This window comes from Acomys minous (genome assembly GCF_964271855.1).
Source record: "Acomys minous genome assembly, chromosome: 12".
Classification (NCBI taxonomy): domain Eukaryota; kingdom Metazoa; phylum Chordata; class Mammalia; order Rodentia; family Muridae; genus Acomys; species Acomys minous.
The window spans coordinates 309,165-370,616 of NC_140493.1; the positions used below are offsets into that span (position 1 = coordinate 309,165).

Consider the following 61,452-nt stretch of genomic DNA (forward strand, 5'->3'; position numbering starts at 1 on the left):
AAGAAACTGGGAAAATCCTATCCTCACTTAAACTGGGACATAATGGACGGCCCTGGAGGCCTGCCTCCCCTGTCTAGTACTTGTTCACACCTTCCCCCACTCCCTACTTTAGCAAGGGCAGCTTCAGTGTTCCCTAGTCCCAGGGCGTCCTCCACCACCTCCCCCATCTGGGGCAACCGCCCTGCTCTGCAGCTTAGGATAACACCCAGCCTCCCCCTGGCCCCCTGTGGCTGCCTCCCCTTTCCGTCTGTTGAGAGAGGAAGCCAGGGGGTGGCGGGGTGCAATGCTGCGGGGCGCTGATAAAAGGCCAGTCCTATCCCCGCCCTCTGAGGCCACTGCGGTCACACCAGTAGGCAAGCCGGCAAGGCAGCCAGTTCCCTGTGGGACCCATGGCCCTCCCCTGGTTCCACCTCTACCCACCCCGCCCTGCTCACCCTTCTCGGGAAGCTGGTTGCATAAGCCAGTGGGGTGTTTGGCAACATTGCTTGTGGCTTGACCTGATGCTGATGGTGGTGTGCACATACGTAGTGGGGGTGGATTGGACAGAGGTGACAGGTTAACTATTTAGGGGTAGATGAGCAGCAAAAATGGAAAATGTTAATATGGTAAAGCTACGTGGCCACTGATCTACCTGTACTCTGTCTCCCCTACCTTTGTTGAAGTGGAAGAGTTTTGGAGGCAGGAAAATCTTATTGTTACCAGGCCAAGTCTATATAACTCACTCAGATGGCACTCCCCTAATACCTGGCCACTACTGTAAGTCAGGCAAGAGACTTGGTGTAGCAGGGCATTGACTATGGACATAAGGAATCTGGGAGAAGGGGGCTAAAAGAAACCCCCTTCTCCCCGGGGTGGCCTGGAAGCAGGACACAGCCCAGAAACCACAGGACCGGGCGAGGTGAAGTGAGGGCTAGTGTCTCAGTGGAGGCTGTCTGCTCACTTATCCCATCATACCGGGCCACATCCCAGCAAGTTAGGAGTAAAGGACTTCACATAGATCTAGGAGTGCCCCCAAGAGAGAATACACCCGCCCTAGTTTCATTCTCAGAATGCCTTGTTTTTCCACCACTGCCAAACTTCACAGGTCTGCTTACCCCAGATCCCGGACCCGGGAAAATGCTTGACATCCCCATTTCCTGAGGCCCACTTCAGGAAGTCTAAAATATCTGTATTTTATGCTTCAGTATACTCATTCCTTGGCCAGCATACTCTTTTCTTCTTTCTCCACAGCCCGTATGAATGGGAAAGCCTTGCTAATATTTCACTAAGTAGAGTTTATTTATTTATTTATTTCATAGTGCTTTATATAGACTTGTTTGTTTGTTTGCTTTGCTTTGCTTTGTTTCTGAGACAAGATGTTGTTATGTAGCTTTGGCTGGCCTGGAATTTACTGTATAGATCAGGCTGGTCTGGAACTTGGGGTGACTTTTTTCTTTTATTTTTTTCTTCCTTTTTTTTTTTTAATTTGTTTTTTGAGACAGAGTTTCTTTGTGTAGCCTTCGCTGTCCTGGACTCATTCTGTAGACCAGGCTGGCCTCGAACTCACATAGATCCACCTGCCTCTGCCTCTCCAGTGCTGGGATTACAGGCGTGTGCCACAACACCTGGCTTTTTTTTTTTTCTTTACTCCAAGAATGCTGGATTTATAAGTCTGTGCTACCACACCTAGCATTTTTCCTTTTTGTTTTTGTTTTTGTTGGTTTGTTTGTTTTTCAAAAGTGTTCCTCTGTGTAACAGCTCTCGCTGTTCTGGAACTTGCTCTGTAGACCAGGATGGCCTCAAACTCACAAAGATCCGACTGCCTCTGCCTCCCAAGTGCTGGGATTAAAGGTGTGTGCCGCCACCGCCCGGCAGCGTTTTTCCCTTTTAAACAGTCTTTCTTTATGTGTCACATGCTGCCCTAGAATTCACTATGTAGCTCAGGTTGGCCTTAAAATCTCTGTCTTCTGCCTCTGCCTCCCAATTGCTGGGTTTTCAGGTATGTGTCATCATCATGTTTACTGGCTATGCATCAGACTGTGTGTGAAAACATGGACTGTCTTAGTCATGTTTGCTTTTCTGGATTAAAAAATTAATATTTTTGAATGAAGGTTAAGGTCCATGTTGTCTATAGATGTATCTGAAATACCACACACTGTGTTCATAGACCATTTGTAGCCTGATATCATTATATAATCAACTGCATATGTGACCATCACTACCTCTTATCCCCATGAGGACCAAAGTAAGTATGCAAGTGCACGTATGTGACCTAGATTCAGCCCCACACCAGGCCCTGAACCCACATCCAGCATGCCTCCTGCCCTACATACACCACGCCGTCCAGGTATGAGTGCCTGTGATCTGGACGGAATGCAGAGCACTTAGCCTCGGGCCTGGCTGGATGCGAGCAATCTCAGCCACGCTAGCGGGATGGGAGGAGGCCCCGTGTGATAGCAACACACTGCGTCATTACTTGCTTTACTGCGTTGCCAGGTTGCAGAGGGTAGTGGGGGGACAAGAGTTGTCAAAGAGGTTGCTGTGATGGGACAATTGAAGGGCTCCTGGAAGCTGCGGTTCATGCTCCATTTTTCTAACAGCAAGCAAATCCTATCCTAAGGGCTGGCGGTGGCAGCTCCACCTTGGAGGAGCACTCATTTGCTTCCTGCCTATTTTACTTATTGCTGTCGTTGGTTTTGTTTGTTTTGTTTTCAGAGACAGGGTCCCCCTTGCACCTCACGCTGGCCTCAAACTCACTATGTAGCCAAGGATGACGTTGAACTATGCTGGGGTTATAGGTCTTTTGCCAAATACTCAGCTTGCTTCTGGTCTGTAAATGTTTCCTAATTAACTTGAGTATCAGTGAGGAAAATAATAGAGAAAAACTGTAAGCTGCAACAATCAGATCCTAAGTTAGACCCAAAACGGCATGTTCCTTCGAGCTGAAAGTTACTAAAGTGAGCCCGTGAGCTTGCCTATCATTCCAGCACTGTGGGGGGAGGGGGAGGGGCCGGAAGGGTGAGGAGGCTCAAAGTCGTTCTTGGCCACAAAGCCAGTTCTGGGCTGGCCTTGGCTACCCCCATCTCAAAAGACCCTATCACAAACCAAACCAAACGCCTAAAACCCACTACCACTGGGGAGGAAGGCAGACTTTGCTTGGCTTGCAGCTTGGAGGCAGAAGGATGAGAGACTTCCGGGAGGGCGCACTACTAGCCTGATGCAGAGCTCTTGCGCACCTGGAAATGAATCTGATGTGCACTTGTCCTGGCCTGGAAGAAAAAAGGATCCCCTTTAGGGAGATTAATAATCCTGGGACAGCCTCCCACCTAAGCAGACTCACACAGCGTACACATTGGCAATAAATAAATAAACGTGGCCAAAAAGGAACCCTTTGTCCTAGAGCCTCTGAGGCTGGGGGAGTGGGAGATGTGGAGAGAGGCTACCTGTAAGAAGATACCTCTAAGCAGCTAGCAGCCCTTCATCCCCCAAATAGCTCCCTTAGAGCCCAGGCTTTCTAGAGGTGAAGGCTGTTGCCCTAAGCAGATTGGACTCAGACACCTGGTCCTCACTGTCTGTTGCCCGCTGCCTTGCTATGACTCAGTTTCCCTGTCTATGCTTAAAGAGCCACCACCTGGAAGAGGAGGCTGCTGACTGTATTTAAGCTTGGGCGGGAGCGGCGGGGCGGGGGGGGGGGTCACTTGTGAGTGGGCCATCGGCTGTGAAGTCAGCCAGGACAGGGAGCTCATAGGAGCCTGTGAGCCCCAGGGTGCCCTCGCGGCCCTAGAGAGGCGAGGGCGGGGTGCAGGCAGAAACCACACCAGGCTCAAGTTTCCTCTCTTGGCGAGAGAAGGGGGCAGGAGGAGAGGAGGGCCACTGGGAAAGGGAAGGGGAGGAGGAAGCACTGTTAACTCAGGCCCGAGGGCTTGGGAGAGACGGCCAGAGCGCGCCCGCTTCTACCAGGGCCAACCGGTGCTCCGCGCCCAGCCATGGCCCGGGGGCGGGGCTCGGCCCTCTGCGGTGCTCAGAGGCAGCCCTCAGCGCCCGCCCGGGAGGTGTCAGCTCTGACCCAACCTCCCAGGCGCACTACCCGCAGCTTCATCTCTCTCCTCGCCCCGACTTGGAATCCGCCACAGGTGCCTGAAAGGCGAGTAGGGGAGGGAGGCCTCAGTGGGCTCTGGGAAGGGCAGGCTGGGCAGGTGGAGGAGGTACAGAGGAGAGCGCCTAACTTTTTGTCTGGATGTTTCCAAGACATCTTTCTAGACTGGAGCAATACTACTTGGAGATAATTTTGGATGGCTTCCTGGCTGCTCTGGGATCCTTGGGGTGGGAGGCTGTGGATGGGCACCACACAGTGCTTCCTTGAGGCACCTTGGAGGAGCAGGGGAGTGGCCAGGAGGAACCCTTCAGCTGGCCTGCTGTTTGGGGGAGCTATTAGGCTCCTGTAATATGGTGCCACCCTCTACCCTTCCCACAGTATTCTGCAGCCCCAAACACCGGAGATTTGGGGGAAGCAAAGGAACTGTAGATATTGGTTGTCCGGACTTCTGAGATCCTTGTTGAGGCAAAAGTGGGGTAGTTGCTGGAGAGTAACCGAGTTCTTGTCGGTTGCCTCTTCTGCAGTCCTGGGGCAGTGAAGCTAAGACCTGCAAAGTGGAGGGCATTCACTCAGCCCCAGTGCAGATGCTTCTGTGGGAATTCTTGGCTGCTGTAGCAGGTGGTTGAGTTGCTGTGGGAGAGAAAGAGAGCTATCAGACCTGCTGGACTGCAGCCTCCGCTTGCTGCTTCCAACGAACCAGAGTTTAAGTTCTAGGGACAGAGACACAGGGAGCAGAAATGTGTCCCCCTTTCCTTGTTGCCAAGCATCATATGGGTTGTGTGTGCTCCTGGGGAACTAAGCTTTTCATGGCTCAAATATTTTTTTCTTCTCTTTTCATTCTGTTGGTTTCTCTATTTTACCTCTGTGTGCCTCTCTCCTTTTGGAAAGTGCTCCCCTAACCTTTGTCATTAGGATGCTTACCTGCTAATTCAGACACCTAGTTTTACTCATATCTCCCCCAGTCTTTCCATTGTCTGTGTTTACATCAGGAGGGGAGTGAACAATGCTCCAGAACGCGAGCAGCAGATGATCCATAGCCCTCATCCAGCTACAAACCCAGGCAAGGCTGGACTCCAGGTGGTGCCTAGCTATCACCCCTTTCCCATGAAGAGATGGAGGAGAGTGAACAGCTGGGATAGCAGCTGAAGCTAAAGTGTTTCCCTCTCCCACCTCTCCAAAGGATCCTGGATCCTTAGTCAGAGGGCCTCACGCTCTGTGACGTCCTAGGGATAGTGAGATCGTTGGAAGGTTTGTTGTTGTTTGTTTGTTTTTTGGTTTTTTGAGACAGGGTTTCTCTGTGTACTCTTGGCTGTCCTGGACACACTTTGTAGACCAGGCTGGCCTCGAACTCACAGTGATCTGCCTGCCTCTGCCTCCAGAGTGCTGGGATTAAAGGTGTGCGCCACCATGCCAATCTTTGGAAGAGTCTAAGGATGTAACTTAGTGGTAGAGTGCTGGCCTGGCATACTCAAGGGCTCTGGGTTGGTCTGGAGGGAAGGAAAGAGGAGAAGAGAAAGGAAGAGAGAGGAGAGTGGGTAGGACCACCAGGGTGAAAAGGAAAAAGAAGGATGAAAGTTAGTTTCTGCAGTTGGCTCAAGTTCTGCCTGATCCACAGGGTTAAGGACTAAAGAGAATAAACAGCCGCGTGGATTCAGTGCTTGCGTGACCTGAAGAGGAGGTCTAAGCTGTAGAACAAGAGCTGCTTTTGCTGAAGACAACAGCCTGCGGAAGCCTAGCCCACATTGCCTGCCTCTCTTTCAGGAGCCTCTGTGGAGTTCTATTAGTCTGGCTTCTAGTCTGTCCTACTGGCTGCAAGCTTGCTGGTCCTCTGAAAGTCAGGCTCCCAAGACCCAAAGGGCCTGTGCCTGGTACAGCCGACGGTCCAGTGGTTTCCTCTATGAACTTCTGCTGACTCTTCCAGCCCCTTTCTGCTCCCTCTTCCCTCTCATTTTTTTTTTTAACCCCAGAAGGAGGTAGGAGACCCACCTCCATCTCTTCATGGGAAAGGGGTGATAGCTAGGCACCACCTGGAGTCCAGCCTTGCCTGGGTTTGTAGCTGGATGAGGGCTATGGATCATCTGCTGCTCGCGTTCTGGAGCATTTGCTGCTCTGCATTCTGACTTTGTGTCCTTTCCTGCAAGCTCATCTAGCTGTGTGTTGTCTCTCACCTCAATGTCTAGGGCACCTGTTGTTCTTAGACACCTGCACAGGAATTCAGTCCAGCCTGAATGGCCTTCAGGGATGTTTTCTACATATCCCAGGTGAATGTGGTATACATGCAGTAAGATTTGTGGCCCTGACTAGACAGATGCCATATGTTCCCTCCCACTGCAGACAACTATAGGTTCGCTAGTCCTGTTTCCATTTAATTGAAGACTGTAACGCAATTTGTCCAAGGTCACGCATCTTGAAGGCCGGAGAACCTTGCCTTCTAGGGTAAGATCTTTGTATTGCACCCTCTGGTTCGGTCCCAGGAAGACAGAGGAGATGAAGAGAGGTAGAGTGGGTGAAGAACTATGAGGCAACAGAATATAGCCCCTGCCCACCCCCCGACTCCTCCTTCATTCACTGTGCCTTTGGGCAATTTCCGTCAGAACCTGGGTGGGGAGGGTGGAGTTCCTGTGTTGAAATGGCATCCTGGACAGACATAAACACCCCGCCCATTCTACCCGTTGGTCAAAGGCCTGTGCCTGTATTAACATCCCCATTTCTGGGGATTACAACAAGTGGGTGGAGGCAGGGCCTCGGCAGATCAGCTGTTGAAGGACACTTGGTAGCGGCTACACGTTTTTGTGGTAGGTCCAAGAGGGGACTCCATAACGAATAGCAGGGATGGGCTATCCTTGTGGCCCAGTTTGAGATCATTCAGCCCCATCATCTGGTCTTCTGTGAGATGTTTCCTCTATCTATGTGGTAGCATAGCGTGTAGTGTAGCTGCGCATGCTGTGCTGTGTCTGGCCCTGAGAGAGCAGGAGAACCTTGCCAAGTCTCCTTGGAATCTACTGTTGGACACAAAGAAACAGAAACAGATTCAGATAGAAATGGGCATCAGGGAATATGGAGGCAGGATGGACAGAGAGAGAGAGAGAGAGAGAGAGAGATGACCAAGAGGATGATGACAGAAAGGGTGAGTGTTTGCAGAGAACTGTCCAAGCAGTAAGGGGTTCTGTTCCCCTAGTTCAAATTGTTTAACTCGCTGGCTTTACGGCTGTGAGAACTGACCAGGAACAGTATGGTATTTTGTCCAACACCACACGGCTGCTCTGTGGTGATGGAGCTGAAGGATTGGCAGTGCCCAGAAGAGAAGAGAGTCAGAGACACGGGAACTTGCTGAGGTAGCCTGCCTATACAGGTGTGGGTTGTGGACAGCCAGCACCTTGACAGCCGAGGGGCCTAGAAAGGAGCAAGGGATGTAATCAGGCTCTAACCTGCTACCTATCAGCTTGGGCTTTGGTGTCTGTCTCCTACCCCCTTGCAGGGTCTTTATGAAGCCCAGCCTGATAAGCTATGCTTTTAAAACACCAGCACAATTCTTGACAAGTGCTTGCTACATCTTTGTTGTGTGCTGACCCTGAAAGAGAAAGGGGCCATGGTTATGTGTGGTGGGACATGGCCAAATGACATGTTTGGGATACAGGGTAGAGCCATTCCTCCTCCTCGCTGCTGCCTCCAGCTGATAAGCCTCTTATCTGGCCTAGGCAGTGCAGTTCAGAATAAGGATGGGAGGAGAGGGAAGGGCTGCTATCACCAGCGGGCCTGGGCCTCACCTCAGAGAGGGGGAGGGGCTGTCTGCCTAGCACTTCCCACAACACACTCTTTGGGGATCCCCAAGCACTCACATCTTGGGAAGAAAAGGCTGAAATGCCAGGTGTGGTGGTGCCCACCTTTAATCCCAGCACTAGGGAGGCAGAGGCAGGTGGGTCTCTGTGAGTTCGAGACCAGCCTGGTCTACACAGTGAGTTGCTACACAGACTTTTGTCTCAGAACAACAACAACAACAAAGGGCTTTAGACCCTCAAACTGAGGACCCACGAGGAAGGCAAGGATGGATGAGTCTTGATATTTTCCCCTAGAACAGAGGATGAAACTTCAATCCCCAAACCTCAGAAGACTAGATTTTTGTCTCTGGACAGGAATGCCATTTTTAGGGAGTAAAAGAAGGCATCTTATCTGAGAAAAAGTAAAGATGCCTACTGTGTGCCCAGGGGACTGACTGTAGTTAGAGCAGGCAAGGTAGAGAGTATTCTGCAGAAAAGAACTCTACAGTCCGTAAGGTGGCTGATGGCTTGAGTGAACCCCTGACAATGTTTAGGGGATACTGCACAGGGACAGGACAAACTTTCGGTCTGGCAGGAGTAACCTTAACACGTTTTTCCCTTCAACATAGGTTGCTGGAACCATTTAAGCTTTGGGGACACTGGGGCCAGCAGCTGGCACAGTAGGATGCCCCCGTGCCCTCCTCAGCAGAACAGGAACAGGTCACAGCTGTACGCCGGAGAGCTGGGAGAGATGGAGCTGACTTGGCAAGAGATCATGTCTATTACTGAGCTTCAGGTGAGTGTGGAGTGGACACTGGGCGGAAGGGGTTCTCTCCTGGCCAGAGGCATCGAGTAGAGAGGGCAGTGAGGGACACCGGGGTAAGGGAAGGGTCTGGCTGGGGCTGTCCAGCAGCTCTGCTCACACCAGCCTCGCTCTGCCCCTGTGTTTATCTTCTTGTCTGATCTGGCTCTCCTGCAGAGCTGCCCATCTCCCTCATTTGCCACCCTGCGCCCTTAGCAACCAACTCCAGGTAGCAGGGGCTTAGTTAAAGGGCCTCAGAAAGAGGAGACAGACTACGCTGGGGTCCTGTCTTCCTGAATGTTGGACAAAGGGGCGTCTGTTGGTCTAACAATGGTGCCTTTGTCCTCAGCTGGGCTTGAGCAGGCAGGATAGCTCCCCTACGTAAGTTGGGGGGCCTTGTTTGCAACATGTGTTCTCCTCCTCCCTGCACCTGGGCTTGGACAGAGGGCTAACCCCCAGCCTGGGCTCCGTGCCTGCCCCCACCTCAGGCCTGGTTCCTGAGGATCTGCCCTAGACCCTCCTTCCACACATCAGCTCCCTCTGCTGGGCACCCAGGGGATGGCAAAGCCCTGCATTTGACCCTTTGACCCTAGATAACCACAGCAGGAAAAGGGTTCTGAGGGCCCATCTTGGATAATAAGGACCTTGTCTTCCAGAAGAGAATAAAGTAACAGGAGCCATGTGGCCCTGCAAAAGCTTCTCCTGGTGAGGAGACTCTGTAAACACTTCAGTGTGAGGTTGTCCTCTACCAGATCTTTTTTTTTTTTTAAAGATTTAATTATTTATATAGTATTCTTGCCTGCAAACCAGAAGACGGCACCAGACAGTTATGAGCCACCATGTGCTTGCTGGGAATTGAACTCAGGGCCTTTGTAGGAACAGCTAGTGCACTTAACCTATGAGCCATCTCTCCAGCCCCAACTCAGTGACTTTTTATTTTTTTTTGAGACAGGGTTTCTCTGTGTAGCCTTGGCTGTCTTGGACTCACTTTGTAGGCCAGGCTGGCCTTGAACTCACATCGACCCACCTGCCTCTGCCTCCCGAGTGCTGGGATTAAAGGTGTGCGCCACTCAGTGACTTTTATTCCTGATTATTCTGGCTGTCCTGGAACTCATGCTGTAGTCCAGGGTGGCCTTCAACTCAGAGATCTGGTTGCCTCTGCCTCCAGAAGGCTGAGATTACAGGTTTGCCACTATGTCCAGGTCCTTTCTTTTTTCCCAGACAGGATTACCCTATGTAGTCCTGGAACTTACTTTGTAGACGAGGCTAGCCTGGAACCCAAGAGACTGGCCAGCCTCCCGAATGCTGGAATTAAAGGTGTTCACCATCACTGCCTATCTACCGTAGTCTATCTTCTGAACCTCTTTTACTTCTTCCTTTGCAGGGTTTAAATGTTCCAAGTGAGCCATCTTTTGAGCCCCAAGCACCCACCTCATACCCTGGGCCACTGCCACCTCCAACATACTGCCCCTGTTCAGTTCACCCAGATGCAGGCTTCTCCCTTCCACCGCCACCCTATGAGCTCCCAGCGTCCACACCTCACCTTCCAGACCTCCCGTACTCCTACGGCAACATGGCTGTACCAGCGTCGAAGCCACTCACTCTTTCAGGCCTGCTCAACGAGTCCCTCCCTGAACCCTTAGCTCTCCTGGACATTGGGCTGCCAGTGGGGCAGCCAAAGCCCCAAGAAGACCCAGAATCTGACTCGGGATTATCCCTCAATTACAGTGATGCGGAATCTCTTGAGCTAGAGGGTGCAGAGGCTGGCAGACGGAGGAGCGAGTATGTGGACATGTACCCGGTGGAGTACCCTTACTCACTTCTGCCTAACTCCTTGGCCCACCCCAACTATGCTCTGCCACCCACGGAGACACCCTTGGCCATAGAGTCATCCTCTGGCCCTGTGCGGGCGAAGACTGTTGTCCGTGGGGAGGCCGGGAGCCGGGACGAGCGGCGAGCCCTGGCCATGAAGATTCCCTTCCCTACGGACAAGATAGTCAACTTGCCAGTTGATGACTTTAATGAGCTGTTGGCACAGTACCCACTAACGGAGAGCCAGCTGGCTCTAGTTCGGGACATCCGTCGGCGGGGCAAAAACAAGGTGGCAGCCCAGAACTGTCGCAAGAGAAAACTGGAAACTATTGTGCAGCTGGAGAGGGAGCTGGAGCGGCTGGGCAGTGAAAGGGAACAGCTCCTCAGAGCCCGAGGGGAGGCCGACCGTACTCTGGAGGTCATGCGCCAACAGCTGGCAGAGCTGTACCATGATATTTTCCAGCATCTTCGTGATGAATCTGGCAACAGTTACTCACCAGAGGAGTATGTACTACAACAGGCTGCTGACGGAGCCATCTTTCTGGTACCCCGTGGAACCAAGACGGAGGCCACAGACTGAGCTGGCCTAGAGAGGGCACACACTGGTGCTAGGGACTTCCCTCATTCCCATTTGACAAAGGTACGCCCCAACCCCAGAACAAGACACCAAGTGTATTTGGTGAGGCTTGCCTGGTGGCCAGTGTAGACTTCCCACCTCCTCTAAGCTTTGGACCATAAAGAGCTGTGTGGAAATAGTTTTGGACTGTGCCTTCCTTGAAAGTGATGAAGCTAAGTTCTCAAATCAGTTTGTTGGAGGGGCTTTTTCTCTTAAGACAGGGCTTCTCTTGTGTACCACTAGCTGTCCTGGACTTGCTGTGTAGACCAGGCTGGCTTTGAGCTCAAGAAATCTGCCTGTTGCTGCCTAGAATTGAAGGGATGTGTCACCAAGCCCAGCTAAAGGACTTCACACCTGCACCTCGTAAAACTTGCTCCACACTGAGGTATGCACTAAACCTAGGATAGCAAAGACTATACAAGAAATCCTGGGCTTGGCTTGGTGGCACTCTGGAGACAGCAAATGGAGGCTGGCCTGATCCAGAGCGAGGTACTATCTCAAAGGTATATCTAGAAAGGTGGAAATATGTAACCTTTTCACTTGCTTAGCATTCTTAAGGTTTTAGGCTCTAGCCTCTGGAATTTTTATAGCCTGTTTTCTGAGATGGTGTTTGTCTGCCTGAGTGCTGGGATTAAAGGTGTGTGCCGCCGCCACTTGGCCCAGCCTTTTTTTTTCCTAGACAGGGCTCCTCTGTGTAGCCTTGGCTGTCCTTGAACTTGCAGACTTTTCCTTTTAAACATTCATTTGTGTATGTGGATGTATGCACTGTGTTGATCATGCAGGAGTCTGGAGGTGTCCCCTATAAGTTAAGACAGGTGCTAGGAAACCCTGAGCCAGCCAGGCGTGGCAGTCCACGCCTTTAACACCAACACTTGGGAGACATAGGCAGGTGTATCTAGGACAGCCAGGGCTACACGGAGAAAGAAACCCTGTCTAGAAAAGCCAAATAAAAAAAGAAACCCTGTGCCATAATACCCAGCTCAGAACTTACCTTGTTATCAGTTATGGTGTAAACCTTTAATCCCAAATGCTCTGGAGGCAACATAGGGAGACTCTAAAGCCAGCCAAGGCTATCTTTTAAGACTTGGCCTTAAAAGGAAAAAACACAAAAACAAAATTGGCCAGGTATGGCGACAACCACCTTTAATCCCAGTACTGGAGAGGCAGGCAGATCTGAGTTTGATGCCAGCCTGGTCAACCAAGTGAGTCCAGGGCAGCTAGGGCTACACAGAGAAACCCTGTCTCGAAAACTGGAACTGTGGCCCAGAGAAATGGCTCAATGGTTAAGAGCACTAAATATTCTAATAAACCAACCAATGCCCCCCCCCCCCACAACAAAAACTGGGGGCTGGGTGTAGTGGGGCAGGCCTTTCATCGCAGCAGCCAGCCTGGATGGGCTAAAGCTACAGAAAAACCTTATCTAAGAGGTTTCAAGTGTTAGCCTTTCTGTTGATGAAACCTATATAATCCTAGCTGTTCCTGATAATTCTAGGCACTAAGGGCTAGGAAGGACTGAAGAGGTATTTGCTACCAGCTATGCATGCAGACTTCCTGGTTCAAGCAACTTGACACAAACAGTTCAACTAAACCAGTCTGTCAATAGTTGGCCCAGCAACATCTTTTCTACATAAGCTTGAAAACAAAACCTGAAACACAAATTTACACATTTGTCAAAGGGCACAACCGTTTCTAGAAAGGTGGAGATGGTTAGTCATCTTTCACAGTACCTACAAAGACTCTCTACTTCACCAACACCAATTTCCTAACCCCAAACTTTGAAGTGGAATATAACACAAGCCCCTTGCTATCAAGGCCAAAGGGAGACAAGAAACAGAATAGTTTATTCAAACAGTTTTATTAAAAAAACCTTAAGCCATTCACAAAATTGAACGATGTTTAGCAGTGTAGCTAAAGCCCAACTGCATGGCAGTGAGAATGAAGTAGTGCCCAGAATAAAGGCTGCTTTCTTAAAGGATGTTCCTGAAAGGGAGAAAAAGAGTTATGCAGCTTTATATAAACAGCAGATTCCACAGTTATATATACTCCTGGTAATAATCACTAACACTTCTTGGTTTTTTTTATACAATAGAAATCACTGATCACAAAAACTTACCTTTTAGCCAACAACTTTGTTGTTTTGTTAAAGAATGTTTACAACAGCAGTTAAGCCATGTAGCCGACTCCTCCCTAGAAAAGCAAACAACCTTTAGAACTAGATTTTTTGTGAGGCCAATGCCCATCTTTTAAAAGCTACTCCCACCCCCTCCCATTAATGACCCACCCATCCTCCCACCATCTTTTGGGGGTAATGTCTCTAATATTACTTTGAGCCATTTTAAGAAAGTAGGTCAAAGGAAGGTTTAAATAATATAATTAAAGAGCCAAAATCCATCTTTTCACAATAGAAATGTTCTTTTCCTTTAAGCAGGGCATTAATTAATAGGACATTAATTAAACAATACATTTCCAGAAAAACAAAGTACAGATTAGATTAACTGGACTAGTTTTGGCTCAATATTAAAAGAAATCCAACTGAAAATTGGACTTTAATTTATACAACTATATGGATGTAAGTAAAATCTGTTCTTACCTAGCAGCATAGCAATAAACCTTTCCTTCTGGCTCTGCCTGCTAGTCCTAAGAGCCAGGTGTGCCTTACTCTCGTCTGCCTCCTTCCTGGCGATGGTCACTCAAACTTCACTCCCTCCTAGCTTTCATGGAGGTGCCGTGGCCTGCCCCTGGCTTATCTGTACTCCACATACCACAAGTGTCTACTCTCAGCTGCAGAGATTCTGACCTCGAAGCCATTCGCGCTATGCTTGCTAGCAGTTCCTAGTAGCTGAACATCTCCTGGATCTTTAAAGGCATTGTCCCGATTCCTGAGGTATCTGCAAACTCCCTCAATAGTTAAGGTTCCACCTGATATTGCAAACTCAGCCAGTATCATGGAACTACCACCCATGCTCCCCCACCCACCCCTCCCACGCCCCCATTCCCCGCCCTCCCCAAAACTTCCAAGCAATATATATCCATGAGTTGGAATACACAGTCCTATGGCAAACAATCATCTATGCTACCCAATACAATGGCACTTAAAAAGGGGCACCAAATGGGAAGCTCAAAAAAAAAAAAAAATCTATGCACAGATAACAATTATTTGGTAGTAACTGTTTTAAACTCATTTTCTATACAATTAACACTTAAAAGACAGTGATGTGAAGGAAAACTGCCGTTAATACAAAAATTACAGAAACATTGTCATTATATTTCTAATTTAAATTTTAAATAAACAAGATCACATTAAAAAAAAACCCTAAAGGCATACCCACCCACAACCCGGTGAAACCGCAGTTTTCCTTCACTGTAGCCTGCTCTTACTAGTAATTGTCAGCTTTATAAGATGCCCCAACACTTATACCACTCTCTGGACTCAGGGGGACACTGACCAGCAGTTGATTTCTACTCTGGCAGAGCTTTGAACTTGCACTGTGGTAACAAACAATCAACATTTACCAGGGGTAATGGGGTAGGGAAAGTCCAAACCTCTGCCAGTCCCAAATCCATACAGTTGTCATTCCATTCAAGAGAATTAAATCGTTTATTGATTACACATGATAATGGATGATACACAAGCTTCATTCCCATCTGTTATTTTATCTGATACCATTATTCAATTTTGATATTTCATAGGGTGTGCCAACACCATTCTATAAGCAAATTGTGACCTTGCTTGGATGACCTTTTCAATAGTCAAACTCATTGTAGTCAAACAGTAACTACACCAAGGTTTCTGAAGACAATGGCTTCTTTACCCAAGCAACCATAAATTCCAAATGGAACTTGGCACCACCCTGAAGGAACTAACTTCACACTGTTGGGGAAGTTTACCAAGATGGCTTCAGAGACTAACTTTACACAGCACATTAAAAAAAAAAAAAAAAGACACATTTATTCAGCGTCATGATCAGACTATTACATTTAGCAATCAACAGCATGGGTGAAAAAAGGTCTACAGTAAAACCCTTTGTTGGAATGCTTTACACTTTCCACAGAACAGAAACTAAAATAACCTGTTATACAGTTAGTCACAAGTACAGTCCTGGAGTTCTTTTTGCCCATACACATGAGTATTGTCTAAAACATGTCTTCTTTGTAGCAGCTAGGCCCTGCCACCACTGTGCTTGGCTGAGTTCACAAATCTGTTGTAACCTGTAGCTTCCCTGTCACTTCTCTGGCTCTCCTCTCTCCTGCTAAGCTTTGTTTCCTGTTGAACAATACGGAATAAAGTTGTTAATCTAAAACACATTAAGACTCAAGGCTACAATCCAATAGAGCAAGTTGTTTCCCACAAATTTTGCTGAACTGCATATTAACTTAACATCCACCATTTTATTGCAGTTATCAGGTTAACTATGTTGCATGGCTCAGCTACACTCAGATTACTGGGTTCAATTACAAATTAAGCCAACACACACACACAAGAGGCACTTACCTGGCTGTCATGTATGTAATTTAGAACCTCCTGCCACTGCCATAGCTACTGCTGCTGCTGGAACCTCCATAGCCACCTACAATATCAAAACATTTGTCAACACTCTGCCAAAGCAGTGCAATGACTTTTTAATGAGCTACTAAAAAAAGTCCCTGGCCTAAAGTAATATGATTTAAAGGTTTCATAGATCCTTCCTTATTGATGTCTTTTGCCACGTCATATATATACACCATACCTTGGTTCCGTGGTTTAGCAAAGTACTGGCCTCCACCACCATAAGGGCCAGAGCTCCTGCCTCCAAAGTTTCCTCCCTTCATTGGTCCAAAATTTGAAGACTGATTGTTGTAATTGCCAAAGTCATTGTAGCTTCCACCACCTCCAAAATTGCTTCCTAGAAACGAGAAATTCTTTATTGACGGCTTGAGGACTGACAAGCCAATTCTGTTTAGGGTCCTCATGAAGGATGATCTGCTCTTTCTTCCACATCTCCTGACTTATTCTCCAAGCAAGGCTTTATTTACTAGCCCACCAGCATTTAAAGACAATCAGCCGATTAATGAGACAGCTGAGCTCTTCTCAATGGCACTGCATTCTAGGCCAATGCAGACATTTCTTGGACATTATCAACCAAATGCCTTAAGGCACAAAGGAATTTAGACACTAGATCCAGCTATGGTGGTATTCTAACTTTCTCACATTGAAGTCACCACCTATTTTTGGGGAGGCGGCCCCAGCTTAAAGCCAGGAGGAGGTAGCACAGCATGCCTACTGTAATGCACCATGCAGTGTACTCACAAGAGTCAAGCCCAACAAGGGTATAAACCCCTACAAGTCTAATCTAGCTTCCACACCAAGCACTTGTACCACTGGATACCTACCACTACCACCGCCAAAGCCGCCTCCGCCGTTGTTATAGCTGTCATAGCTGCCACTCCCGCCATAGCCACTGCCCTGGTTTCCATAACCCTGTCCACCACTTCCATAGCCTCTGCTTCCTCCAGAGTAACCAGGGCCGCCTCCTCCATAACCACCTACAAGAATACAAGTCTTCTCAATAAGACAAAAGTATTTATGAGGGGGGAAAAAATCTATGCAAGTGTAAGGCTAAAGGCCTGCTCATAGCATGCAGATTACCGGACTGGTCGAACTTTGTCATGCACTAGGTTTAGTCTTGACTAGCCTATTCTAAAGGTGCAAGTTGCCAGGAAACTTTACTTAGGGATTCTTTAAGGAACTTACCATCATTACCAAATCCATTATAGCCATCCCCGCTGCCACCATAGCCGCCACCACCACGGCTGCCACCAAAGCCACCTGGAAGAGAGCAAAAAATTAAAACCAGGGCTTATTTAAGAACATGTATCAAATATTAAGAACTACATTTGGGTAAAACTTTAAAGACAGGACAACAGTGACCAACTAAAAAATTCTAGACCAGTAAGACCAAAAATAAGTACATACCACGACCACTGAAGTTTCCTCCTCGCCCAAAATTGTCATTGCCACCAAAACCACCTCCTCGACCACCACCAAAGTTTCCAGAGCCACTCCGACCTTAAAGAGATGTTTGGATCATTAGGCTAACCAATATTGTGGCACACAGGCCCTTAGAGTCTAACTAAGCAATTCACGCACCTCTCTGGCTGGATGAGGCACTGGCCATCTCTTGCTTTGACAGGGCTTTTCTTACTTCACAGTTGTGGCCATTCACAGTATGATATTTTTGAACTAAAAAAAAAAAAAAAGTTTAAGATTTCAGGCCTTTGAAATACTCGATTTCAGAAACATTCAGAAAATCTAATCATCTGATACTCACTAACAATCTTGTCCACAGAGTCATGGTCATCAAAGGTGACAAAAGCAAAGCCCCTCTTCTTGCCACTGCCTCTGTCAGTCATGATTTCGATCACTTCAATTTTCCCATACTGCTCAAAGTAGTCTCGTAGGTGATGTTCTTCAGTGTCTTCTTTAATGCCACCAACAAAGATCTTCTTCACAGTTAAGTGGGCCCCTGGTCTCTGAGAATCCTAAAAGGACAAACAACCTCCATCATTTAGTAGCCACACCCCCAAATGATTGGCAGCTGGAGTGGCCCAGCTCTGACCCTAACACTGGAAGGAGGGGAAACCACCTATTAAGAAAAAACACTCCGCCCAGGTGTGGCAGTCCACACCTTTAATCCCAGCACCGAGCTGAGATCCACCTGGATTAAACAGTCTCCAGACAGACTGAGCTGTCTGGCCTTAATCCCAACACTGAGCTGAGCCCACCTTGGTCTACAGAGAAACCCTGTGTTGAAAAAAAAAAAAAAAAAGAGAATCTCGAATAACTCACTTCTCTTGACACAGCTCTCTTGGGTTCCACAACTCTCCCATCCACCTTGTGTGGTCTTGCATTCATGGCGGCATCCACTTCCTCCACCGTGGCGTAGGTGACAAACCCGAAGCCCCTGGATCTCTTGGTGTTTGGATCCCTCATTACCTGGTTAAGAGTTAATTCAATCAACACTTTGCCTGATCTTGGGACCTAACGCCATTCCTATGAGCACGGCCCGCACAAAATCATCCAGAGACACATCACACTAACAGGTCCACATGATCAGACTGTAACTACCCTGTTAACTACCTTCACAGATCATCTAGTTAAGAAGCAACAAGATCAAATCAGAATCATAAGGCCAGCTCTGCCTTTTCCTTAACTCTTACCACACAATCGGTGAGTGTCCCCCATTGCTCAAAATGGCTCCTCAGGCTCTCGTCGGTTGTTTCGAAGCTCAGCCCTCCGATGAAGAGCTTCCGCAGCTGTTCTGGCTCCTTGGGAGACTAAAGGGTGGACACAGTGGGACTCGGATGAATGAACTAACACTACGCATCTACACATACCGCACTTTTTTATTGTTCTTTATTAACACGCAAGACCACGTGCTTCCCCTCCCCACTTGGCCGGGAGGCGCTGCTGGGGGTACGCAGCGCATGCGTCCCTAGTCTACTCTATACGCACGCGCAACAAAAGAAACGGGCTGGAGTGGTACAGCGCCATTAAGACGTAGTGGGTTTTTTTTTTTAGCAAGCACTAGACAAAGAGAAAAAAAAAACCAAGGCCCACAAACCCCACATCGTACGTTTATTAGTTCTGCCACAAGGCGCAGCGCGTGGAAATACGTGGCTACTGGGCCGCAGCCTCATGGCGGCTACGAGGACAAAATGGCGACCCGCACTTTGTGAGCAGGCCTCGGCGGCCGCCCGCCGAACACCGAAAAGGCATGGGCGCCAGCACGCAGAAGGGATCGCACCCCGCCGTGCTCAGCGAGTCAGGAAGGAAGCGACGCCCGGAGCGCGCCCGACTCACCTCCGACTTCGACATGACGACGGCTGGGCGATGGGGAGCCTCCGGCGATGCTACCTCGGACGCGTCGGCCACCAGAAAGGAGCGAGCGGGCGAGCGTATCCGCCAGACTACCTTCGGCTCGCCTTTTTATCCCGCCTCCTCGCGGTCGGCATTGGTAGACTCCGCCCTTGCCGGGCTCCTATTGGAGACTGGGAATTGTCTCCTCCCACTATTGGCCCGCGGAGACGCCTTGCTAAGAAGCGGCATCCGTTTGGGCGTTCTACGCAGTCTCCGCCCCTCTGAGTCATCGGTGGCCCCGCCCCCCGCGGTGGGGGGGGGGAAGGAGGAAAAAAAAAAAGGTTGCCCTTAGCCGCACTGATTGGCTGGCTGGCCAGTCATTTATATTTGAATGTGCTCGTGTCTCTGAACGCCTTTTACAGCTTCCCCGCACCCGAGCGTTACAGACTCACTAGGCCACCACCCATAAAGGCGTGTGTGGCTAGTGCAAATGGCGAGCTTACGCCGGCGCAGTGAGCGGTTCCGCCAGCCGCCTGGAACACGTGAAATGGCGGGCGGGAGACGGGGGTCGGGAGCCTAGGCGCCTGCGTAGTCGCGGCCCCCCGCGTCCCGGCCCGCGCAGGCGTCCTGGGCGGAGGGGAAAAAAAAAAAAAAAAAAAAAAGGTCCCGGCCCAGGATTGGCTGCGCAGGCGCAGGGAAGGATCCGTTTTGGCGGGCGGTTGGCGTTGCGCAGAAGGCGGCGGGAGCGGTGGCTCGCGGTGCAGCTGTCTCGCCCGAGAGCCGTGCAGGCCGCAGCGCGAGTGGCCGCTGTAGACCCCGGGTAAGTGGCGGAGAGTCTCGTCGACCTGTAGGAGAGCTCGAACCCCCTCCGGCCGCACCAGTTATTGTACGAAATGAATGGACGCCTGGACTGGAGGCGGCGGGGGGGGGGGGGGGGGCGGGCGACAGGGAAGGGGCCGCGACGGTCGGGCCAACCAATAGGACGATCGGGGCGGGATGTTCTATCCTTGCAGGTTCTTTGGAGCCGCCTTGCCGAAGCGTTTGACTGGCTCGCGCCTAGGCCAATTGGGGCTTCCTAGAACTGCCTGCGGATCGGTCCTTGGGCCGTCGGAATGTAGGAGGCGGGTTTTCGCCGCTTGAGTTGCGGGTCTCGGAGCCAATGAGGCCCCAGCGCGCGAGAGGCCGGCCTTCTGCAAGAGGCAGAGGCTGGATTCCAGTGGGGAGCGCGGGAGTCGGCAGGTTAAAAATCACGGACGACTCCTGCAGCTAGCAGACAGACAGATTCCTCCCCCCCCCCCCACAGCGGGATTAGTTTTGGGAGTTATGAGGGTACATGTTTTATTTACAATAACTCCTATATTGAAGGCGTTCATTCTGTGCATCACGTTGAGAAAAGCGTATGTTTTCTTGTGCCCCATGGAGCTTGACGTTTTCTTGTTCTTTCCTGTGCGTTCACTTTTCAGTTGAGACTTTGGATAACGTAGGGAGGGAGCCGTTAGTCTTTGAAATTTTATTTTAAAATATTAAAATTCTGGAGTGTAATAGACTGACCACCACCGCCCATTTCCAGAGACACATCTATATTTGTATGGCCACAGAAATTTTGAGAGCTACATGTCAAAGTCAAAATAAGTTGCTTCTGTGGAAACAGTGGTGTCTGTATGTTTGAGGGGTAATTGTTATTAATGAAATAATGAAAACCTTAAGAAAGCCGGGCGTGGTGGTGCACGCCTTTAATCCCAGCAGTGATCCCGGTGAGTTCAAGGCCAGCCTGGTCTACAAAGTGAGTCCAGGACACCCAGGGCTGCTGTTACACAGAGAAACCTTGTCTCGAAAAAAGAAAGAAAACCTTAATAATAAAAATAATGACTCATTTGCTTTTTGTTTCCAGTCATCATATAGGGCTCACCACCATCAAGGTCAGTTCTTTGATCTGAGTCTCTTCTCTGAGGAACAGTTTCCTTCCCTAGCAGGCTTTTTAAACGTTCAAGACATCCCAAGCCCTTACTGCTATTGCTCATGTGAGGGTGTCTGACTTTGCATGAAAAGGCTGACTGATTTAGAGTGTTGGGGACAGAAGACTCCACCATCTCTTGGGTCATTATTCCATTTCTTTTTGTATTTTATGGGTAAACTCTCTGGTGTTGATAATGCCTACACTTCTCAGAGGATCTGAACAAATTATAATTTTCACTTACTGTCTATCTGTTGATTTATTTAGAGTCATATACCACAATGACTAATTTTTTTGAGGTACACCTGTGATAAGGATGTACTTTCTAGCCTGGCATAGTGGCACACGCCTTTAATCCCAGCACCTGGGAGGCAGATACAGGAGGGTATCTGTGAGTTTGAAGCCAGCATGGTCTAAATACATAATAAGTCCCATGACAGCCAAAGCATAGTTAGACTCTCTCTCGAAAAATAAAATACTTTCCAACTTTGTATAAAAGACTGATGATTTCAACTTAGTTTTGTTTTTGAGACGTTCTATATCCCAGGTTGGCCTCAAGTGAAGAGATATGCCTGTCCTCAGTGCAGAGTGCCACTGTGCCTGACAGACTTCAGTGAAGTTTGTAATGAGTAGATTCCCACATTCACTGGTACTTTGAAAAGGACAAACATATCGCATCCCTACATATGCTAATGGCAGTTTCAGAGCTGAGCTCAAACGTGACGGTGCAATGAAGGGGTCCACCTATGGTTCAGGATTAAAAGAATTTTTCCAGACATATGATTGTCTTGGAATATTTCAGATATTCATCCCCCCCCCCCCCCCCCCCCCGGGCTTCTGGCTGTCTTGTAGTTCTGGTACTCAGTATATAGTCCAGGCTGGCCTCAAACTCACAGAGATCCTTTGCTTTGCAAGTGCTGGGATTAAGGGCCTGCACTTGCTCCTCACTCCATGTCCCCTCCCCTTCCCCAGTATTTTAGACTTTTAATATTGTCTCTATAGATCTTTCTTTCTTTCTTTCTTTTTGAGTGCTGGTGTTGTCGTTTGGTTTTTTTGAGACAGGGTTTCTCTGTGTAGCCTTAACTGTCTTGTAGTTTTGTTGTTGTTAAGATTTATTACATATGCCGTGTTCTGTCTGCATGTGTGCTTGCATACTAGAAGAGGGTACCAGATCTCATTATAGATGGTTATTAGCTACCAAGTGGTTTCTGGGAATTGAACTCAGGACCTCTGGAAGAGGGGGCAGTGTGCTCTTAACCACTGAGCCCTCTCTCCAGCCCCTGTGGTTTCTGCCTCTGCCCCACCCCCCCCACAGTGCTGGGATTAGAGGCATATGCTGCCATGCCCAGCCTTATCCATGCTGTTTTGGGCTCATTTGTAGGCCAGTTTGGCTTTCCTTGAAGCAGTCCTGCCTCAGCCTCCCAGGTGACCCAGTTACAGGTATGACCCACCATACCAGACTCTTGATCCTATTGTGTGCTTTTTCAAACAAGCATGCGAATGAAGTACCATCTTCTCATCTGTAATGTATTTCATTTTCTTAAAAATTAGGTCAATTTCAAGGTTGTGGATATGGCTCACTTGGTAGAATGCTGGTCTACTATGCGTGGAGTCCTGGACTTTATCCTCATCGGGGAATAGGCCTGGCATTGTGGTGCTTCCTGGAATCCCTGCAGTAGCGACATAATGGGGAAAGACCAGGTTAGCCGGGCGTGGTGGCGCACGCCTTTAATCCCAGCACTCGGGAGGCAGAGGCAGGCAGATCGCCGTGAGTTCGAGGCCAGCCTGGTCTACAAAGTGAGTCCAGGACAGCCAAGGCTAACACAGAGAGACCCTGACTCGAAAAACCAAAAAAACAAAACAAAACAAAAAAGACCAGGTCAGGGCCATCTACAGCTGCAGGCCAAATATATGCATAAACTTTAAAAAGTGCAGTGAATGGCCAGACAATTTACTCCCTTCCTAGTGAACTTGGGGCCATATATTCTGAACTTTTCCTTTCTAGTAATAAGTACTTCATCAGAATTAAGCACTGACACATTTTTGTACCTTAAAATAAGTCATAGATGGAAAAAAGATCTTCATGTGCATTTTTAATTTATAGATTTTCTGAGTATGTGTTTCATAGCTAGGAAGGGCACTAGAATGCATGATTCACAAGGTGTATTGAAAAGATTGTTTTAAGATCAGTAACAGCAAAAGTACCCCAGCTTCCCCACGGAGCCCAGGAAGCGCTCCCTGATTGTCATCTACATTCCTCAGAGTACAGCAAGTGTGCATCTGAGCCAGGAGGTGTAATTATGTTGGAATGAAATGGCCTGTGCTAAAGAGGTCAGCTAACAATCTGGGAAGTCTTAACTTTGGTTTCTGAAGCAGATCCTTGAACTCAGTGTGCCTTGTTCTCATCCCTAAATCATTCAAGGCTCACTTTGCAGGGAGCTGTCGGCGGTGATATACTGCTAATTTGTTCAGTATCTCACAGCAATAAATTATGTCTAAAGATCTGATGAAACGTACTCAGCCTCGTTTATTTGGATAGTTGGAGACAGCATAGATAAACTTAAGATAATTCAGAAATTTCATTAAAGTTATTTTTTTCACTTCCTTTATTGTCAGAGTTGCCTCTGTTTCCAAAATGCTCTCTTGTTCTTTTTCCATTACAGACCCATGAGATAGGGTGGGCAAATGACAGCAGTATAGTTAAGAAATGGATTCATCAAGAGGACATCGTAATCTTAAGTGTTTATACAGCTAATAATAAAAAAAGCTTCAGTGGCTGGGAATAGAGCTTAGCGATGGCGTGTTGTCTTAGCTTGCATTTAGCCCAGGGGTTGGTCCTCGGCCGCATGGGGGAGGGTCTTACAATGTATGAAGGAAAAAAGATACACAGGGAATAGTGGACATCTGTGACTACATTTGGAAGTTTAATTAATTGATAAAAACAAATGTGTGGAGAGTATGGAAGAAGACGACATCATCAGCTTGTCTGACGTAATTGATGCCTAGTAGAATAGTTCACAGCACAGCAACAATGGTTTCAGGTCGTGTGGGGTATAAGTCTCATTCAAAGGGCTGCTATCATATAAGGTGTTTTCTGACCTTAGAAATTCGTCACGCATCTGGTAAGTCTCCAATTATTTGGAATGCTGCGCAACACAAAAGCTACTCAAGGGTCAAGCAACATCCCGTAGCTCAAAGCTTAGTTTGTGCAAGGTGCTGGTGTGGATTATATCCAGCACCCCCCCCCCCCAAACAACAAGAAGGAATTTGAGAGGCTGAGGTAGGAGGACCACATGAGTTCAAGGTCAACCTGGGCTATATAGTGAGAGCCTCTCAAAAGACAGAAACAAAAACCAAACTGAAAGCTATTTGAGACAGTAAAATTGAAACACCAAGAAAAAGTAGAACACAAGAGTCGCTGTTATTTAGAACACGATACTTGATACTGTAAGTGGTAAAGATCGGACGGCGTGGAATGGGGCTTTTCCAGTCCTAGCTTTGGGGAGGCAGAGGCAGCAGGGCTGCTGCACGTTGGAGACAGCATAGGCTGCAAAGTGAGGCTCCGCAACATTTTTCTCTGCCTTCCTCACCAGAAAAAAGAGAAGCTAAATAATGCCACTGTTCTCCCTGTTCCCAGACCGTTTTGTTCTCCTACAGCAGAGCTATAAGCAGGGCAGTGACTGGCATGTGATGTTAAGTGAGCTGTTCAGCTCAATCTCTGATTAACAGGTGGCTTAGATAAGACCCAAGTCTACTTACTGCAGCCCTCATAGTTTCAGTATTAGATGCCTTTGGGTTGGGGTTGGTGGGAAGGCCCTTAACCCTGGCATTCTGGAGGGAGCCTCGTCTACATTTTGTAAGGATACCTTTGTTGTTGTTTTAAAGTTGCCTTTGGACCTGGTAAAGGCAGTTACCGAAGGACAATTCTTTGGGTCATCAGAGATCCATCCCAAGAGCCACGTGGTGAAAGAGAAAACCAGCTTCTACGAGTTGCCCTTTGGGGCTGGCGAGGTGGCTCAGAGGTTAAGAGCACTGACTGCTCTTCCAGAGGTCCTGAGTTCAACTCACAGCAACCACATGATGACTCACAACCATCTATGGTGTGATCTGGTGCCCTCTTCTGGCCTGCAGGTGTACATGCAGGCAGAGCACCGTATACATAATAAATAAATAAATAAATCTTTGGGGGAAAAAAAAAACAAGTTGTCCTTTGACCTCCACAGACATGCTGTGGCACAAATATGCCCCCATACAAAGCTACCTGCCCAGACCCACAGATAAATAAATGTCTTTAAAATGAGACTTATTTATGAGAGTTTTGCTAGAGTGTATGTGTGTGTACCACATGCTTGCCGGGTGCCTCTGGAGGTCACACTTGGACTTGAGATTCCCTGAACTGGAGTCAGTTATCACACTGGGTTGTTATACTCTGTCTTCACCTGTGGCCTGCTGGGAAGGCGCTTGAAACCTAACCAGGTATTGAGCAACCGCTCTGAACAGCTGAGCCATACTCCCACCCCCAGTTAAAACAAAGTTGTAGAGTTGCTTCTTAAAGTAGCCGTACTTGAAGCCTAACCCTAACCATAACCCTACAATAACCCTAACCTTAACCCTCCCCCCTCCCCCCCCAAAAAAGTAGCTGTACTTTTCCTTTTGAGACCCTTAGCCCCGGAGCTTGAGGCTTTGATGGACCTCTTGTGCTCCAGCCCCCTGAGCCACGAGCTGGGTGAGCACGCTGCCGTCCTGACCTCCTGAGCCACGAGCTGGGCGAGCACACTGCTCTTCTGATCGTTTGTTTTGGCTTAGTGGCATTTAGAATTGAGCCCTCAGCCCTGTGCATGCCTTCCATGTACTGCCCCTTAGCAGACACAGCTTAGCTGTTTCCAAAGTCCATGTAGGCCTTGGTTTGTTTTTGTAACAACCTTTATGGAGCACTGACTTAACCAAGGAGAAACCCAGATTTCCAGCCCACAGGTTGAACATGGTAGATTTAGTGCCCATGCAGCGCTTGACACTTACTGGGCTCTCAATAAGTAGCCCACAGCCAGCTGAACGGGTTAGAAACGGAACAGAGCGGCTGTATTAATCATCTCTTTGGCACAGGGTTTGAGTCGAGAATGTGGCTGGAAACTGGACAAAAAGAAAAATCTTACTTGGCTTAAATAACACATCAAAACATTGAAGAGCTGGGTGGTCTGAGATCAGCCATCCCCTCAGCCGTTTATCTGATGGTGGCCTTTCTGTGCATTTAACTATCAATATGTTTGAAGTGTGGCTCACGCTTTTATTATATTGTGCCATAGTAACTCATACTTAAATGTCAATAGAGACACTTGCAGAGACCTGCAAGGTTCAATAACTTCTGGTGTGGGCTTGTTTCTCCTGTCATCACCTATAATGCTTTTTTTTTTTTTTAACAGCTTTTAAATTGCCACAAAGCAAAATTGGTCAGGATCATAATAGATGACCCAGAAGCTGCCAAGGATACCCTTGTATGGGATGGGAAAAATTCAATACTGGCTTGATTTTATTTATCTATATTGTAAGGTCTCACTTCAATATAATTCATGTTGCAAATATACCAAGGCACAGAATTGTACTGTAGGATGAGGAATGCTCTCTTTATTCCCTGAAGTTTACAGTCTGAAATGTCTCTTACTTTAATCATGTAAAAATTCCTTTCATGTCAGCATACATTAAATCAGATTGTAGTATATTGACTTAAATAAATCTCAAATAAATTAGGAATATTTTTATTGGATTATGTAGGTTAATTTTTATGTCTCTTGAATGCCATTGCTAAATAGAGTGTTGGGCGAATTTTTAAAGTGTGTGATTTAGTATATATAGGTTCCTTCTCACAAACGGATGGCTGAAATGACCTGAAGACCTCAGCTGTTGGAAGTACAAATCTGCAGACAGCTCTAAAGCCTGAGGGCTGTGGCTGATGCTTTTAAAGTATTTTATGTTCATAGTTGTATTTAGATAGAGGAACATTTAATTTCTCCCTTAACTTCCTTTTTCTTTTTCTTTTCTTTTTGAGACAGGGTCTATGTAGCCCTGGCTGTCTTGGAACTTACTCTGTACGCCAGGCTGACCTCAAACTCAAAATGATCCACCTGCCTCTGCCTCCCGAGTGCTGGGATTAAAGGTGTGCACCGTCATACCAGGCCTAACTTCCATATCTTGTGAGGATGATCTGCCACGGTGGTATGTATAAACTAATGGTAACCTATCCAAACATTGTTATCACCCATTTTTCTTAAGATTTATTTATGATGACATCGCAGCTTGCATGTGTATAAAGTGACAAGTTTATAAACTCATGCTTCCTGCTCGCTTCGGCAGCGCATACACTAAAATTGGGACGATACAGAGAAGGTTAGCATGGCCCCTGCGCAAGGATGACATGCAAATTCATGAAGCGTTCCATATTTTTAAATAAAAGGTTTACTTCAGCTCAAAAATAATAAATAAATAAATAAACTCATGCTTTGCATCGAGAGGAGTGGGTGTGAGATTAACAGCCGCTTGAGAGAAGGGCTTTAAGGTGAGTTCAGGACGTGCCAGAGGGGCTGGGGTTGCTAGGAAGCGCCATCTGGAAGACACTTTCCAATAATGATGCCAAGTTGTACTTTCTCATTCATCTTTGAAGAGTTGGCTATATAGTATGTGCCCAGTGGTTAATTTGCCATTGCCTTAACTAAATGTCATGACAACATACACTTAAGAGGGAGATTCAGTAGATTTTAATGAGAAGGGAAAACATTCAAATAGCCTCATTTTGAGATAAGAATTTGTTGCTAAAAATTCCAGTCTATCAGACTGACATGTCAGGTAATTCTGAGAGTTGAGTTCTGTCGTCCACATTTATTTATAAGTTAATAGTGGTCAGGCCATTGCCCTTTGAGGAACCCATACCCAGTGTTGGTTGTGTCTTATACCCCCTTCTGTGAGACAGGGTTTCTCTGTGTAGTCTTGGCTGTCCTCGAACTCACAGAGATCTCCCTGCTGCCACTGCCCAGCTTAATATATCTTTATTAACTCCCAACTCTCCTTTGTTTGAAACAAGAAGAGAAGAGTGGTCAACTGAGTACATTAGTATACATCTTTAATCCCTGAACTGCAGAGGCAGATACGGGGTCTGTCATCGCTTCTGGGCCACCCAGAGCTAGATAGTGGAAAAGAAAGGTCAGAGCTGGGGAGGGGCACATACACCCAAGTGGAGCCATAGAGTGGCCTTTAACACGTCTGTGATTTAATCTGAAAACAAAAGGAGGAAGATGGGTAACACCTGTAACTCCAGCACTCTGGAAACAGGCAGCAGAATTGTTGTCCAGCCAAGGGATGAGACAGAGGAAAGGAAGGAAAGATTTTTACTCAAAACTCCATTCATTGTAGCCGGAGGCGTGTATAATCAGCAGTACTCTGTCTCAACGAAGTTAAATAGTTGGTTGAAACAATGCCTTGGCTTCTCATTTCTGGGGCATGTTCTAGGGATTGAGCTCAGACTATACCCTCAGTCGCTTAGTCTGGTTTTAGAAGGGTGATGAGCTGTGAGTGTTTGCCACAGGGAGCAGACACCCCTTTCTCTCAACTGTAATAGTCTGTGTTCCCTGTATGTGGCTTACTAATGACCACAGTCAATCCTAACTCTTTGTAATCTGACAGAGATACTTTAAAAGCTTCCAACTCCTGAATTGGATGTGCTTATGACTCCAGTGTAGCGGGATGGTGGTCATCGGCCTTGTAACAGCCCCTGACACAGCCCTAATAGCTGTTGTGTGCAGCTGTGCTGTTCTTGTTAAAATGCTACATGACTAAATCTTTAGAAATCATAAATCCAGTGCACGAAAGTATCCTTACGGAGGGTATGTTAGCTTTCTGTTGTATGTGTTACATACCTAAGACTGCTGGCACTTTAATATTCACAAAGAACAAAACATGGGAGCACAGTGAAGTGGTTCTGTAGGTTTGGCTTGTTTGTATCTGTCCATGTGCTGTGACTGCAAGATCACTCCTAGCCCTTAGGACCACGGCCAGCCATTGATGCAGCTTCCCGTCAGACTGCCAGGTTTGTGTTAGTTTTTTGAGACAAGGTCTTACACGGTAGTGCAGGCTGGCCTCCTTACACTTAGCTTTTTGCCTCAGCCCACAGTCTCTCCCCAAGGGTCCCAAGAAATGGCAATTTCTCTCTGGGTGTGGTGGCAGACACCTGTAATCCCAGCACTTAGGAGGCAGAGGCAGGTGGATCTGTGTGAGTTCCAGGACAGCCAGGGCTATTATACAGAGAAACCCTGTCTCTAAAAAAACAGAAAAAAGAAAAGAAATTGCAATTTCTCTTTGAGTATAGTGCTGTGTGCCAGAACTAGGGAGGCAGAGGCAGGGGAGTTACTGCATGTTGGAGGACAACATACTTTAGAGAGAAAGGGAAGAGGTGGGAGGGAGCCTGGTGCCTGAAGCCGCTGATCAATCGCATAGTTAGTTTGTGTGATAAGAGGAAGATTTGCACATATTTTCCCTTCCCTGCTTTTTAGCTGGAGCTTGCTGTCTGGAGGTTTTTTGTTTCTTTGTTTTAAGACAGGCTTTCTCTGCATAACAGCTCTGGATGACCTGGAAGTAGCTTTTGTTTGTTTGTTTTCAGTTTTTTTGAGAGGGTTTCTCTGTGTAGCTGTGGCTGTCGTAGACTAACTTTGTAGACCAGGCTGGCCTCAAACTCACAGTGATCCACCTGCCTCTGCCTCCTGAGTGCTGGGATTAAAGGTGTGCACCACCACGCCCGGCTCCTGGAAGTAGCTTTGTAAACCAGGCTGGCCTTGAATTTTCGGAGTTCACCTGCCTCTACCTCCTGAGTGCTGAGATAAAAGGTGTGCACCATCATGCCTGGCTGGCTTACAGATTTTTTTTTTTAAGATTTATTTATTATTATGTATTCAGTGTTCTGTCTGCATGACCACCTGCAGGCCAGAAGAGGGCATCAGATTACATTATAGATGATTGAGAGCCACCATGTGGTTGCTGGAAATTGAACTCAGGACTTTGGGAAGGGTAGGCAGTTTTCTTAACCACTGAGCCATCTCTCCAGCCCCCTAGAATTCTTATTGTGATCCAGAAGCATCTGGATACCACTTCCAAATCTGAAGCAATTCATCAATTAGCTGTAGTCCATACTGCTTTTTAAAATGTTTCATTAATTTAGCCAAGGCTACACAGAGAGACCCTGTCTTGAAAAACAAAAACAAACAAAAAAATTTCCTTAATTGGTAATGAAAAAAAAGTGCATGTTATACCACGATCCTTTAAGAAAAGCCAGGACGACTTGCATTTAAAAGTAGCCGCAGACTGGCAAGGTTGGAGCAGCCTCAGATGGCAGGGAGGTCGCGGGTGTTACTGTTCAGTGATTGCTTATTGTCGACAGTTTGCCATTACAACTGTTGTTCTGATTGATAGGAACCAGTGGGGTTTACTCTAAAATGTGTAGAATTGTGTCCCTTCTTTTGTTGTTTTTTCAAGACAGGGTTTCTTCGTGTCTGTCCTGAACTCTCTGTAGACCAGTCTGGCCTCAAACTCTATGGAGATCCACCTGCTTGTGAGTGCTGGGTTGAAGGTGTGCCCCGCCATTCCCGGCATTCCCTCTCTTGCTACCCCGGAGCCCCCTCCCCTCCTTGTCAGTGGTTTGGAATGTGCTTTTGACTCTGTCTGACCACAAAGACTGACTTCTGTCCACGTCCCTGGCTGAGGAGCCCAGAAAGTGAATTTGTCTTATGTTCCTCATTGGAATGTCCATTGGCACTGCTTTTTTCTTAGCCCTGTGGGCTCTATTGCTGCAATCCATGGTGTGTGCTCCGTTTACTAGAGATCAGTGTTTAGGAAAGAGTAGATGTTTTGCTTGAAGAAGCTCTCTAGACACCTGCGCGGTTCCCCGCCCTCCCATGAAGATCCCACAAGGATCAGGCTGCTCTTCCTCGGCCTTCATCTCCCCGTCATCCTGCTGGCTGCATCTCCTTCCTCATGCCAGAATGTTCCTCGCGTCCAGGCTCAGCGAGGACCACCCGTGTTGACGCTTTATCTGGTCCAGGCACTAGCCTTAAATTGCCTGTCTGCGTTTGTGTTTCATTTGACCTGAATACACTGTGCTGCACTGTCTAAAAGAGAATTATGTCCCCTCCCTGGTCTGGGTGCATTTCTCATTTCTTACTGCTGCTCCTGAGCAGATCTGTAACTTCAAGGTTAAGGTAAGACACGTTCCATCAGAACCGTGTCGTCATCCTTGCCAGCTTCTGTCTGTGACTGTCCAGGGGATTTACAAGACAGCTGCACGCCATTCTTTAAAGAATATTACGGTTGGACTCTGACTCCTGGCACCAGGCCCAATTTGATTTGTCAGCTGTTACAAAACCCATTTCCCATAGAGAAAGGGGCCTTGGCTCCTGTGCCCTTCAGGCTGCTCCTACAGATGAGCAGGGTTGGTAGAGCTGAGTCTTTTATACGGGAAAAGGTAGATAACGAGAATATTTTGTCTTTTGTTTTTGCACACATACTGCACACGCACACACATACAGTGTGTAGCAGGGTATGCACACCATGGCAAGTGTGTAGAGGCCAGAAGACAACTTTGTAGCGTCGATGAGTGGGGTCCAGGGATCAGGCTTGGGAAGCAAGCTGAGGCCTCGTGATGGTTCCCGTAATGTAGCTCTTTGTATATAAACCCAACTGTTTCCCAAGTGGGTAGGCCGTGGGGACCTCTCTAAGTTTTATCTTTTAAGATTTATTTATTTGTGTATGCCTGTGCACCCCATGTGCCTTGTGCTAGCAGAGGTCAAAAGAGGGTGTCAAATCCCCTGGGATTGGAGTCAGACCATGTAAGGCCACCATGTGGGTGCTGTGATTCACCCCTGATCTCTGAGAGAGCAGCCGGTGCTCATTACTGAGGTACCTATACAGCCGTGGCTTTTTTTCTTTTGAGACAAGATCTTGCTATGTAGCTCTTTTTTTTTTTTTTTTTTGAGACAAGGTCTCTCTGTGTAGCCTTGGCTGTCCTGGACTCACTTTGTAGACCAGGCTGGCCTCGAACTCACAGTGATCCGCCTGCCTCTGCCTCCCGAGTGCTGGGATTAAAGGCGTGCGCCACCACGCCCGGCCCCAGGCTGGCTTTTAACAGTGAGCCCCTGGCCCTGCTTCTGCCTCTCCAGTGTGGGAATTCCCGCGTTGCTGCTGCTCCCAGCTGTTTGTTCTGTCTCAGTGAGGCTGAGGGTTGATGTAAAGCTTATTCCTTGACTGTATTTTGATATTTTCATATTCCTTAATTACAAAGGTTAAGAGAAAGATGGGGAGCCCTGTGGTGGTAGTGGTGGCGGCGGTGGCGGCGCACGTCTTTAATCCCAGCACTCAGGGAGGCAGAGGCAAGTGGATCCCTGTGAGTTCGAGGCCAGCCTGGTCTACAAAGCGAGTCCAGAACAGCCAAGGCTACACAGAGAAACCCTGTTTTGAAAAAACCAAAAAAAGAAAAGAAAAGAAAAAGAAAAAAGAGGCTGGAGAGATGGCTCAGAGGTTAAAAGCACTGACTGCTCTTCCAGAGGTCCTGAGTTCAATTCCCAGCAACCACATGGTGGCTCACAGCCATCTGTAATGAGATCTGGTGCCCTCTTCTGGCGGGCAGGCACACATGGGGGCAGAGTACTGTATACATAATAAATAAATAAAATCTTTTAAAAAAGGAAGAAAAGAAAAACTAAAAACAATTATTTTATGTATGTGAGTGTTGCTTGTATGTCTGTGGGCTACATATATGTCTGTTGTCCTCAGAGGCCCGAAGAAGCTGTGAGACGACATGTGACTGGAATTAGGGGAGCCACCTGTGGGTGCTGGGAACTGAGCCCTGCTCCTCTGCAAGCTTGAGGTACTCATCTCTTAGCCTGTGGAGTTCTTACTTTTTGGTTTTGCTTTTTGAGACAGGGTTTCTTTGTGTAACAACCCTAGCTGTTCTGGACTTGCTTTGTGGACCAGGCTGGCCTTGAACTCTAGGATTAAAGCATGATACTACAGTAAAGTTTAAATTCTTATATGCAAAGCAATTTTGATTTTGGATTTCTAAATTTTTGTTTTGTTTTGTTTTTTGAGACAGGGTTGCTCTGTGTTAGCCTTGGCTGTCCTAGACTCACTTTGTAGACCTCACAGCGATCCACCTGCCTCTCCTGGGATTAAAGGCGTATACCACCACCACCTGGCTAAAAAAAAATTTTTTTTTAAAGAGCCAAGTGAACGGACATTGTATATGTTATGGTCTGGTTTTCTTTCTTTCCTAGGGTGGCTGTGAAACTGGCTATGTAGTTTTGCATGACGTTGAATTCCTGGTCTTCTGCTTCTGCTGTTTTACTATGGCCTCCATTCCTTTAGCCTAATTAGGGATTATTAATGTGAAGAGCTGTGCATCACTATTTTATCAGAGACTAATAATTGCTAAAAGTCTGTTTATAGCATTACAAGAATAACTAACAAAATACTTAAATTTAACCATAATGGCAGTGGCCAAATGCCCCCCCCTTTTTTTTTTTAAACTAAGGGACTAGTTTTTCCTACCTGTAAATTCAGATGCATGGTTCTTTTGTGGAACAGGGATGTAGGATGTAGCCCAGTCTGTATAAGGCCGTGGGTTCTGGTAGCAGTTCCCAAGTCACAAAGCTTTTCCCTCATCTGCGTTTCAAGTCTTTGGGTTCTAGTTATATCTTGTAATTCTCTCAAACAAGAGAAGTTACATAGTATCACCAAATGCACCCAGCTCGCTTTCTGGTTACTTCTTTCCCTCAAGCAATTTTAGTTAACTGTGCAGTGACAGTGGGTGGAAAAGTCTTTGTCCAAAGTTGTTTTAGATTAAGGATGGTTTGTCCTGTCTGTTGTAGAAAGACCTACGCTTGCCCCTCCCCCTCTTCCCGTGCGCTGTAACCCTGTTAGGTGGTCCTAAAATGTTACCGATTCACAGGGCGTTGGGAGGGGTAAGCCTGAATTCTGAACCTTAAACCAAAGAACTAACTCCCCGCACTTTGAAAACCTTGGCCTCGAGGCCAGGGGAGGTGCCGTCCAACTTCTCCACCCAGTCTGCAATGAAAAAGAAAGTTAAGCCTTTTAACTTTTTCCGTTTGCTTCTCTTCCTCAGTCTAGTACGGCTGCCAGTTGCCATGGCAACGGACTGGGACAGCTGCGCAGTGGCGCCCAGGCAGCTGGGTGGGGGCGGGGGAGCTGCCAGCCCGCCAAGCCCCAGACCTGGGAGGGGAGGCCCCTCCTGTTAGCCCAGAGGGAAAGAACGAGCAGGGGCGATCCGGTAGGTAAAGGAAGGAACCCATATTGATCTACTTTGAGGGCTTCTCTTCAGCATGAAGGTATAAAGAAAAATATTCCCTCCCTCAAACTGAAGAACACATATGTAAATCCTTTTTTTTTTTTTTTCCCCTGGTGAGGCAGGGAAAGCCATAACCACAATGCTAAACTGCATGCTTCCAACATGGGGCTGGTTTTAACCCAGCGCTCTGACCTAATCTGCTCAGCTCCCGGAAATTCCAAGGTGAGTGGGGTGGGGGCGGGGCACTCTCCCTGGACTATGACATTTCCTGTCTGTGGTGAGGACGGAGGCTGTGTTTATTTGAAATAAACCTTATATATTTTTGATGTCTAGGAGTCTTCTAAATTCATGGAAAGATTATTTTAAAACCCTTTACCTACATTCCCCCGGTGTCTTCTTTCTCAAATAAAGTTATCATAGGTCAGAAATTAATGCAAGTGGTTTTTGAGGCGGGCATACTCATAAGTTCTGTAGGTAGGGTTTTCAACATCATATTCCTGGAGTGATTTTCAAAAAATTACTAATTGGAAATAAAGCGATGAATACAACTTCTGCTTCTTTGACTTGAGCAGAATTCTGATATTAGTAGCCGGTTTACTCCTGAGGTTGGCCTTCTGGCCAAGATGGGAATGTTCTGGAAAACATGTTTAGAGATTATAGTAAAATAACAATGGAGTCAGCTAAAGGATCACTCCCTGCTGTCTGGCTGTCCAGACTGGGTCCCCTCTAACACTGTTAAGGAAGAATTCCTTTGGAACCATTATGGTAACAACCATGTGGATTTTAGACTAGGTTCTCTCTTGAGCACCCCTGACATGCATATTTCTGAGCTTAACTCAGTTTCCATTTGTGCTGCCTTGCTCGGTTCCTGGGGTGGATGAATAGTCTCCTGTGTTCTGAGGAGGCTTCATGTTGATGCAGTCTGTGGCCAGACTTGCTCCCCCTCCTCTTCCTTTGGCCCAAAATCAACTTCAGTAAAAAGCCGAGGTACCTCCATAACTATTTGAGTTAGCTGAGCCCTGGGAATTATGGGCCAGTCTAGTGACTAATTTTGATTTTTTTTTCCCCTCTGCCTTTCTTCCCTTCTATCCCCGAATGAGCTTGCTAAAAAGGAGGCTTACTGTGTTTGAGCTGTCAGCCTTGCTTTTGTGTGCTGATGGATACTCTGAAGGGACAGGCTCAAATTGTTTAAGGGAAATGTACCAAGTCGCTGGAAATGTGGTGAGAGACGGCCGTGTGTGTGTGTGTGTGTGTGTGTGTGTGTGTGTGTGTGTGTGTTTGTGTGTGTGTGTGTGTTTTGCTAAGAAAGGTTCTCTCTCTCTCTTTTTTTCCATTTTTATAAAGAGCTTTATTCACCTTGGAGGAAAATATTTGTATTCTGTCTTGCTTCCTTTAACTGAACGTTTTCCACATTTCTCTTTGAGCTCCTGGCTCACAAGTTGTTACAGAAATGCTAAGGAATAACTCTCCATGCTGTTTGCTTTTTTTTGGAATATAAAATTAAAGAGTTAAACAGTTGTTCTAGCTAACAATTTTAAATTTCTTCAGCTGAAGAGAAGTTACTGTTAGGGAAATGTAGATTGGCCCATTTTATTAACTTATTTGGATTGACTATTTTAAATTTGTAGCCCTGTCCTAGAATAGTTGTAGACCAAAGAGAAGAGTGTGTGGCTGACTGATGTGCCCTCCACTCCATCCAGAGGTGGTGACTTTAACCCTCAGGTGGATTGTAACCGTGTCGTCTTTCCCTGTTTCAGGAACCTAGTGGCCGGACTCCTTCAGGCGGACATGGGAAAGAAAACCAAGAGGACAGCCGACAGCTCTTCCTCAGAGGATGAGGAGGAGTACGTGGTGGAGAAGGTGCTGGACAGGCGCATGGTCAAGGGGCAAGTGGAGTATCTGCTGAAGTGGAAAGGCTTTTCTGAGTAAGTGCTTCCTTTTTCAGTCTTTAGGACTCTGTAGAGGTACAAAAACCTGGTTTACTTGCCCATGAGCCACTGTCCGTGTTTTTCACACTTTGATGAGAATCAAGGGAGGCAGCAGACTACTTAGTCTCCCTATCATGGAGATGATGGTTTTGTTTGTTTAAAGATTTATTTATTGTTATTATGTACATAGTGTTCTGCCTGCATATACACCTGCAGGCCAGAAGAGGGCATCAGATTACATTATAGATGGTTGCTGGGAATTGAACTCGTGACCTGTGGAAGAGCAGTCAGTGCCCTTAATCTCTGAGCCACCTCTCCAGCTGCTGATCTTTGTTTTTTAAGACAGGTTTTCCCTGTGTAGACCTGGCTGTCCTGGACTCGCTTTGTAGACCAGGCTAGTGTCAGACTCACGGAGATCTACCTGCTTCTGCCTCCTGAGTGCTGGGATTAAAGTCATGATCACCACTGCCCAGCTTGGAGCTGATTTTTTAAATGATCTTACTTTTGAAGAGTAGTTTAAGGATTTGGGAGCCAGATGTTCTGGGACCAGATTCTTCTTCTATCCCTTAAGATACAGTGGAGGTCTACATGCAGATAGGGCACGAAGACACTAAATAAATAAATAAATAAATCTTTAAAAAACAATCCTTTGGGCCTGGAGAGATGACTCAGTGGTTAAGAGCACTGACTGCTCCTCAGGAGGACTGGGGTTCAATTCCCAGCACCCACATGACAGCTCACAACTGTAACTCCAAGATCTGACCCTCACACAGACATACACACAGGCAAAACACCAATGCACATTGAAACAGTTATATATAAAAAAAGATACAGGTGAATGATGTGTGATTTATTCTAATTATTATTTAAATTCTTTCTTGTTCTTTTTTCGAGACAGGTATTCTCTGTGTAGTCTTGGTTGTCCTGGAACTCCCTCAGTAGCCAGGCTGGCCTGGAGATGAGGCTGCCTCCCTCTGCCTGCCAGGTGCTGGCATTAAAGACTGTGCCACTACACCCAGCTACATTTTTTTAATTATTATTATTTTGTGTATGAGTGTTTTGCCTGTATATATTGCCTGTGCTACATGCGTGTTGTCTGGTGCCCTTAGTCTAGAAGAGGGCATCGGATTAGTTAGACAAGGTGTTACAGGTGGTTGTAAGCTGCTATGTGAGTGGAGGAATCAGACCATAGTTCTGGGAGAGCGTGCTCTTAATGCTGAGCCATTTCTCTGGCACATTGGCTAATTGCATGACCTTCCCCCTTAATAAAACAGGGCGAAGAGGTGGGTGTAGCCGAGTAGTAGAACACTTCCACCCAGCATGCTCTGGGTCCTGAGCTGACCCTCAGGTATGCCAGGGAAAGAAGATAGAACAAAACCAGGGATGAGACAGGGCTTCAAGGTCTCAGTGGGCATAGGTCGGCCACTTGCCATGCAAAGTGTGAGCATTCGAGTTTGGCATCACTAGAGCCCATGTAAAGCCAGGCACATCTCTCCCCGCAGTGATATACTGAGATGGGAGACAGACAAGGGAATCCCTGGGAGCCTGAGGGACAACTAGCCAGGTGTACATGGCAGTGAAGAAGGGACCAAAAGCTCTAGCACTCACATGCAGCCGCTAAGATTTAATAGACGAAGCCAGTCCTTTAGTCCTAGCTTTCTCAGAGGCAGATGGAGCTCTGAGCTCCAGGCTAGGACTGAGATTAAAGGTATGCCCAGTTTATAACTAACATTTCAATATAACTATCTTTTTCTTTGTTATTTGTGTGTGTGTGTGTGTGTGTGTTTTCAAGACAAGGTTTCTCTTGGCTGTCCTGGACTTGCTTTGTAGACCAGGCTGAAGGGGTGTGCCACAGCACCGGCTTGTTAGTAGTTTTTATTCTAAGAGGCAGGCCACTTTCACCTTTTTTTTTTCCTCCCCAAGACAGGGTTTCTCAGTATAGCCCTGGCTGCCCTGGACTCGATTTGTAGACCAAGCTGGCCTGGAACTCACAGCGATCTGCCTGCCTCCGCTGCAGCACCAGGCCTGGCCCACTTTCACCTTGTATAAGTCAAGTTCTCTTGGTTTGGTTGTGTGCCTGGAGCTGGCCTATAGCCTGAGCCACAACTTAACAGTAGGAACACCAGGGCATCCAGGTGTGAGCTTGGGGACTGAACTCAGGTCTTCAGGTTCAGACAGCAAGAATATTCACCTACTGAGCCGTTTCCCCAGCCTGACATCCCAGCTTTCAAGTGTAGGCTTAGGCAGGAGCTACGCAGCTCAGCAGTAGTGTTTGCCCAGCGTACGTGAGGTGTTGGGTCTGATTCTCTACTACAAAAAACAAACATAGGAATCAAACACAACAGAAACAAAAGGTAAAAGTAAATTTGTTCAAAGAGTTAATATTTTGCCAATGGCTTTAAGAGTCAGGCCCTTGAGGACCTAGACAGGGCTTACCATTACTCAGTGGAACACTGGACATTTTAGGTAAGCTAATTCATGCATTACAGGACACTTAGCATCCATTGAACTTAGCCCAGGCTGGCCTAGAACATACTATGTAGCCTAAGATAACCTTTAAATTCTCATCTTCATGTTTCTGTTTCCCAAGTGCTGTATTCTGGGCCTCTGCACTGGGTTTTGTAGCACTTTGTGTGTCTAGGCAAGAGCTCTTCCTAGCTGGCTATATCCTGAGCGTGGCTTCATCCTTCTAAAGAGGAATGATGGCGCTACTCACCGAGTATGAAAACCACTGAAGTGAGTGAGAGACAGGAAAGCCCTCAAACAAGAGCTTAAGCAATACGTGAAGAATTCAGATTGACCTTAGACTTACACTGAAAGATTCTTAAAACTGAGCTTTTGGTACTTAACATAGATATGGAGGTGAAAGGCGAAGTTGGGGCTGATGGATTAAGCATTGTCATAAGTGAATGGGATTGAGATGGGGGGGCGCGGGGGGCGCGGGGGGCACGACGGGACAGGGGGGGCGTGGGGGACACGACGGGACAGGGCTCAGCAGTTAGCAGTGCTTCCTGCTCTTTGACAGGACTCTAGTTAGGCTCCTGGTGCCCTTGTCTCACAGTTCACAAGGGCCTGTGTCTCCAGTTCCAGGGAGTCTAATGCCCTAGTATAGCTTCCTCCATCACACAGACACATTTCCACAATACAGTAAAGTAATCTTTTTTTCCCCCTTGAGACAGGGAGTGACTATGTAGCTATGGCTGTCCTGGAACTCACTATGTAGACCAAGCTAGTTTCGAACTCACAAAGACCTACTTGCCTCTACCTCCAGAGTGCTAGGATTAAAGGTGTTTGCCGCTACACCCAGAAAAAAAAATTTTTTTTCTTTTTCCGTGTGTCCTTGACTAGCCCTGCCTCTTGGTACCCGGCCTTGATTGTTCTTCCCGAGAGATTTATTAATGCCTTCAAAACCAGTACAGTGTGGGAGACTTGCATGCTTAGCCCATTTTTGCAAGCTTGAGGGGGAGCTGTGGACCCCTACTGACTGAAACATAGCTTCCATATGCTGACCCTGAGGAAACATTCCCCAGAAGGGTCTCGGCCGCAGAGTCTTTTTTTTTTCTTTCTGGTTTTTCGAGACAGGGTTTCTCTGTGTAACCTTGGCTGTCCTGGACACTCTTTGTAGAGTAGGCTGGCATCGAACTCACAGTGATCCTCCTGCCTCCTGCCTCTGCCTCGGAGTGCTGGGATTAAAGGCGTGCCCCACCATGCCTGGCGTGCCACAGATTCTTAATCCAAAATGTCACACAATGGAGTCTTCGTTTCCCTGTGGAACGTCACAAGTCTGCACTACTTGGCCAAAGACCCTAGATTTAATTTCAACAGCTCCCTGCTCAAAGATAATTACAGGTTATAAACAAAACAACCCAGAGCCTGGTGCTTACTCTCCAACAGGGAAAGGGATGGTAGTACAGCTTTTTTCTTTGTAGGTACTATTTTTTTTGCCTTAATTCCACAAGATTGTTGTAGTTTTGATTTTCTAAAATCCATGCTATAAATATACAGAGGACAGCTTTGAGAATATCAAAATTAAGATGGGCATGTTGGTTCATTCCTGTAATATAGGTTCTTGGAAGGCTGAGACAAGAGAATTTCAGACAGTTGAAGATCAGCCCAGGCTACACAGTAAGATTGTCTTTAAACTCAGAGAGAGGCTGGGTATGGTGGCACGCACCAATAATCTTAGCACTCTGAGAGGCAGAGACTGTTGTGTTAGGCCATCCTGATCTACCTAGCAAGTTCCAGGCCAGCCAGAGACTCTGAGTCAAAGGAGAAAACCAAAGTAAAATAGAATAAATAGAAACCTATAGAGAAGACTGGGAATAAGTTTCAGCTGGTGGCGTGTTTGCATGGGACACAGCACTGGGTAAAGGACAAGGCGTGGTGGCAAGTGCTTGTGATCCCAGTGTTCTGGAGGGAGAGGTCTGCGAATGAGCAGTTCAAAGTTGCCTTGACTATATAGAGTTTGGGACCAGCCTTGTCTGCATGATACCCTCTTCTCAAAAAACTTACTTTCTATGTTGTAGGGCTTCCTGCTTTGTGTTTTGTCAGGTCATATTTCAGATTTCACATAAAACTTGGTGACAATAGACTCGAGTCTGTCACATTTGAATTAGTGTACTCCAACTCCTACTTACTGGAGTGTGTAAGTAACATCCAGGACAGTAGCAATGGAAAGGTATTGCTGGGCATCGTGGTGCACAACTTTAATCCCGACACTTGGGAGGCAGAGGCAGGAGGCTTCTGAGTATAGGAGAGCCCCACCCACTGCGGGCAGTACCACCCCTTAGGCTGGTGGGCCTGAGCTGTATTAGGGAGATGACAGCCAGGCCTGGTGGTGCGTGCCTTCAATCTCAGCGCTCCAAAGGCAGGCAGATCTCTAGGAGCTCAAAGCCAGCCAGGTCTACATAGTGAATTCTAAGATATTTAGGACTACATAGAGAAATCCTTTCAAAAAAAGAAAAGAAAAATTGGAGGTATGTTCGACTTACCAAGTTATCCTTTTTTTTTACAGGCAACTATGTGTAAAGTCACACTCTTTTGGCACTTAATTAAGCATTTAAATTTGGACTTTTTTGATGGAGAAAAGCTATTGCACCCATTGAACCTTACTTATGTCTGAATAAGCACTCTGATCACTGAGCTATATACCCAGCTTCTAGACTGGATTTGTTTTTGTTGTTTTTAAAGATTTAATTAAAAAATTTTTTTGTTTGTTTCAAGGCAGGGTTTCTCTGTGTGGTCCTGGCTGCCCTGACACTGGCTCTGTAGAGCAGGCTGAGTGCTGGGGTGAAAGGTGTATGCCACCACTGCCTCATAGTTTTGTTTTTTAATTATGTGCATGTGTTTGTCTGTGTGGGGTATGTGAATGGTGTGCAGGTAGCTGTGGAGGCCAGAGTGCATTGGGGGCCCTGGAGTTACAGGTGTTCAGATCCTCTGCGAGAGTTACAGCGCCCTTAATCTCTGAGCCATCTCTCCAGCCCCATAATGGAAGTTTTAAACAGGCTTATTAAGGTATAATCTTCCAGCCATAAGAGTTACCTACCCCAGGCAGTGGTGGTACATGACCTTAGTCCCAGGAGTAGGGAGGCAGAAGCAGGTGGATCTCTTGAGTTTGAGGCCATCCTTGTCCACAGAGCAAGTTCCAGGACAGCTCCCCCCACCCCGTCCGCCCGCCCCACTGAAATTGTACGATTTGATGGGTTTTGTGTTTTGAGACAGGGTTTCTTTGTGTAGTTCTGGCTGTTCTGGAACTCACTTTGTAGACCAGGCTAGCCTGAGTTCTACCTCTGCCTCCCCAGTGCTGGGATTAAAAGCATGCGCTACCACGCCTGCCTCAGTTTGGTTTGGGTCAGTATTTATAGAGTTGTGAAACTGTTACCACATTCCCATTTCAGAATATTTTCTGAGCCTAATCTAAAATATATCTTGCCAGGGCATGTCAGAGAAATAGAATCAGAAAGAAAGCATATTGTGTTTGTTTGCTTTTTAACTCAGTGTACTGTTTTTGAGATTTTGTTTCTTTTTGTTGCATAATACCATTTCACTATACAGTTATACCACTTATCAGCTGATGAGCATTCAGGTTTGTTTTGGGGTTTTGGCTACTAAGGTGTTGCTATGGGGCTAAGGGTATAGCTCTGTGGTGGAGCAAATATAAAATCCTGGTTTGGGGTTTGATCCTTAGCCCTTCAAAATAATACTGCTGCTGTAGTAATACTTCATGTGAACATACTTTTTCCCACAAGCTTCCGTGAAATCTAAGATCAATTTTGTTGGGATATTTTTTTCTCTGCAGAGCTGGTGATGAAACCTTTGGCATTACATGTGCTAGTACTTTACTACTGCGCTGTGTCTCCTCCCTTTGCTTCTATGTCCCAACTTTAGCATTGAAAGGGGCTGAGGCTGTAGCTTGCTAGCTTTGCCAGCCCGCTCTGCAGTGATGGCAGGTGAGCGCCACCACCCTCAGCCTTGCCAGCCCGCTCTGCAGTGATGGCGGGTGAGCGCCACCACCCTCAGCCTTGCCAGCGTGCTCTGCAGTGATGGCAGGTGAGCGCCACCACCCTCAGCCTTGCCTTTTGTCTTTGTTGTTCCTGTCCAGGGAGCATAATACCTGGGAACCTGAGAAGAACTTGGATTGTCCTGAACTAATTTCTGAGTTTATGAAGAAGTATAAGAAGATGAAGGAGGGTGAAAACAACAAGCCACGGGAGAAGTCAGAAGGAAACAAGAGGAAATCCAGTTTCTCCAGCAGTGCTGATGATATAAAATCTAAAAAAAAGAGAGAGGTGAGCGCCTCCCTTCTCCCTCTGCCCGCTTGCTTCTGCTCTTTGGAACGGAATTTACACCTCGAGGTATATGGTTGGACAAAAGCTTCTTGGGAAGTGTGATTAGCTGCAGCGACTCCTGGCTGAGTGAGAACTGGTGTAGCACTAATTCTGTATAAAGTGTTAAAAACTAATGTAAAGTGCAGTCCACTCTGCCTCCTCCATGAATAGAAATGTGTGTGGCCGTGTGTCTTGTGTGTGGTTGTCTGAGGGAGCCCAGAAGGTGTTGGATTCCCTGCAGCTAGAGTTACAGCTGTTGGGAGCTCCTCTAGAAGAGCAGCAAGCTCTCTCAGCCACTGAGCCAACACTCTAGCACCCAGAGGAGGACACTTTTATTTATTTATTTATTTTTGTTTTTTCGAAACAGGGTTTCCCTATTTAGCCTTGGCTGTCCTGGACTTGCTTTTGTAGACCAGGCTGGCCTCGAACTCTCAGAGATCCGCCTGCCTCTGCCTCCCAAGCACTGAGATTAAAGGTGTGCGCCACCACGCCCAGCTGAGGAAGACACTTTTTTTTTCTTTGTTGTTTTTGTTTTTTCAAGACAGGGTCTCTTTGTGGCCTTGGCTGTCCTGGACTCACTCTGTAGACCAGGCTGGCCTTGAACTCACATTGATACACCAGCCTCTGCCTCCCGAGTGCTGAGATTAAAGGCATGCATCACTGCTTCTTAAAGAAAGAAAAGTAGCCAAGCAGTTAGCTCAGGATTAAGGTGCCTGTTGCCAAAGCTGAAGACCTGAATTCAAATCATACCTCTCCTAGTGTAGAAGGAGAAAACCGACCCCTGAGCCCTCCATATGCACCTGCCCACCTGTGCGCACTAATAACATTCAAAGAAAGCAAAGCTGATGTTTACTGCTTCGCTCCTTGTTGTCTTTCCTATATATTGTGTGATATGTTTATGTGTATGGCTGATACACTTGTTAGTACGGGTGTGCTGGTACAGGTGTGCATATTCATAGACGCAGAAACGTCTGTCTTCAGTTGTTCGTTGATTCACTTAGGCTTGTTGGCTAATGAGCCTCTGAGGTCTGTGTGTCTTCCCATCAATAACATTTATCTTTCTCTTAGTTTTTGTTGTTTTGAGACAGGGTTCCTTGTGTGTGTCTGGTCTCACATTTGGCATGTGGCTGAGGATGACCTTGAACTGCTGCTCCCGCCTCACAATCCCAGGTGCTGAGGTGGTGGTCCTGTGCTAAGCATAGTTTCATGTTGTTCTATGCTGTGCTAGGGACTGAACTCAGGACTTGCTGCATGTTAGACAAGATTTTGCCAAATGAACTATATACCTGGCCCTCTCTGTTCCTCAGAGGCAAAAGTCATGCTTTATAACGTTTACTGACTTTCAACTCAATGTATTTCTGGCTAGTGTAGATCTTTCACTTCTGCCACCTTACCTGGATATTTTCACTCATTTTTTTTTTTTTCACAAGAGCACAAATCCACCTTTATTTACTTTTCATTAGTTTAAATCCAAGAAGGGCACAGCATCACACAGATTCTGTGTCCAATGGCCTTCGCAGAAAAGTGGCTTCGGGATTTGGCACGAACCATGCCACTGTTCCCACAGCCCTAGTTACTTTCCCCAGATCCCTCTGGTTTTGTTTGGTTTGCCTCCAGGAGTCACAGTGATTCGCCTGCCTCTGCCTCTGAGTGCTGAGATTAAAGGCTTGCACTGGCTGAGGACTTGGGTTTTATTTTGTTTTCTTTGTTTGTTTTGAGATAGAGCCTCACTTTGTAGCCTTGGCTGGCCTGAAACTTTTTAAATTTTAATACGTGGTTGGTTGGTTTGTTTTTTGCATGTGTATGAGCATGTGTGCCACTGCACATGTGTGAAGGGTAGAAAACAGCTTGTAAAAGTCAGTTATCTTCTTCCAGATTTTTCCGTAGGAATTGAAGAAAAATCTTTAGGCTTGGTAGTAGGTCCTTTTTTTTTTTCCTGATAGCTCTTTGTATCCTGGCTTTTGTAATTTGTTTCACTTCTAATTAAATTAAAATAGCAAATAACACAACCAAAGACCTTAAACTATGTATTTGTGAGAGAGAGTAGACATTTCTTTAACTTAGGGTCTTTGTTCTTTTAAAGGCAGTGATCTGGCTTTGAGCCCCTGGCCACTTGGGAGGGCTTCTCTGGAGCTGCTGACCTTGAAAACAACCTCCAGACATCCTTTACCTCACAGCATTTGTCTGGGGCCCCCGATAGCATTCTCAGCAACACTGGCAGCTGTCAGTAGACAACTGGCATGATAGGTAGCAGTCAGGTGTTTTCAGGGTATGGGAGAGACTGGTTATTTTAGACCACGGCAGGAGAAATTTCTTAGTCCTTTTTATGCCTGATTTAAGATCACTGCCTGGGATGAGTTTAGTGTTTTTCTTGCCTCAGCTCCTTTCAGCAGTTTGAACATTCTTTTTCTCAGCAGTTTGAACATTCTTTTTCCATCCCCCACCCTACCCCTGTTTCCCTCCCTGTGTAGCAGACTGTTTCCAGCTGCCAGAGATGATGTATGACTCAGCCCCTATGCCAGCATTCCAGCTGTGAACAGCTGTGTTTGCATCTGGGAACCTATTCCCCTTAAATGCCCCAAAGAGGCTGTCTTAAAAAGTCAGTATCTTTCCATTGATCCATGGCTAGAATTTATTTCCTGATGTGGGTTCTGGTCTCTCTGGGGACCACCAGGACTGTGCAAGTTTTGGGTTTTTATTTCAAAATATTTGTTTGTTCATTGTTTGGGGGTTGTCCTGTGCTTGTATATGTAGGTCAGGGAATATGTGGGAGTTGATACTCCCCACCTACCATGTGAGGCCCAGGCGTCAACCTCAGATTACCAAGCTGGCCTACACGCTCCTGTGTCCACTGGGTCTCACTGTACTGTTTCCGTATTTCGAAGGACGTAAGATGATGAGAGAGGGGTGGGATTTGGATCATTTGCGAAATCGTAAGGCAGTTTTTCTGTTGCTAATGGTGAGCTTGTGTTATTGCCTGTAATTTTAGAAAAATTATGATGTGCATAAAATTAGAGTTTGTTCTTTTCAGTGCCATCACACCTGGACTAGCCTTTGCTGTATGTACATTATATGATTATCTGAGATCAAGTCCCAGCACTCTGAGTGGTCAGCTCAGGTGCTTGAGGTCTCAGCCCCAATCAATGTGAATAGGCAGGTCAGAGGCTCCTCTCCCAAGTTATACACAAACTAGTCTTTGTGGTCTTCAAAATTTGACTTTTTTAGAGTATTGGTCTTGCATCCTTCTTACCTCTGCTTTTCAAAATATAGATGACTGTGAAATATTAAAACTACTGGCCACTGTTAAGATAAATTAAGACTTGGGCATGGTGGCCTACACCTTTAATCCCAGCACAGGGAGACATAGGTAGGTGACTTCGAGGCCCTCCTGGTCTACAAAGTGAGTCCAGGGCAGCCGAGGCTACACAGAGAAACTCTGTCTCCAAAAAAGAAAAGGGAAAAAGAAAAGAAAAGATAAAAGTGTAAAAGGGTATGGCTGAGAAAGTATATCTGAAGATAAGAGAGTAAAGATGGGTTTGTTCAGTGTCTCAGAAGCAATAGCAGGCAGATTAGCTTGTGCTGAGCCAGGCTTAGAGGAATGCCCACGTGAGGCTCCGGAGAGTCCCAGGCTGCTCAAGCTCTCTGGGGGCCCCTCCCTAATTGTTTTCAGGGAATGCAGGAAAGACAGCTATGTCTTGTTGCACAAATCTCTCTGCATAGCTGTCACTGACTGACCTAGATCAGTCAGTGTTGCATTTCTCGAGTTCAAGAAATTTCTGAATTGATAACAAGTGGAATCAAGTGAAGTTAACAAAGGCTATGATTTTTTGTTCTGAGAAACAGGTTTTGGTTTTCGGTGGGGTGTTGGGTCTGTTTTGTCTTGGTGGTGGTCTCCATAGGCTTTGATCTCCTGTTCTATTTATAGCAGGGCAATGACATCGCCCGTGGCTTCGAGAGAGGGCTGGAACCAGAAAAGATCATCGGTGCAACAGATTCATGTGGCGACTTAATGTTCTTAATGAAATGGTGAGCGAAGAAAGAGTGTAAAACTGAGAATTCCTAAATTTAATTGGGGCAGGGGTTATAGACAGGGTTTCTCTGTGTAGCCCTGGCTGTCCTGGACTCACTTTGTAGTCCAGGCTGGCCTGGAAGTCACAGAGATCCATCTGCCTATGCCTCCCGAGTGCTGGGATTACAGGCTTGCACCACTGCCCAGCTCCCTAATTTTCATTTTTAATTAACTTCACAGTGTCAGTATTAAGTGGGAATATGGCTTTGTGTATTTCTCAAGCTTTGGTATTAATCGCATTAGAGCAGCCTGCATTGAGGTAAAAATGTATAACCACGACCTACACATCTGTTCGCTAGAACTGAATCACTTACGGGAAGACCATGAGCACGTGACTTACATCACTGAGAGTCAGGGTCCCTGAGTGATGTCCAACAAAAGGCATCAAGCTTAATGCTAAATAAGGTACAAAAGTCTTTCTCAGAGATAATGACATCTAGAAGAAAATGGAGTGCTTCCCTTTCCCCCTCCCTCCTCTCCTGACATGGTCTCATGTAGCTCACGCTGAAACAGAGAGTACAAACTGAAAATAAGTGAGGCTTTTTTCTCTCTCAGCATTAGCCACCCCTCCCCCAACCCCATGACACACCACAAAACCCTCTCTAAACAGCCACTAACTGAGGACCAAGTGTTTGGATGCCCAAGACTGTGGGGTACGTTTCTGTTTAAACCCCTGCAAGGGGCCTGGAGAGATGGCTCAGCTGATAAGAACACTGTTTTCCAAAGATCCTGAGTTCAATTCCCAGCAACCACGTGGTGGCTCACAACTCTCAAGTCAAATGCCCTCTTCTGGCCTGCAGGTGTAAGTGCAGATAGAGCACTCACGTACATAAAGCCACCACAAGGGTAAACTGTGTTGTCCTGGGTACTGAGTTCACTGTCCTGTCTCCATCTCTCTGCGACTGAAGTCACAGGGTCACAGGCATGGACTCCCCACTCCTGACTGCCCTTTCCCCTCTCTCTGATTTCCTTTCCTTCCCTTTTCTTTTAAGATTTATTTTTATTCTTTGTGTATGTGTTTTGCCTGCATGTGTGTATCTTATGTGTGGAAGAGGGCGTTGGATCCCCTGGAACTAGCATCACAGGCAGTTGTGCAGTGCCATGTCGGTGCTAGGAACTGAGCCTGGGTCCTCTGCAAGAACAGCCATCTCTTCAGCCCTTTCTTTCTTATTTTTTGATGCTAACTATCAGATACAGAGGCTTCACCACTGAGTTACATCTCCAGCCCTGTAAAGATCCTTTCTACTTTGAGATCAAAGTGTACAGAGGAGATCAAGCCAGCTAAAATAAAATAATGACATTCAGACAGATTTCTCTAAGTCCTACATCCTTTCTTTCCAGGAAAGACACAGATGAAGCTGACCTGGTTCTTGCAAAAGAAGCTAATGTGAAATGTCCACAAATTGTGATAGCATTTTATGAAGAGAGACTGACGTGGCATGCATACCCAGAGGATGCTGAAAACAAAGAGAAAGAAAGCGTGAAGAGCTAAAGGAGGGGTGGTCTCTGTTGTTTCCCTTTGTATATAGTACCTTCACTTCCTGCCTCCCCTCCCCCTCCCGCCCTTCCCACCCGAAACACACCCATAAAAATGTGCTTCTCACTGTGCTCTATGGGAGAGATGTTGGTATTGGTTCGCTTGTACTATAACCGATGATCTGATTCCTAAGTGTAACTCTGATCAGGCATTTACATGCTGTGTGTATCCCCACGGTTTCTTCTTTTACCCTGATCTTTTTCTTCTGCTCCCCTGTAACTTTTTAATCACCTTAGAGTCATGATCTTTTAGGGTTGGTTGCTTTTTAGGCTGGGGGATTCTGTTACAATGATGATGACTTCAGTTTTTTGATTGTTACTGGAATATATTGATAACCATCTAGCCTTTGCTTTTTGACATACTGGCGTAGAGAGGATGTTTGTTCATCTTAGAGACAGCCAAGGGCAGCAGCCTGACTCTTGTGTTTCCCAATCTCGTTTAGCTCTGCCAGGAGAATACAGGGTCCCTGGTGTGGTCTTCTGGGCCACACTTGTCCATCCTCACGTCCTCCCATAACAACTCTGTCCTATTGAGGGCTTGAAACTTTACATTTGTATTTTTGTTGTTGTTTTGAGACAGGGTTTCTCTGTGTACCCTTGGCTGTTCCTGGACTCGGTTTGTAGACCAGGCTGGCCTAGAATTCACAGAGATCCACCTGCCTCTGCCTCTGAGTGCTGGAATTACAGGCGTGTGCCACCATGCTCGGGTGATAAACATTGTGTTTAAGTCTGTCAAGGTACTCTTATTTAGCCTTGCTACTATAGTTCCTGAATCTGCTTCTGTAAGGTGGCATCAATGTGTCACAAGTGACAGGATGACTGTGGAGTCTGTAAGCTGACGTGCAGGAGGATAATGGGATGGGGCCAGGACAGCTGTCTGGTATCATACAGCATGAATGTACTATTTCCTTCATCTTCGTATTTAGACTGTATTTATGTAGGTGTGATTGGTTGCCTGGTGCTTGCTTGTGCCAAGGTGCTGGGCATCTTCTAACCCTGCCGACCTTTGTGGCCTCCCAAAGCAGTCCTGTAACCAAAGAGGCATCAGCAGACTCGCGTCTCAGTGGACTCACATTCCCTTCTGTGCCATTATTTGCAGTTGGGAGTTCTCTCCCCCGCCCCCCCCAGGTTTTCTCTGCGTAGCCTTGGTTGACCTGGACTCACTTTGTAGACCAGGCTGTCCTCGAACTCACAGAGATTCACCTGCCTCTGCCTCCCAGTGCTGGGATTAAAGGTGTGTGCGGCTGCACCCGGCTCACAGTATCAGTTTTTAAATACTGCAGTATTTAGTTTACTGCCTCATGACTTGTGGATTTGCCTCTGAGTCCTTAAAGTATTAATATTCCTCCCCTTCTCCATGCTCAGACTTTTAGTTGTAGCTTATTTTTAAACTGTTTTTACATGGAAGACTTACCGCCTTACTGTATTGAGAACAATTTCTGACCCTGTTCTGCTTTCTTGTCCCCTGGGAAATGCCTGTCTTCTCTCTCTGTTTTTACTTGTATAGTTGAGGGTTGAGGATCAGGACTAAAAGTAAGGAAATAACAGGGTTGGAGCTGAGCACTCATGCCCCACCTCCAAGGCTGAGGAAAAAGAATAAATGCTGATGTGGTTTTAATTCTAGACTTTGTCAGCGAGGCTGCTTTTGTTGTTGCTGTTGATTTGTAAAGCACAGCTGTCTGGCCGGACCATCCAGCCACTTCCCGATTATTCATAGTAATGAGAGGAGTGGATGGGTGCCCCAGTCAGTGCACATCACACACCCACTCATAGCACCCGTTAGCTGCTTTCCTGCCCAGCTGCTGGTTGAACCCCGTATAAATTATGTCATCAGTTATGTTGCAGTGACACGGCAAACAGACAGCAAAGACACTGAGTGCTAATGTGGTCAGGGAAGAGCCCCTGGCCTGCACCTCACATGGGCGAGTGCTTTCTCTCCACAGCCCGTTGTTCTCTGAAGGCGTTAGAACAGAGACCAAGTGTCTTGTAACGTGATGAAACGAAGGGTGTTTAGGAAGCAGACGTGTTGTCCAGGCAGCCAAGGGTAGGTGAGAACAGGGCAGAAGTAAGCCAGAGCTCCTGAGGTGATCTGAGTCTCTTGATTGGCAGCTAGAGGAAAAGACAACCTGTCTGAGTAGTCAGTAGTAGTGGGCTTGAACATTGCGGCGAGCTGTATTTTTTAAAGCAAAATCTTGGCCTGTGGGCAAACATAACAGCGATATTTGCCAGGCCTGGTGGCTTAAGCATCTAGTCCCAGACTGACACAGAGGTGGTGTATGTTCAAGGCATGTTGGGGAACTTAGACCCTGTCTCAAGATAAAAAGTAAAAAGGACTGTGGATATAGTTTGAGAATTTAATCCCTTGTAATGCAAAAAATCAAGGGAAAGAGTGTGGCCCTGAGAAGCTTCAGGTGCACAGTTGCTGTAACAGTAGATGGTGTGTGACAAGATCTTGTACTGGTTTTTGTTTGTTTTTGAGACAGGGTTTCTCTGTGTAGCCCTGGCTGTCCTGGACTCACTTTGTAGACCAGGCTGGCCTTGAACTCAGAGACCCGCCTGCCTCTGCCTCCTGAAAGCCGGGATTACAGGCATTAGCCACCACGCCATCTCGTACTGTTTACCATGGTTTTAATTCCCTCTCTTTCTGTCTCCCCCTCCCTCTCCCCTCCCCCCTCCTCTCTCTCTCTCTCTCTCTTTAAATCTGAGATAGAGTTTCTCTGTATAGCTCTGGCTGTCCTGGAACTTGATCTGTAGACTGGCTGGCCTCAGAGGTCCGCCTGCTTCTGCCTCCTGAATGCTGGGCTTAAAGATGTGCACCTCCACCCACTGGCTGGTTTTAATGCTCTTTATGTCATCTTTCTGTCCTCAGCTCATGGAGTATTGGTTTTCTGCTGAAGATTACCAAATACCTTTACTGGTTATATGTAGAAGTAAGGAACTTGGATCCCAGGGTTCCCTTTAGCCCTCAGTGTAAAAGCCACACACTCACCTGTGCTTCCTACGTGTCTAGGTGCCAAGTAGCATATTTCTGCTGGAGAATTACAGCCTCAGACAGAAGTGTTTCCTAGAGCTTTCTTCCCTCTAAAGAGTTAGTGGCCGAAGGTAAAGCACTCCTAAACACTCCAGAAGTGTATTCTTTTGTGTTAATCCTCTTTTAAAACTAATTTTGTGGTACTGGGAATTGAGCTTAGACATGCCAGGTAAGTGCTCTGCCACTGAACTGATATCTTTATCTGCCCCTTGCCCCCTCCAGCCCCTCCCCACACACCATTTTGTTGTTGTTTTAAAGACAAAGTCCTTTATACCAGGCTAGCTTCAGCTCACTGTGTAGCCAAGGGTAACCTTGACTTCTTTTTTTGTTTTTTGTTTTTTGAGACAGGGTCTCTGTGTAGCCTTGGCTGTCCTAAACTCACTTTGTAGACCAGGCTGGCCTCGAACTCACACTGATTCGCCTGCTTCTGCCTCCCAAGTGCTGGGATTAAAGGTGTGCACCACCACATCTAGCCGACCTTAAGTTCTTGATTCCCCTGCCTCTCTATCTCCTAATCTTTAGAGTTATTGGTATGTGCCACCATGCCTACTCTCAGCCTCTCTGTAAGTTTTTTATATTGAGACTTGGCCTTCAACGTTACTATGATTAGGTTTGGTGGTACACATCTTTAATTCCAGCATTTAGGAAGCAGAAGTAGATGAATCTCTGAATTGGAGGCTAGCCTGGTCTATATAGTTAGTTCTAGGCCAGCGTGTATGTTTTTTGGTTTGTTTTTTTAATGTAGGAGTGTTCTTTCTGCATGTACACCTGCAGGCCAGAAGAGGGCATCAGATCCTTTTATTGATGGTCGTGAGCCACCATGCATTTGCTGAGAATTGAACTCAGGACCTCTGGAAGAGCAGTCAGTGTTCTTAACTGAGTCATCTCACCAGCCCTAAAAATATCTTTTTAAAAGTTATTTATTTTATGTATATGAGATTTCTGTCTGCATGTATGTGTACCATGTGCGTGCCGGGTTCCCTAGGAGACAGCAGAGGGCATCATATCCCCTAGGAGAGGAGCGAGCCACTATGTAGGTATTGAGAGTCCAATCCTGGTTCTCTAGGAGAATTGTCAGCTGCTGAGCATTCTCTTCATTCCTCAAAGTAGCTTTCTAATGCTGAATTTCTTTTTCTTCTTTTGTGTAGTTCTGGCTGTTTGTTGTTGGCTTCACCATCTAATACTCACGTTTTGCCTGCTTGCACAGAAGCAGAGGTGAACTGGGTGACACCAACTCATACGTGGTGTTTGTTCACACTCCGACAACATCAGCATACATCAGTGGTGGGGGTTTTTTGGGTTTGTTTTGTTTTGTATTTTCGAGACAGGGTTTCTCTGTGTAGCCTTGGCTGTCCTGGACTCATTTTGTAGACAAGGCTGGCCTCACGGTGATCCACCTGCCTCTGCCCCCCAAGTGCTGGCATTAAAGGCATATGCCACCATGCTTGGCTTATCAATGCTGTTTTCATTCAGCAAACATTTTTTGGCTCAGGATACAAAGTTTAAACACCCTTGCCCCTTAGAGAACTTTGACAGTTGTTGGATGAGCTGCTCGTTACAATTCTCTGTAGTAAGTACTGCAGTGCATATAAATGCCTGGCTTGGGCAGAAGCAAGCATCAAGTGTATAGAAGGGTGAGTCTTGGCTGGCAGGGTTAGCGGCAGAGCGCCAGCGCTCCGTCCGAAGCCCTGCGTTCCCACAGCAGGAGGGTGTCGCCAATTGGTTCCTCTGTGGGAAAGACCTATTGCAGAAGGTAAGGCTAAAATTAGAAATACTGTCGTCACCAAGCGAGGACAGATAAGTGAGCATCAAGAACCATCTTGTTTGGACTCTGCCAAAATGTTCATAGCTATAGTAGCTTAGTTTACTCGTGGAAAGTGTTGCCTGTGTTGCAGACGCCATTGCCTGTGGTGTCGTTGTAGGTCCTTTGTACATTTCTTCTTCATGGGCTGTTAGCAGGTGGATCATACATCAGTTTCTCACAGTTTCTCACCCTTCTGGAAGAATCAACATTAAGCTCAAAACATACCATCCAACCACACACTGGCTGAGAGAAGGCGCAGGGAACGTCTGCCTTTGGGCTACAGCAGTTCTAACAAAGAAGCGCCAGAGCTCTGAGCAGCACCTGTGCCACTTAGTGAAACCCTCCCCAGTCTGTCCAGGCATGTGTCGTGTGAAGCGCCTCCCCGTGAAGCAGCAGTTTGATTTTCATGTTCTCCTTCTGACTCTTCAGAGCTCAAGAGAAAGATGTTAGCTTGGCCTGGATAATTAGCTGACTTAGGACGTCAGAACTCCAGGAATTCAACCAACTGCTCTAGAAGTTAAAATGTGAAGTTTGTTTCTTTTTTGCTTGTACTGAAGTTTTTGAATTTTAATCTACCTCGTCTTGTTTCTGTAGTTACTTCTGTCATTGGCACGTGAGCGTCAAGCTTGACTTTGGCTGTTCTCCTGTTTATCCCCTTGCCTTGCCTCTCGGTGTTCATTTCACCTAACGTCATCTCCTGTTGCTCCTGTTAGAAAAATGTTTTAAAGTCTTGTTTTATGCTGTTCGTCTCTGAAGCCAGTAAGAAAAGGAGTTAAAACACAGTGATGGAGGAAGGGCAGACCCTGCACTGGAGGCAGAAGCTGACAAGGAAGGAGCCCTTAATTAAAGACAATTTCAAAGTCAACTGATTGTGATCATTAATGTCACAATAGATCAAAACCTAATTATCACAGCCTAGGTAAGAGCCATCAGTATTAATCGGAAAATCTGATAGGAAACTATTATCAGGAAATTACGCCAAATTGAATGCAATGAACTTTTTATCTCTCTCTTTTTTTTTTTTTTTTGGTAATGTTCTTTGGCCTTGGCAAGTGTGACCCTAACTGTTGGTCATAGCCCACTTTGCTAGTTTCACTTTTAAGAAGCTTTTTTTTCTTTTTTCTTTCTGTAGCCTAGGCTGGCCCTAGTGCTTACAATCCTCCTGCCTCAGCCATGAGCACTGGGATTATGAGGGGGCGTGTGCGTTCATGTTTGTGTGGGTGAGTGGGAGAGTTGAACTCAGGGCCTTGGACATTCTAGACAAGTGCTCTACCACTGAGCTATCTTTATGCCAGCTCAACGAGAGTTTTCCAGACAGAATCTGAGCTGTCATTGCTGAAACGCCAGCCTTGAATTTTCTCATCATCTGGATTTGTCCAGCCTAATCAGATCAGTGGGAAATGTACATCCGAGTCTCAGTGAGTCCCTGGTGCTGCTGTGGCTGTTACATCCTTTGAGTTCTTGTTGCATGTAGAGCTCTGTCCTAGCTGCTGTGAGAGAGAATAAAAAGTAGTTTCCTTCTGTGACAACATGGTCAAGATGCAAGTCAGTGTTTTCCAGTGTCCAGTAGCATTAGAGTTTGACTCTAAACCGGCTTGGCAGTGCCCCCACCCCCACCCCACCCCACCCCACCCCACAGTTCTAGGAACATAGTGATTTCCCACTAGAATTCCAGCGGGTGGGAAAGACATCAGCTGGTTTGTTTCTGTTTTCCTGTCTGTGTCATGAGTTACATCTCTGGCAGCAGGAGGAGCCATCACTGTGTCCTTAAGCTGTTGGTGAAGCAGCTTCCACTCTCGGGTGAGATGAGGCTGACTAACCTTTAGGTGCCACAGGAGGAACTCCAGGCAGAGGCCTGCTCTTCAGCTGCTCAGTGCTGCTTACTTGGTCTTCCTGGGGAGGACCAACCTGCTTTCTGGGTTTTGGGAACCTGGATTGCCCAGTGGAAGACAGAGAAATCCGTCTCTGTCTTCCTGTCTCTGTGTGTGTCACTCTCTGTCTCTCCGTCTCTCTTTTTTCCAAGACAGTTTCTGGTGTAGCTCTGGCTGTCCTGGAATTCACTCTGTAGACCAGGGTGGCCTCGAACTCAGATCCTCCTGCCTCTGCCTCCTAAGTGCTGGGACTAAAAGTGGGGGTCACCACTGCCTGGCTAACCCTTCACTTCTTAAGTGAACTTTGGTGTTTAAAGTGCAACTTGATTTTCGAAATGGCACTAAGGCAGTCTTCAGACGCACGTGGTTTGTCCAGGCTCCTCAGGCTACTCCCGGTGAGCAGCAGCCCTCAATGAACAGTGTGTGGATTGCACTCCTCCGGCTGCAGTAAAGTGAGTGAAAGTGAAATGTTGTAGTGGATTCTTGTGTGCCACCCTCCCCATCGGTCTTAATTGCTGACCTTGGGCAAGTCTTTCCTTTCAATGCCTCGGTTCCCCATCTGCCGAATGGGGTGATAATACTGACCTACCTCATGGGGTGTTGTGAGGCATTACAGATCAGAGCTGATCGGCTCCTCTAGGGTTGCCTGTGGAGGATGCCTTGAGTCGAATTTTTTAGTCCACTGAGCTGTTTCCTAATTTGGAAGTACTTAGTGACCTTGACAAGTTTCTGCCCTTGCCCCCACCCCTCATTAAAGCTGCTAGTTCAGATGTTGACAGTGTTTTGTGAGTGTTGGCGTCTTGGTCATCCAGACTAACTTGGGGTGCTGTGAGGGAAGGCACTGGGAGGCTGTGGCTTGCATCACAAGGAGGCTGTTCGGGTTAGGGGTGATGCTGGAATGCTACACATGTCTTTCTCTGCAGCTCAGTAGTTGGGAATCCTAGTCCCATACATAGACTTGTAACTGCCTCTTGCTGTCTCAGTAAACTGACACTTGGTGATTTGGATGTGTGCTGGTTTTATTTTCCAGGCTGACTCTAGGGCAGTTAGTTTGCTGAACCTTCATGCTCCTAACCCTGCCCTTTCATAGAAACCAGATGGTTCAAGCAACATAACCCTACCTTCTCCTACCAAAAAGAGCTACACTGGATTTTTTTTTTTCCTTCCAGACATAGATGTAATATTCAGAATTGAGCATTGGTCCTCAAGGCTTCATCCAGTTCACTGTGTGTGGAATCTCACCTCTTTCTCAGTGTCCACAGTCTGACCCTGACTGAGGACATCTTGGACACTTGTTTGCCCAAGAGCCTTACCCTTCCTGTCTCACTTTAGGGGTTAAGGCAACCCAGGCTCTTTCAGACAGGGCCCTTTCCCTTTCCCCTCCTTGGCCCTGGATTGGTAACCCTCAAGAAAGCACAAGCTCCTGGCTCCCTGGAGCACGTGCTCCTGGCAGGCCATCTGGGGCTTCTCCTGAGGATGGGGAAGGGGCTGTCTCATGCCTGCTAAGTAGTAGCCAGCAGTCACCTTACCCATGCCTGCTGGCCCTGTCCCCGCTTCTCCACCCTAGAGGCTGGGTTTTCTCAGCGCTTGTACCATATGAGTAGGAAGCAGGTCACACCTTGTAGCCAGGTGTCTGAAAGGAAGTGAGACGTTGAATTCTCTGTGGACTTTTTTGATTTGTGGGGGAGTTTTGGTTGCATTTCTAGGTTTTGTTTCAGCTAAATTCGTCTGCTTTTTATTTCTTTAAAGAATACGTGCTCTCTCTATCTATGTTTTGCATTTTAAGTGTAAATGTTTTAAAAAATAGACATGTCTTTGTACAACTGACATCCGTTCAGACGTCGTTATCCCCCTCCCCCCGCTCTTGCCCCTTTTCACACTCTTGTGTTGGTTCTAATAAACGGTTGCTTTTCAAATATGGATCTTTTGTTTTTGTTTTTGGTTTTTTTTTAAGATTTATTTAATTTATTACACGCACAGTGTTCTGCCTGCATGTGTACTTGCTTGCCAGAAGAGGGTACCAGATCTCATTATAGATGGTTATGAGCCATCATAATGATTGCTGGGAATTGAACTCAGGACCTCTGGGGGAGCAACCAGTGCTCTTAACCTCTGATTCATCTCTCCAGCCTTCAAATATGGATCTTGAGTGGCGGTTTAAAGATCTGGGTCTATAAATTTTAAATTTGGATCCTGGAGTGTTAGACAATAGTCATGCATTTCCGCCACCCCCTATTTCTTTCATTTTCTGGGCGTCCAACCTAGTGTGTGCTAAGCAGGCACTCACTGCCTGAGCTTAGCCCCAACCCATCAGTCCATCCCATTGCTGAAGCATTTGTGCAGAGAACTGGCTGCTGGGACACTTCCTTGAGGATTTGTTGGTTCTGACTTTCTACAAACAACCACAGGGTGGCGCCAACCCCGGGAAATAAGCCAGTGTCCCTCCCCTCCTGTGATCCTGAGCTGAGTCAGTTTACCTGCCTTGTTCGTTTCCCTGCTCTTCCAGTTTAGAGCCTGAAGGAACACAGGTCAAGCTTGGTCTAAGGCAGATACAGATACCCTGGAGCTGTCTCATCTTTGACACCTGTGTCCTAAAGACTGACACCTGCGGGCCAGAGGCAGGGTGGCAGGAGGAGATTGGATCAGGACCTGAACCTGGGTGCAGCTGGCCAGACGCCTGTAGCGTGGGAGGTAAAGATGGACAGACCCTGGGGTCGAGCTCTGCTCTCTAGCAGCCTGTCTCTGTAATTTCCCCTCTTGTTTTCCTCTCTGGCTGCTGAGTTATAGGGTCTCTGCCGTCTAATCTCGTAAAAGTCTCATGAAGACATCTGTAGGTTGGCTGGCTTAATGGTCCGTGACCCCATAAACATGGGACAAGAGAGCCATTTGGTCCACTTCAGGGATAGGCCTTTCTGGACATTATTTATTTCCTACCTCTGAGGTCTGGGGCTGCTTTCTTCCTTCTCTTTCTAGTTCTCTCACCCCAGTGGCAGTCAGTCTGCCTGCCTTGGGCCCATCAGGAGTCAGAGCTAACTCCATGTTTGGACAGGGTTAGAGCCCACACTCCCACCCCTAGACAACTATGTTGGTTTGTGTCTCCTCTCAGTGAGGAAAGGGGTCTGCCTGGCACTGATTCAGAGGAGCACTTTGTTTCCATATCTTCCCTTCAAAATCTTGCAGTTTTTGGAGAAATCCAGAACCCAGCAACTCTGCCTCTCCTTTGTCTGCGCTAAAGGTTACCAAGTTAGTGAAATGGATGCCGTGCTGGGAGCTAGGGGCAAGTGGACAAACGTCCCTGCGGGGGTCTCTGATCTGCTGGTTCACTGAGCACATAGGTCTGAACTGCCTTGTTGGAGTCAGCAGCCCCCAGCTTTCTACTCTTTGGAAGGAAGTGTTAGTTGCAGTCAGTTGTCCACTGGTGAGAGTTTGACCCTGATTGAACACGGGAGACCATGACAGCAGCTGTTGCCTGAGCCTGGAGTGGACCTGGTGTGTATTTGGAGAGAGGAAGAAAAGCGACCCGAGAAAGAGCTCAGCCGGTAAAGGCACTTACTATGCAAAGCTGGCGCTTGAGTCCAGTCCCTGGAAGAGGGAAAAAAGCGACTCCACAAAGCTGCCCTTCTCGTGTATGCTGGTTGGTTTTTTTGTTTTTTAAGGGCGACCTTACTGTCATGCTTTGAACTCTAGCACTTGGGAGACAGAGGCAGATAGATCTCTGGAGAGAGTTCCAGGCCAAGCCCACACAGTGAGGTGAGACCTTATCTATCTGAAGGGGTTTGTGGGAAGACAAATGAAGGCCGTGGTCAGTTGGAGTGTGGGCATCTGCCATAGGCACTGTGTGGCTTTGCACAAACCCTGAGCCCACCAGTTCAGTGTCAGGACATTATAGGCCTGAGGCTCCAGCCTCCTGCCTGATCTCCACGTTGCCTCTATTCCCACCGCTCTGCAGCTGTAACGTCTTGTTTTCCAGGTGCAGGCTCTCTCCACTCAGACTGTGCCGCCCCCCTTTTTATGGCAGTTGCCTTTTGCTTGCTGTATTTTGTGTACTTGGCTGGTTCTCTTGTCTCTTCCCCCACCCCCACCCCCTATTTTCTGATTTCTTTACCCATCCCAATTCCATAAGTGACCTTCATTTGGATATTTCATTTCAACCCACCAAATTATCGTCTTGCTTGCAGCAATCTGGGACTCTGTGTGAGTTCATTCTACCCCACGTCTGCTTCTGGAAGCAGGTGCATGTCTTTCTGTGTGAAATACGACCCCACCCCCCTCCTCCAGGCTAGGAGAAGATGCTGCTGCTGGCCCACTAGCCTTCAGCTCCCTCACCAAAGCCTGGTCTGATAATTTGGTTGTGAGCCAAGGAGGGAGAGATGCTGATGATTTTAAATGGGGCTCCTACCACCCTTTCCCCCTCCCTCCTGCCGCTGCTGCCTTTGGAGAGGAAAGGGCATATGGAGCCTGGAGCATTGGTCACAGCTGCTGCAGCTTGTGAAATTCTGCCGCATCTGCAAGGAGGCAGAGGAGCAGGTGAACAGGTGCCCTTGCTTTGCAGTGTGGGAGTTGGGTGGACTTCCTCCAGCTAGTCCACACCTGCAGCACCTCCCAAGGCAGCCTGCCTTCCCCGTAATTGTGTTTCCATTCATGGTGGGAGCCAGGGATGTTCAGCTCCTTGGGACCTGGGCCTGCCTGTCCTTGTATCGTCTCTACTGCCTGAGGCCCTAGCTAGCTTCTGCCTGACAGTCTCATCCAGGCACGTATGAATGGTTGTAAGCCACCCTGTGGGTGATGGTAGGAACCAGACATGGGTTCTCTGCAAGAAAAGCAGGTGCTCTTAACCACTGAAGCAATTTTCCATAAGACTGGAAGTCGTTGGTGTAAGGCCGCTGGACTCTTTGAGAAACAACGCTTTTATGAGGCAGGGTCTTACTACGCAGCCAAGGGTGTCTTCAACTATTTTTTTGGCCTTGGCTTCCTGAATGCTGAGATTACAGGCATGCACCACCATCCCTAGTTTCTGTCTGAAGTAATTGTTTCTTTTATCTGTAATCATGTCCCGTTCACCAGCCTTGGGGAGTGTGTAAGGCAGCTGGAATCCTGGTGTACGGGGTTGGCCTCACACTCACTGTGCACCCAAGAGTGAGCTTCAGTGTCTGATCTTTCTGCTTCTACCTCCCAGGTGCTGGGGATCCTGGTGTGCACCATCTGGCCTGGTTTCACACGAGAGCCTTGTGCAAGCTAGGCAAAGGCAAGTGCTCTCTCTACCAACCGAGCTGCATCTCCGTTCCCCACCCCTGCCCTTCACTTCTCAGTCTGGAGGAGTGAGTCTGGGGCAGGGATTAAAGAGCGGGATCAGTGTAGTTTGGGGATCAAAGTACAGGCTTGGGGTGGAGGGGGAGAGAGAGAGAGGGAAAAACAGACTTGTACCTGTGAAAATTAGCAGATGAATGAGATGCAGGAAAAGCAGAGGTGAGAAACTTAGCAAAATCAGATGTGTCACGTGTGCCAAGCAGATTCAAGGACTACAAAGCCTTAGTGGAAGGGACATGCCTGGGTTCTGTGGCTCCAGGCAGCAACCTTACGCCCTACAACTACAGCAGGCTAGAACTTAGATTCCTAAGAGCTCTAAGCAATGAACTCAGCCTCTGCCCTCCATTTTCTGAGACAGGAGAGGCTTCCCTGGAAACTGAAAGAAAAGTGATCCCTATTAGAGATCTCAAGGGCCAAGTGACACTTTTGAGCTCTTCCCAACATCTCTGGGTCCCTCACAAGGAATTGGTTCATCTGGATTCTGATGAACTGGAGGAAATGATTCATGTGAAGATGTTAGGGCTCATTTGACTACTTTAAATTCCACTGAGCCTAAGCTGAGCCACTTACCAGACATGGGCAGGAAACAGTTGCCTGGAAGACTCAAGATAGCACACAATCTGCAGATCGTTTATGAAAATGGTCAAACGATGCTTGTGTTGCTGCTAGGAAGGGGTTTCTCCCAGCCTAGAGGAAGAAGCTATTTGCTTTCTCTCCTTCCCCCTCTCCAAGCCTGCACCTTAGTCCCTACGCTACCTACCACCCCACAGCTCCTTATTGTAGTCCTTCGAGTCCTCTGTTCTGGGAGAAGTGAAAAGTATGGGGGAAACAGAGAACTGGGAATGTGACTCAGTTGCCTAGCACATACAAGGCCCTGGCTTTGGTCCCC

The 61,452-nt window shown here is 47.1% G+C and overlaps 3 protein-coding genes across 11 annotated transcripts; 2 read left to right on the top strand and 1 right to left on the bottom strand.

Moving 5' to 3' along the window:
• Nucleotides 1–3,840: 3,840 nt before the first annotated feature.
• Nucleotides 3,841–11,202, top strand: NFE2 (nuclear factor, erythroid 2). Of its 3 annotated transcripts, none has more exons than XM_084750654.1 (3): nt 3,841–4,112; nt 8,463–8,629; nt 10,020–11,202. In XM_084750654.1, exons 2-3 carry the CDS (start codon nt 8,519–8,521, stop codon nt 11,025–11,027), a joined length of 1,119 nt encoding a protein of 372 aa, XP_084606780.1. In that variant the 5' UTR covers nt 3,841–4,112; nt 8,463–8,518; the 3' UTR covers nt 11,028–11,202. The 3 variants fall into 3 exon arrangements, with proteins under 3 accessions (XP_084606780.1, XP_084606778.1, XP_084606779.1); XM_084750652.1 differs by having other exon boundaries at nt 3,974–4,123; XM_084750653.1 differs by lacking the exon at nt 3,841–4,112 and adding an exon at nt 6,445–6,511.
• A 1,697-nt stretch (nt 11,203–12,899) lies between these two features.
• Nucleotides 12,900–19,059, bottom strand: HNRNPA1 (heterogeneous nuclear ribonucleoprotein A1). 3 transcript variants are annotated; one of them, XM_084750655.1, is made up of 13 exons: nt 18,904–19,059; nt 18,261–18,377; nt 17,890–18,036; nt 17,372–17,582; nt 17,191–17,283; nt 17,017–17,109; nt 16,795–16,869; nt 16,434–16,586; nt 15,791–15,946; nt 15,556–15,631; nt 13,826–15,327; nt 13,177–13,250; nt 12,900–13,043 (listed from the first exon to the last, which is right to left on the bottom strand). In XM_084750655.1, exons 1-10 carry the CDS (start codon nt 18,916–18,918, stop codon nt 15,576–15,578), a joined length of 1,116 nt encoding a protein of 371 aa, XP_084606781.1. In that variant the 5' UTR covers nt 18,919–19,059; the 3' UTR covers nt 12,900–13,043; nt 13,177–13,250; nt 13,826–15,327; nt 15,556–15,575. The 3 variants fall into 3 exon arrangements, with proteins under 3 accessions (XP_084606781.1, XP_084606783.1, XP_084606782.1); XM_084750657.1 differs by lacking the exon at nt 16,434–16,586; XM_084750656.1 differs by lacking the exon at nt 13,826–15,327.
• Nucleotides 19,060–19,247: 188 nt separating this feature from the next.
• On the top strand, nt 19,248–57,176 carry CBX5 (chromobox 5). 5 transcript variants are annotated; one of them, XM_084750659.1, is made up of 5 exons: nt 19,248–19,720; nt 35,948–36,115; nt 42,720–42,906; nt 46,871–46,971; nt 48,356–57,176. In XM_084750659.1, the coding sequence occupies exons 2-5, from the start codon at nt 35,979–35,981 to the stop codon at nt 48,504–48,506; spliced, it is 576 nt and encodes a 191-aa protein (XP_084606785.1). In that variant the 5' UTR covers nt 19,248–19,720; nt 35,948–35,978; the 3' UTR covers nt 48,507–57,176. The 5 variants fall into 5 exon arrangements, with proteins under 5 accessions (XP_084606785.1, XP_084606788.1, XP_084606787.1 ...); XM_084750662.1 differs by lacking the exon at nt 19,248–19,720 and adding an exon at nt 27,044–27,064; XM_084750661.1 differs by lacking the exon at nt 19,248–19,720 and adding an exon at nt 34,084–34,172.
• Nucleotides 57,177–61,452: the final 4,276 nt, after the last annotated feature.

Bases quoted from the DNA above. Each gene is read 5' to 3' on its own strand.
- NFE2 (XM_084750654.1), top strand. From the start codon at position 8,519: ATGCCCCCGTGCCCTCCTCAGCAGAACAGGAACAGGTCACAGCTGTAC. The intron at 8,630-10,019 runs GTGAGTGTGGAG...CTTCCTTTGCAG, and splicing joins TGTCTATTACTGAGCTTCAG to GGTTTAAATGTTCCAAGTGA.
- HNRNPA1 (XM_084750656.1), bottom strand. The intron at 18,037-18,260 runs GTAAGAGTTAAG...ACTCTTAACCAG, and splicing joins GGACACTCACCGATTGTGTG to GTAATGAGGGATCCAAACAC. The intron at 17,110-17,190 runs GTGCGTGAATTG...CATCTCTTTAAG, and splicing joins TGCCTCATCCAGCCAGAGAG to GTCGGAGTGGCTCTGGAAAC.
- CBX5 (XM_084750658.1), top strand. The intron at 36,116-42,719 runs GTAAGTGCTTCC...GTTCCTGTCCAG, and splicing joins AAGTGGAAAGGCTTTTCTGA to GGAGCATAATACCTGGGAAC. The intron at 46,972-48,355 runs GTGAGCGAAGAA...CTTTCTTTCCAG, and splicing joins TTAATGTTCTTAATGAAATG to GAAAGACACAGATGAAGCTG.